The sequence below is a fragment of the Periplaneta americana genome, chromosome 5 (assembly GCF_040183065.1).
Source record: "Periplaneta americana isolate PAMFEO1 chromosome 5, P.americana_PAMFEO1_priV1, whole genome shotgun sequence".
Lineage (NCBI taxonomy): Eukaryota > Metazoa > Arthropoda > Insecta > Blattodea > Blattidae > Periplaneta > Periplaneta americana.
Window position 1 is genome coordinate 167279795 of NC_091121.1, and position 72089 is coordinate 167351883.

A 72089-nucleotide genomic window follows, 5' to 3' on the forward strand; every position below is an offset into this window, starting at 1 on the left:
CTTTACTTGCTTCAAGTAAAATTTCCGTGTTTTCCCTAATCGTGTGTGGATTTTCTCCTAACATATTCACGTCATCCGCATAGACAAGAAGCTGATGTAACCCGTTCAATTCCAAACCCTGCCTGTTATCCTGGACTTTCCTAATGGCATACTCTAGAGCGAAGTTAAAAAGTAAAGGTGATAGTGCATCTCCCTGTTTTAGCCCGCAGTGAATTGGAAAATCATCATATAGAAACTGACCTATACGGACTCTACTGTATGTTTCAATGAGACACAATTATTATTATTATTATTATTATTATTATTATTATTATTATTATTATTATTATTGATACTAACTCTAATTTTGTTACGGCGCGCGCTAAGATAGCGGCAAAGTCGTTATTGTTACGTTATGTACAGATACGCAATTAAAATTTCAAGCGTGTCTTGATGGGAGTCCGTCTGAATGTAGGCACCAATTTCACACGACTATCCACAAGTAACATAAATAAGGGGGCTCTTGTTTACTGCTCATGCGCAGTGTATAGTAAGCGAGACATAGTAAGGGAGCTCCAAATTTTATTTCTGCATCTGTACAGACGAAAAATAATATCGAAAATTTTACGTTTTAGGATGTTGCTATTTGATAATTGAGGGGCTCAGTGTAAAAGGGGCCCATGCCACAAAAACTAAATTTTGTAGGAGGAGTATTTATTTCGCTGAGATTCTCTCTCTTCAAATCGGAAATCGAAAAAATCGAAAAATCGAAGGAGAATTGGGAGGACAAATTTAAAAGGTACGCAAAACGCGTCCTTGCAAGGGGTTGGGGGCTGTACAAAACTAAATATGTGAGCTCCAAGCCTGTTGGCCACTAGTCTCACTCCGGGTTACGCTGCTCCTCTGAAGGAGCTCTAGAAAATTTTGAAGGGGAAGCCGAAATTGGACGTAACCTCTTAGGTACCACAAACGCGAGGGGGACTGAGATTGATCAAGTGATCAAGGAACGGAGCGAGGAGGAGTTGGCTGGTGTTTGCCGTTAGGATGGCAAGACGCCGTCATCTGTTGTTCGATGACAAAGCATGTGAAGGCCGTCGGAAGAAGCGCCGTGAAATCTAATCTGCAATTTGAGAGGTCCCTGTCCTTTCAATTTGCGACTTATTGAGTGACCTCGTATATTTAATAGACTACTTATATTATCTGAACTAGGGCATACATCGTTTATAATAAGGGTGGAATATATATGGGGAAGGGCATATAGGTCCGTGGCTCATTTCTTATAGGGTTCATCCCGACACTTGTCTTACGCCTGAGGAAAACCACGGAATACCTTAGGCAGGATGAGTTGTCTCATATAAGAGACTAGCCAATTTGGCTATTCTCTCTTCAAATGAAGAAAAGACATTTATAAATGCTTACATTGACGGGTAGAACACATTCCACAAAATTGTAAGTTCATAAAAGAGGTCCTAGATGGCAAGTTCTGTCGGATTATCGAAGAAATTAAAAATCAACGGTAGTGTGGCATGGGCCCCTTTTCCACTGGACCCCTCAATTTTATAATTTTGTTCTGCTCTTGCAGCACAATTAATACAGCAAACAATAGCTGCCCATTCCATACGTGCCACCACAAATTCATAACGTTGCTCAAAGAGGCGTGTATCCTAACAGACAACATTTTTGTCCTAATTTCCACCTGCACTTAAGTATTGCATTCATTTTTTACATAATTTCAGAAATACTAGTTTAAATGTTTTGCCTTTGTAAAAAAACCCCAACATTTTGAGTCAAGTGACCTATATCAATGAGGCATGGAGTGTCCACATCGTTTATTCCTCCCCTGACACGTAGGCATCCCTACTAGCGGCACTCTCTTCCACCCAAGCTCCTGATGAAAGTGACCACTCCATAAAGGGGGCTCAATCACGTGATATGAGGTCTCTGGATATCACCGGATATTAGCAATCTATCCTAATATAAAATGGACATTCCGATGCTTCGCACGAAATCCTAAATTGATTTAGACATTTAATTTTTACATCGTCACAGAGATTTTATTGCTTAGGTTGTACGCGTTCATAATAATGAACAAAAACTGAACTAGATAGATAACAGATGACTAGATAAGATAGTTTTCACCACGAGTAGTTTATTTTTACTTCAGATCAATTTATATAACATTATTTTATCATAAGGTAAGCCTTTCTAAGTTCGCCACCTTAAGCAAATTTATTTTTATATTCATGATGAACTCATCTAGAATTTGTTGATTTACATTAAGCCTTTTATATCATAAATAGCATTAAATTAATAGAAATTCTGACAAAAGATAATGTCCCCAGTCAATTAATAACAGCAATATTTAAGGAGAGAGGATGGTATTTTTTTAAACTTTTTTTCTTATTTGATGTAAAATATTAAATTTTGTATGTAAAGAGCTCATAGCTGTGGCAACTCAACCAAATAAAAATATTTAAAAAAATTATTTGGGGGTCCAAATTAAAAAAAATATATATATACCCAATGCAGGACTGTACTAAAACCGATATATCAAAACCGTTTTTGAAGATAGATTCAAATAATTTTTTGCAATTTATTTGCAAAAGCATGTTCTACAAACTGTCTGTAACAGAATTTTGATATTAGTCCTTACGTTTGTAAAATAAACAATTAAATTTAATAACAATTTTCTGATTTTCTTTCTTGCAAACAAACGGACGTATTTTTTAAATAAAATCAATTAACAACATTCTGTTACAGAGAAAAGTTTCCTAATAGTCTAAAGAATGTGTGTTCTAAATTTCATGCATGTATCTTTAATAGTTGATACATTGAGGCATTGACATAGGAAAGGTCGTAACTGCCAAAAATTGGAATTTTTAGGTTTTTCATCGAGAAGGTAGTAAATGGCCATGCCAAGGGCACAGAGAAGGTAGCATGTCAGTATGTAATGAAACGAAGTTGGAAACGTAGTCACTAGACGTTATAAGTTGTATGTGCACAGCTGTTGGCGCGGAGAAGGTAGTAACTCCTTTTACAACATCAGAGTGTGTCTAGACAAATATGCGCTGATAACTGTGCAGTGCAGAATAAGAATCGGATGATTGTAATGGTCCTGATTTACATTATTGCCAAGAAACATTTTGATTCAGTGGACTTGAAATTCCTGGTTTCAGAACATTTCTACATGCCATGTGATAGGGAATTTGGCATCATAGAGAAAAGAAAAAAAAAGATGAAGACCATGGTTCCAGAAGAGGTAAGGCCTAATAATGTAATAATGATGAAGGATGAGGATTTCTTCGAATTTTCTGCGGAATGTGACAAGTTTTTGAATACAACTCCTATCAAAATCAGCACCCTCAACTGGATTAGACTCTCAAGAGCTGATTTTCCTCTAATAAAAACAAGACAGTCATTTAATGACCTTGAAATGTGGACAGAGCACAGGATTTTTAAGAAAACACAGTCATTAACGTCAATCACTAACTTGCAGTGTTGCAATGCCTTGAAAGAAGACCAGTCGTCCTTGATGCAAAAAAGAGAGACTTGTTATTTATGTTAGACTTCCTCGATGAAAAGTATCATGCATTTTACCGAAAAAATTTGTGCATAATGTATAAATAACGTTAATTCTCAGTTTGGCTAAGGAGTGATTTCAATGTTGTATTTTCATGAAATAGGATTTCACAGATAAATCTGTGACAGACTTTTCAAATTTCATATGTAACACGAACATGAGTGTACGGTCTTTCATTTAAAGCAGTTTCTGTAATAATGTAAGTGAGAAAGTGTTCATAAATTTGTTTTTTGCTTCCCCTGAAATAATTTTGTTTTTGGCAGTTACTACCTTTCCCATGTCAGCGCCTCAATTATATCCACTTTTGTCTGACAATGTAGCAAAAAAAATGAAGTTACTGGAAACCGATAAAAGCGGGCATGTGATTTGAAAATCCATAGTGCAGGAAGTTTAAAAATGACGTCTCAACATCCGATAAGGGCACAAATACCCACAAAATATTATGCAATGCATTCCACACATATCAAAGGGTATTTTAAAGAAAAAAACATTTCTTTAAATTTAATTTACCGGAAACAACAATAAAAGTGGGCGAGTGATTTAAAAATCCATAACGCAGGAAGTTTAAAAATGGCGACTCAACATCCGATTAGGGCACAAATACCCACAAAATGTTATGCTATGTATTCCACACATCACAGAGTATTTTAAAGATTTTTTTTTAATTTACTCATTTTTCACCAAAAAATACCATCCCCTCTCCTTAACATTTATGAATAAAATTACATTACAATACAAGTAAGAGATAAATTTTCCAACTGGAATTGTGTAAATCGAAGAGTATGTCAAGGATGTTGCTTATCTCCCTTATTATTTGTAATATATATTAATGCTTTAGTGAGAGAATGAAAACATGACGGCATTTGTATCAATAGACATTTAAATTTAGATATATTACTATTTGCAAATGACATTATACTTCTATAAAAGTCAGAAAATGGACTACAACACCAGAAACCGTGACCTTTTTGATATACCTAAGTGTAGGCTAACCAAAACAATGAATAATTATTTTATTATGTCTTCAAAAATTGCAAATAAATTTCTCATACATGTTATCTTGAATGGAAATCTTTTAACAGGCTTTACTCCGATTGGTTGATCAACAAACCCTTTTATAATATTAATGAGTTTTTAATGTTAATGTTGTTGAGTGTTTCTGATATAATTTTACTGTTTCTTATGTCTCTGTTGTTTATTTTATATGCATTATTTGACTTCGTCAATTGCACAAAAATATGTTCACTGACTGTACGATACTCAATATATTCAATATATTTAATTCAGTCTAACATCAATTACTGAAATTCTTTTTAAAGCGATAGGAAAAAATTTTATGAAATAAAATATGATGTAAAGAGTTAGTAATGAAAAAGTAAACAAATAAAATAAATAGCAAGAAAAATAAAAATAGGCACAGGAAAGTGATACGAAAAGAAAGGAAAGGAATAGAGAAATAAAAAGTAGAAAAACACGAAAAAAACGAAGAGAAACGAAGTAGAAGTTAAGAAATGTAAGATGAGAAGAAAGAAATGAAGGAAAACAAAGCGAAAGAAGGTGTGAGTAAAGAAAAGCAATATTGTAAGAAAGATATGAAGGACAATAGACAGAAAGAAGGTATAAGTAAAGAATAGTAATATGAGACGAAAGAAATGGAGGAAAACAAAGAGAAAGGAAGTATATGTAAAGATATGCAACATGAGAAAAGAAAAATTGAGGAAAAACGAAGTAAGTAAAGAAACAGCATTATGAGAACAACGAAATTAAAGGGGAAAAAAAGAGAAAGTATAAGTCAACAAAGGCAATACTTACTTACTTACTGGCTTTTAAGGAACCCGGAGGTTCATTGCAGCCATCACATAAGCCCGCCATTGGTCCCTAACCTGAGCAAGATTAATACAGTCTCTATCATCATATCCCACCTCCCTCAAATCCATTTTAATATTATCTTCCCATCTACGTCTCGGCCTTCCCAAAGGTCTTGTTCCCTCCGGCCTCCCAACTAACACTCTATATGCATTTCTGGATTCGTCCATACGTGCTACATGCCCTACCCATCTCAAACGTCTGGATTTAATGTTCCTAATTATGTCAGGTGAAGAATACAATGCGTACAGTTCTATATGGTATAGCTTTTTCCATTCTCCTGTAACTTCGTCCCTCTTAGCCCCTCTTCAAAAGATAAGTTTCCAATTTTTATATTTCCATTTCGTACAATATTCTCGTCACGAGACATAATCATATTAAAATTTGAAGGAAAAACAATGAAAAATTTGGAATAAATAAAGAAATGTAAGTTAAGAATAAAGAAATAATGAAGAAAATAAGAGAAATTCCAAGCACTACCAAGGTTGGACAAAAATTATTCATCCTTTTTATTATATAAATTTCTTTTCATAAATAAAATTTGACAGTTTCCACCCACCCTGTATTTGTCTCTAACATGATAAAGTGTAACCGTACACGTTTGTACTGTTTGAGATTTGACATACAACAAACTAATAATTGATATATTTTTGGTGGGCTGATTTTACCCACCTTTGGTATTTCATATTTTTTTTAACACTTTGAAGTTTGAATTCTGTGAATTTTTCCATTCTTGCAACTGTTTTCAATGTCATTAAAGCCGTTGATTGTTTCAATTCTTCACTTTACCAGTTTCTTGCAATGTAGAAGATTGAGTTAGTAACTGGGTACTTTATTGGTATTTATTCAAATCTAGTTGCATTCAGGAATAAAGAACATAAACATGAATTGTTTTGTGGGTAATAGTAGGCCTAATGTTCTGGGTGAGAGTGAGATTATATTGTTATTGGAACCTGATTTAGCACCGGAGTTGGAGAAAGAAAGTGGCAGTGAGAAAGATAATACAGAAGAGTTTGGTGAAGGCGAATAAGTTCTAATTCAAGCTCTAGCTGCCAACAAGAAAGCTGTTCACAATGTCCCAAAACCAATGTCAGGTGTGGAAATTGTGCACTTAACTTATGTAAAAACATTCAGATATAAAATTTGTGTGCTGGAGCATTTTGCTAAAAAAAGATGTAGAATCACGGGAATGAAAAGCCAATGTGCATTTTTAAAGCAATGTAAAAAAATTTTGGTGATAAAACTTAATTTAACGTATTGTAATTCTTGAAAAGAAGGTAATTGTTGAATGATAATACAATAATTAGTTTTGCCAACCGTCCCGTTTTTCCAGAACAGACCCTATTTCCACCATAGCATCTCGCGTCCCGAAATAATTTGCTCATTTAACAAAATGTCCAGATTTTATGGCATATTAGGCACTTACAGCTGATTTTCGTTCCTATCAGATTGTTGGATTTAGTCTGGATTGGAAGATAATTCCGCACAGTCTCATACCGACGTGCACCATAATCTGAACACACGCTCTCGTCATGAAACAATACTAACAATACCATCCCATCGCACCTCCTCATACTCATCTTCTTTCACAATAGCCCTGCCAAGACTCTGGAATTCGCTACTGCTAGCATCAGGGACTGTCGAAATAAAATTGAATTCAAACGAACACTTACTAGGCACTTGGTCAGTAGTTGATTACTTGTAAATAGTTTCTTTAATCTATCACAAAATACTTCAATATTCAGTAATTTCATCACTATACAATTTTGTTATTCTAGATTTAATTTGTAATTCAGTAAATATAAAATATTCTTTGTTTCTCTATGATAAATTATCTAGCTTTAATTATTCAGGTAATCTTTTCGTACTTTGATTTTATTGTAATTGTAAATTTAATACTAACTGTAATATTATTTGTAATTGTAATTGTAAATTTAATACTAATTGTAATTTTATTGTTGATATTGTAGTTGGAATCTCCTGGTAGAGGAGCAGAGAAGGCCTGACGGCCTTATCTCTACCAGGTTAAATAAATACTACTACTACTACTACTACTACTATGTTCAAGGCAGAAATTTAATTCTCGTTGATGTGTCAACAGAGTGACAGGTGCAATGATCATAATACACAAGTTAGGACAGGTTTGATCACAGAATACTTCCTGAATCATATATTCTCTGTGCTCATTTTATGCACTTCGACTTTAGTTTGGCGCCATTCAGTATTAAGTCCACTGTGTTCCACTTGATGCGTCATTCATTGGCTTCGGCGGAAAAGTGGAAAGAAAGAAAGATTTATACTTCTACTTCCACGATAGATTTATATGAGATTAGATATAAGCGAGGACTACAACAAAGACTTGTAAAATACCGCATCTCCTCACGTGTGATAAGATCTGATGGCTGTTATAAAAACAAATATTATTATCGATTACACAAAGGTTTAAAGTATAAAAAGTGTATCTAGGCCTATGACCTTTAAATACACCATAATAAACGTATTTTGTTGCTATACGCGGAGTTTTAATACACTTGCTACTGTTCTTTTAGGTTATTTTAGTTGATCCAGACTTTCGTTAAACCGGTCAACTTATCCCTCCAATTAGTCCGTATTAACGAGGTTTTACTGTAATATACGATTACAACGAATAATTTTATTGCACATAATAAACGATTACGATTCATTTATTTACCCATACTGTGATAATTCTTCATTAAACTTTATTTTACACACACGGAGATTATTGAGAAATTATAAAATGCTGGAAAAATTAAGAATTTAGCAACAGTGGTATGAGAATGGCAAGAAAAACTGAATTACTCGAAGAGTAAACTGTTCCACAGACGCTACGTGGACTTCAAATCTCATAGAATCTACTCGAGATATGTTGAAAAGTCGACACATCTGATTAAACTCTGGCTGGACCTTAATTGGGTCGCTAGGTAAAATTGTGTGTATGTGGCAAAGATGTGGAAACAACCAACCTCTTGAGACTCGCTGAAATCACAAACATTTTCCATTAAAATAGAGGGTTCTTGTAATAAAATTTCGGTCGTTCTAGAAAACACAGACAAATTCTATCTAATATATTAGATAGTTTAATAGCTCTAAAGTCGTTAAATTTCTAATATAAGACTTCAAGATCTGCTTAACCGCGGAAGAGAGTAAATTATGCTATTGTGCCTATCACTGTATGTTTAATGGCTTAATAAACTGAATTGAATTAAATTGAATTACGTGAACGTTGAAAACTTGAGATTGCTATCGGTATGATACTGGCAGTTCTGTGTTTACAACCTCGTGAAACATTTTTCTAGAGTTAGGAAACTTCTCTGGCATTTATTAACTTTCCATAATGGCAGTAATTTTTCCTGGAGCCCTCTATAAGAGATTATTAATATTATTATTATTATTATTATTATTATTATTATTACTATTATTATTATTTTATTGCTATTATTATTACTTTTGTTTATTATTGTCATTATTGAGTGTAATTAGTTACCACTGCCACCGGGTATTTACCCATTTGCAATGTGAATAAATACATATAGGCCTACATGTGTAGGAGCTATTCCATCTCAAATCGACCGAAATATAGAGAAAATTTACCTTACAATTTCTAAATACAATGAAAATTTTTTTGTACGTAGAGAACTATGATATAATGCTTTGTGCAAAGTTTGAGGCATCAGAACTTCATAGTGTTTAAATTAAAAATATTTAAATATATCGTATTTTCATAAAATTAGCAAATTTAAACTGTTGTAGCTCCGAAACCCTTTCGCCCAATGATCAAAATCATGGTTTATTTTGATGCTGAGAAATCAAAGTTTATATTGACATGTAAACAGATTTTCTTACTTTTTATGGAAATGGAGAAATTTAGATTTTTCCTCATTAAGACGCCTTTTGGCTAGGAAAAAGTATTTTAAAAATATATAGTTAGATTCCGCATTGAAAATACAAACAAACACATATATTTTACTGATGGTATGTTGATAAGAAAGTATTGAAAATACCAAATAATGAAAATAAATAGTACGCGCGTGAACTAACCAGCTGACTGTGAGACGGGAGCTAGCCGAGACAAGCAAGGCCAGGAGACAAACACGTGATGTTTCGTCTAGCGCATAGCTGGACTAGCTTTATCAAAAGTTTTCATAAACACAGGAGTAAAATGACGCCCTACGCTCGCTTATCTTCAGCTCTCAGCCAGTGCGTGCGGTACTGCACCGTTCAAGTCCAGGCGTGTGAAAATAACCTATTTAATACCCTCGAAACTTTTTGCCATACCACTAAGCAAACAATGCCGAATCCCTCTTAATAATGCAAGGTTTTTTCTCAATATATTTTTACATTTTTACAAATTGGCAAAAAGCCTAAAAGCAAGTAAAATCAGATTATCTGTCTCTCTGTGTACAATAAAAATAAGGATTACTTCTTAACATAACCTACCAAATATCAGCTTCAAAATGAGCTCCCGTTCAATTTTCTGCAGTAAATGGTTCCAGAGTTCTGAGCGCTGAAAGAGGCTTGTTTTTTCTAAAATACGCTAAATTTGTCGCTCAACAATACGAAAACCGTTTGACTATCGATAGTATATTTTTTTTAAATGCACTCTCCTCAGCATCTTGTATAAATAGGGAAAAAATTAGAGTATAAAAAATGCGAGGTTTTTTACTGATCGATTTCATATGGAATAGCCCATACATAAAAAAACACACACACATTGCCGGAGAATCCAGCATTCTCTTCCATATAGAAGAGCTGGTTTAGAAATAATGTTGTGGTATCTAATTTGAATTTGTTTCTTCTTTTATTTTTCTTCTTCAAAATTTCTCTTCAGTACATACGCCATTTAATCTATTATATTTTGTCTGGACATCCTTTTGATTTTCAAATTGAGATATAGGCTATATGACTTCCCAAGTATACCTACAAAATCCGTTACTTGTACAATAATATTGTTACTTATCAGTATTTAGGTTTAACTGTTTAATTCAATATTTTCAGTATTCATAAATAAAACTGAGTGATAATTGTATGATATACATATAATATATCCAGGATGTTTAATAACAAATTTGATAATATTAAATAAAATAAAAATGCGTTTTTAGCCATTTCACTAAATATAAATTTATGATAATATTAAAAATATCAAACTTATGTGAGAGACATATTAGGTTTAAAACAGGTTTAGGATTAAATGTCTGGTAGTAACTAAAATAAAATTTAACACAGCGGCATTGTAAGCTGATCTTCGCATAAATACAATTCTAAAATTAATTTACTATAATTTTCACATCCTCATTAACTTAAAATATACTTGCAGCTTGCACAGCGTCGTGTATTAAACGACAACGAACTTATTTTGAGTTTCTAATGTTCTAAACTCCAGCGCCTGTACTCCTGCAATTACATTAATGAAGTCTGACATTCTCTAGTCCGAGAAGAAGGGAATTCACTTGAACACGAGTTGAGGCAGCTAACTTGCTTCTCTATTGTGCGCCTTGATACAAGCTCATTTTTATCAAGTCGCTCGGAACTTTGCTGAATAGCTGAGTAACATCAATAACCATTCATTCGAATGAGAATTGTCTGCAAGTGAAATTACATGCAAGTAATTGAATCAGAGACAACGTACTGAAACATGCATACAAAGTCTCGCCAGTTCCATCTGGAAACCTTACACGGAACGCCCTCATGTTAAGGGGAATTGGACGTTATCGCATGCAAAGTAATGGTAAAAATAGCCTATCTTCAAGCAGTCATAAATGTAATACTATTTATCACAGCTATTTCATTTTTTTAGTGATATGTGTATACATATTAAACTTTAAAATGAAAAAAGAATGGTTAATCTAGTGTAAATCTTACCCTTAAATTAATTTTTGAATTTAAACGTATGTTTTATATAAATTCACTACATACCTGTGATTAGGTACACTCTATTCACTTATCATAGCACACATTGAATTAAAATTTTGGCCACTTACTGCTAACTGATACTAAAATATACCCTACTAAAATTATTAAAATATCTGTAATATTATGGGCATAGGGCTTATACTAATCTTCAATTTTTTTTTTAATTTATTGACGGTGATGATTACTATAAGCCCTATGCCCATAATATTATAGATATATGAATAATTTTAGTACGGTATGTTTTAGTATCTATTAGCAGTAAGTGATCAAATTTTCAATTCAATATGTGTTATAATAAGTGAATAGAGTGTACCTAATCACAGACATGTAGCGAATTTATAAAAAAATTGTGCTTAATTAAAAAAATTAATTTAAGGATACAGATTTACTCTAGAGTCACCATTCTTTTTCATTTTAAAGCTTAATATGTATACACACATAGCTAACAAAAATGAAAGACCACTGATAAATAATAGACTATTATATTTATGACTGCTAGAAGATAGGCTATTTTTACCATTATTTTGCATGCGATAATGACCAACTCCCCTTAATTCTGATATAAAGGAAGAATAATCATCAAAGCTCGGAACTTGGGGACTTGTGTCTTTACACGTGGTTAAGCGACCGGACTCCAATATCAACAAACTCCCGCTTCCAGCACGGAGGTACTGTCAGATGGAAGAACATATTGATAGTATTACGGTAGGTTGAAACACGTAATTTTTAGCATATAATATATAATAAAAATAAACATGAGAAATATATCAACTTTATTGTTCTCCTCTGTACATTTTATTACAGTGTATTCGAATATTTCCGAACCCATAATTTCTTCATATGATATGAAACGAGAAAAATTTATTTCCACATCATATGAAGTGACGAGAGCAAACTTAAAACACTGAATGTTTTCACTGTCACTGTTTTCTGGTCGATTTTCAGCACTTGCTAGCTGATCTCGTATCTGAGAAAAATAAGTAGGTCTATATCCTAAATTTTTCTCGAAAATAATATTCAATTTGTGTGTCACTATTAGGGCAGGCTCCTCTACGACTTGATCCATGGCTATGAACACATTTTCCACTAATTTAAGGAACTGCAATGTCTTTCAATGAATGCCTCTAATTTATGTGTGGAGAGTTTATATTTTGTAAGTTCAAAATATAAACTCTCCATTCGAAAACAAATAAGGTATCTCCTCCGAATTCCTCGACGAATTCTGTATCTAAAGTTTAAAAAATGTATTTTTAAACTTCCATAATATCCATTCGAATAACACGTATTTTCTAATTCTTCAAACAGACCGTTTTCCTGCAATTCTCTGAATGTCTTTGGCTTCGAAATGACACAGTTTCCCCATCCGTCTTCCTGTTATTCGATGTGACCACTTTCTTAGTACACACGACTGTCCCTGAGCACTTGCAGTGTATACATCGTACCTTAACCTTACTCATGCACACGACACACAAGTCCCCAAGTTCCGAGCTTTGATAATCATACATGTTGTACTACTGTAATTAAACTCACTTCTTGTAGGCCTATATGTCAAAAAAAGGAGAGCATGAAACATAAAATGTATGAAAGAAAATAACATGACATTCTGTAAGACAAAGTTATGATTTTTAATAAAACTCTTAACTACAACTTTATTGTTTCCAGACCTCTCCTAGCTTTGATATGAGAAATAACTTCTCACTTGGATTATTTATAAGGGAGAATTCGTTACGATGCACAGTGGGCAATTTTCCCAATCTAAGTGGACAATAGTAATATGCGTTACAAGAGCGGTATGTTGAAGTTTTAATGTTCTAGGAAAAATTTGAAAAAGCGAAACGTAGTTGAGCTTTTTTAATTTCCAGAATTGAAAGAAAACATACCGCTCGTGTATTGTACATTATTTTGTGCGAAGATCGTTTATTACATACCTGAAAGAGGAATTTCTAATTAGTTGCAATGAAATCTCCATCTTGGTTTCTGTTCAATGACGGCAAATTTGCTAAACAAAAATATCTATCTTCAAATTGTTGCTATAAAATGTTTACTATATTCCAGCAGGCCGTGATATACGTCTGTCTTTTTTTCCCCCAGTCTATAAATGCGAACTTAAAACAAACGGTAAGATTATGTAATGATTTATTTTTCATTTTAATATTTTAACAATATTATTTATATAACATATTGCAGTAATAACATCGGCATCTGGAATCTCGTTGATTTTTTCACGGCTTCCTTAATGTTACTCGTATCAGGAATGCAATAAGTTTCGTGGAGTAGTAGATTTTACTTAATTTTTGCAAATATTTAAAAACAATAATTAACATTACAATTTAGGTGAAATTGCAGTGGTAAGTTTCCAATTTATAATTATTACTATGTTAAACGTCTCTAAAAATAATATGTTAAAACCCTAAAGCAGTAAAATGAATGTCGCGCTTAAGCGATAAGAAGAGGGAAATTGTTATGTGTGTTCGGTTGGGAATACTGAATGTGGTATTTCACACTTACTGCGTATTGGTTTTGTGCGGAAAGCAAGCAAATACGCACGATCTCGCACAAAATTATTTACATGACATCGACAATCTGGTTAAAATTGCATTGGACACATTCTTATCCACTTTAACAAACGCACCGTGGATCAGAAAGCAAATCTAGTAGCTGGACAAAATTAAAAACTTCTCTGCATTCTAAGAGACTGTTATGAAACTTCGTACAGGCCTTACAGATGGCACATTTTTTTGTGTACACACTCTGATTACGTTTGCACAAGAAAAGCTACTCCTTTAAAGCGTGTGCATTTAGACAGAATTAATAACTTCTCTCATATCTAATATAATTTTCTGATACATTGTACGAAAGTTACAGGTAGCATATATTTTTTGTGTACAAACTATATTTACGATTCCATATGAGGAACCACCCATTTATAGGGGTGAATTTAAACAAAATGAATAACTCCTCTCCTATCTAACGGATTTTTATGAAACTTTATATAGAAGTTACAGAGAGAATATATATTTTTTGTCACTGAAGACTAATTATGTTTTTATAAGAGGAACTGCCACTTTATAGTGGTGCATTTAGAAAAAAATTAATAACTTCTCTCCTATATAAAATATTTTTATTGAACTTTGTACAACAATTAGGCCTACAGGTAGCATACAGATTAATGAGAGCATGACTTTGGCTTTCTATTTCATTTTAAGGATAATGATGAATGTACATATCGTGTAGTTATGGGAAACAAGGAACCACGAGGAAACCTGTCCCAATATAGATCTAGTCTTTGTCCACCACAAATTTCAATGAACTCGGATCTCTACTATGAAAAGCCAACGCTTTCGACAATCGGGTAACGATGTCAAGATTAAGCATGATGATGACAATAATAATAGTAATAATAACTATAACTGTAAATATATTTTGTGCGAGATCGTGCGTATTTGCTTGTTTTCCGCACAGAACCAATACGCGGTAAGTGTGAAATACCACATTCAGTATTCCCAACCGAACACACATAACAATTTCCCTCTTCTTACCGCTTAAGCGCGACATTCATTTTACTGCTTTAGGCTTTTAACATATTTTTAGAGACGTTTGACATAGTAATAATTATAAATTGGAAACTTACCATTGCAATTTCACCTAAATTGCAATGTTAATTATTGTTTTTAAATATTTGCAAAAATTAAGTAAAGTCTACTACTCCACGAAACTTATTGCATTCCTGATACAAGTAACATTAAGGAAGCTGTGAAAAAATCAACAAGATTCCAGATGCCGATGTTATCACTGCAATATATTATATAAATAATATTGTTAAAATATTAAAGTGAAAAATAAATCATTACATAACCTTACCATTTGTTTGCAGTTCGCATTTATAGACTGGAGGAAAAAAGACAGACGTATATCACGGCCTGCTGGTGTACAGTAAAGACAAAACATTTTATAGCAACAATGTTGAATAAAGATATTTTGTTTTTCCGAAGTTGCCGTCATTAAACAGAAACCAACATGGAGATTTCATTGCAGCTAATTAGAAATTCGTCTTTCAGGTATGTAATAAACGATCTTCGCACAAAATAATGTACGATACACGAGCGGTATGTTTGTTTTCATGTTCTCGGAAATTAAAAAGCTCAACTACGTTTCGCTTTTTCAATCTTTTCCTCGAACATGAAAACGTCAACATACCGCTCTTGTAACGTATAATACTATTGTGCGAGATCGTGCGTATTTGCTTGGTTTCCGCACAAAACCAACCCGCGGTAAGTCTAAAATTCCACAGTCAATATTCCCAACCGAACACACATAACAATTTCCCTCTTCTTACCGCTTAAGTGACATATTGATTTTACTGCTTTAGGCTTTTAACATATTATTTTTGGAGACGTTCAATATACGTAGTAATAATTATAAATTGGAAACTTACCACTGCAATTTCACCTAAATTGCACTGTTAATTATTGTTGTTGCAAAAATTAAGTAAACTCTACAATTCCACTAAAGTTACTGCATTTCGTGATGCATGTAACATTAAGGAAGCCGTTTGTTTAAAGTTCGCATTTGTAGACTGGGGAAAAAAAAAGACAGACGTATATCACGGCCTCCTGGAGTATAGTAAACACAGAAAACATTTTAAAGCAACAATGTTGAAGATAGATGTTTTTGTTTTCCAAAATTTCCGTCATTGAACAGAAACCAAGATGGAGATTTCATTGCAACTAATTAGAAATTCCTCTTTCAGGTATGTAATAAACGATCATCGCACAAAATAATGGACGATACACGAGCGGTATGTTTTCTTTCAATTCTCGGAAATTAAAAAAGCTCAACTACGATTCGCTTTTTCAAACTTTTCCTCGAACATGAAAACTTCAACATACCGCTCTTGTAGCGCATATTACTATTATTAGTTACTTAGTCCAAAATCATACGTCAATTTGAGTGGAAAAATAATCGTAATTTCTTTAAGCAGTATACTAGATATATGAGTACAATGATTATTACTGTATCAGACTAGTTTTTGTTACGAGCAGGATAACAAATTACATTTCCTGTTTACGTATCATCGAAATATGTTAATTATTTTTTATGATCAATTGACTGGTTCAGCTTTTAAAACCCTTATAGTCTTACAATTTGATTAAAGGTGTCATTTCCGCTTGTATTGGTGGAACAAATACATTATAAATGGTGTTTGGAAATGTATCATCGATAGATGAAATACGACCCTATTTTTTCTCTACAGTTGAGAGTAAATTTTTATTACACTATATCAAAAATTGTATTAAATCGTAATAAATATGTACTGTAATTTATCTTTTTAAAATACTGTTATTTTCTAAGCATTAAATAAAACTTAATGTATGGGGCTTTAACGAAACATTGGCTCACTGCAATAAAAGAAATTTACAAACCTTCACGCGCAATTGTATTTAGTCTTAGCTATTTGTCAATTTGCGAAATCGTGATCGTAAAACTTGATACCAGATAGGGTAACTGTGCTACGGAAGCTCAAATACATGTAACGACCCTTTTAGGCACTGTACACAGTCAGGTTCGATTAAAAGGCAGATGAATCTGATGCCTAGTGTAAATCCTTTCCCAGCTACACCGCTGCATAAACCAACTAATCGCGGGCTGAAAAATGTTTAGTTGTGACAAAATTTGTGAATTTTGTATTCAGTACATAGGATTCATTCATTTATTCTATTAACGCCTATTTTAATTTCTTGAATAATGAAACAAAATTGAGTTTTGGAGAATACGGTTTCTATTAATTGAGAAAATAGCGACACTGTATGCTATGAACGCATTACAAGTAAGTTTATTGTTTATTGTTGTTTCCTGTTAGTAAAATAACATGTGGGGGAGACTCGTCTAATTTGACAATATTTGTATTTTGACACAGTTTGCAATTACATATTCTGAAATTAAATATTCCTCTATTATGGAATGTGTTTAAACATTAAATCTCAATAAACCTCTGAAAGAAAATTCTACAAATTCTAAATTACTTTACACATAACACACTAATAAATACCAAATGACATGTTTCCAGATTTGGTACTTCATCAGGATAAATTGGCAATAGTACTGGGGTAATTAGGCAGTAGGATTGAAAAGTAATTTTTTTTCAAAATAAAACAGTGGTAGAAGATTTATAAGACTTAATTTACTGGGACAAGAAGTCACTAAATATCATAAACACAAAACAAAAGCAAAAAAAAAATAATTGAATGGATTTTTCCGACCACTCTTATTAATTATATTGAAGGGCTGTCTTCTAATTTCTTTTGCCGATAGCCCAAACCCAAGTTCTTGCATTTTGATTACATATGTCACCAGTTTTTGCTCTTCCTGAACGGTTAGAGCTCGGGTTCGTCCTTTCTTGGGAATGACAACGTCATCGGGTCCTCAGGATGCATACAGAAACTTCTTTAAGTTGTTAAAGGGCACATTGTACTTCTTAGAAGCCCTATAAGTCGACCATCTAACTTTCAAAACACTCCCAACCGCAGCCCGCAAATCATCTTTGGAATATTTTTCAGAATAATGTCCTCGTTGCCTTGGCATATCTGCAACACATCACACACAGTGCTGCATTGAAGACTGTAAAAATCACTCATACGTCCCTACTCTTAAATTTTACCATCGAGTACACATGCGTGTTGAAAGAGAGCAGCAATATATCACTATAAAGGAAAATGGCTAATTCACACTACCCTGGAGAAGACATTTTTTGCTAAGAAGAACATAAAACGAGCTAAGGCCTGATGAGTTATTAACAGAAAATATTAATTATATAAAGGGCTTATCTTATAATATGGAATCTCAGCTTTTGATATGTAATGAACAAATAAACGTAGGGAATGAACAACACTTTTCTTCCGTCTTTGTATACACACGTCCACACAACCACCACGTCAACAGGAAGTATTCAACACTTCTTTCTATTAGTAACAATATCTGCCACTATAATGCGTGGATTCGGATGAAACGAAAACTAAAACTACACTCAGATGTTGCACTATACGAAGGTGTCATTGATCTTCTTAAAACTCTGGAGGAAATTTGGCAATAAAAGAAATACAAGAATATTGCCAAATTTCCCACATTGCCAAATTTGCCGAGTTTCCCCTACAAAAATACAGTCTTAGTTCTTCCCTGAAGGAGTAAAAGCTCGTGCTCAGGGAGATATCTAAACACAAAGATAAACACAAACAAAGATAATTATTTGACACAAACTGGGTCAAGAAAAAAAATTACAGGAATAAATTAACTTTAAAAATACATTTCAATTTTAACAATTAAATCATACGAATACATATACATATTAAATAAATATATATTCTTTAAAAATTAAATTTCTAACGCTAGTTTTTAAATTTCTGATACTAAAATTTTCCAAATTTGGATATTTTTCAATTATTTTATTTCATAACCTTGGACCAAAGTATGTACCATGGCTCAGAGCTATGCTTGTAAAACACTTTGGTTCCTCTAGTCGTATAAAATCGGATCTTTTAGTTCCATATATATGATGATACAATTTGAATTTATTGGGATTTTTATGAAGTTTAATAAGGCAATATAATAAATCTGTTTAATTATCAAAACATTAAAATCAGTGAACAAAAGCTCGGATGAGTAATCAATTGGTTTATTAAGGCATATTTTAATTATTCTTTTCTGAATAAGTATTAGTGGAGTGAGATTAGAAATACATGCATGTCTCCACCCTAAAATTCCATACTGGAGAATAGATTGAAATAAAGCTAAATAAATGAGACGTAAAATATTAATTGGTAAATAAGACCGAAGTATAACAAAGATATAAATTATTTTACGTAATCTATTGCATAAACATGTAATATATACAATAGAAATATCATCGTAGATTAAAATAATAGTGTAAATAGTATGCGGTTATTCAAATTCAAGAAACTTTTACAAGTTTTCTGACTCTGTTAAGAACTAAGTTCAAACAAACATAATAATAAAGTTTTGTTATTGAAGGAATTGGGTTTTTTTTCAGATATCAATCAATCACACAACATTCGGATATTGTCGCCATTTTTCTCCCCTATGGTTAGTAGTCTTCCTCCTAAGTAATGAGAAGCAGAAGAAAATCTTGAGGAATTGGGTTGCTACAGAGCATAACTAAATCCGGTTACGTAAGTCACCTATAATGACTGAGGTAATGATCGTGCTTACCTCACGTTACCGTCGTCGTACAGGATGATGGTTAACCTCTGCCGAATAATGTGGGCGTGAAAAAAAAACAATGTGTTATCGCTCCACGCACTATTATTATTATTATTATTATTATTATTATTATTATTATTACTATTATTATTATTTCTTTCTTCTTTCCTGTCTTTCTTTGGCTTTTTGCTTCCTTCTTTCTTCCTTCCTTCCTTTTTTCTCTTTCTTCCTTCTTTCCTCTTTTTAAACCTTTCTTCTCTGCCTTTCTTTCTTCTTTCCTGTCTTTCTTTCGTTTTCTGCTTCCTTCTTACTTTCTTCCCTTCTTTCTTCTCTTTCTTTCTTCCTTTCTTCTTTCCTGCCTTTCTTTCGCTTTCTGTCCTTTCTTTCTTCCTTTTTTTTTCTCTTTCTTTACTTCTTTCCTCTTTATAAACCCTTCTTTCCTGTCTTTCTTTCTTCCTTTCTTCTTTCCTATCTTTCTTTCTTTTTTGTCCCTTCTTTCTTTCTTCCTTTCTTTTTTCTCTTTCTTTCTTACTTCTTTCCTCTTTATAAACCCTTCTTTCCTGTCTTTCTTTCTTCCTTTCTTCTTTCCTGTCTTTCTTTCGTTTTTTGTCCCTTCTTTCTTTCTTCCTTTCTTTTTTCTCTTTCTTTCTTACTTCCTTTATCTTTATAAACCCTTCTTTCCTGTCTTTCTTCTTCCTTTCTTCTTTCCTGTCTTTCCTTCCTTTTCTGTCCCTTCTTTCTTTCTTCCTTTCTTCTTTTTCTTTCTTTCTTACTTCTTTCCTCTTTACAAACCCTTCTTTCCTGTCTTTCTTTCTTCCTTTCTTCTTTCCTGTCTTTCTTTCGTTTTTTGTCCCTTCTTTCCTTCTTCCTTTCTTTTTTCTCTTTCTTCCTTACTTTATAAACCCTTCTTCCCTGTCTTTCTTTCTTCCTTTCTTCTTTCCTGTCTTTCTTTCGTTTTTTGTCCCTTCTTTCTTTCTTTCTTTTTTCTTTTTCTTTCTTCCTTCTTTCCTTTTTTGTACCCTTCTTCCCTGTCTTTCTTTCTTCCTTTCTTCTTTCCTGTCTTTCTTTCGTTTTTTGTCCCTTCTTTCCTTCTTCCTTACCTTTTTCTCTTTCTTTCTTACTTCTTTCCTCTTTATAAACCCTTCTTCCCTGTCTTTCTTTCTTCCTTTCTTCTTTCCTGTCTTTCTTTCGTTTTTTGTTCCTTCTTTCTTTCTTCCTTCCTTTCTTTTTTCTCTTTCTTTCTTACTTCTTTCCTCTTTATAAACCCTTCTTTACTTTCTTTCTTCCTTTCTTTGTTATGAAACTGTATCCTGCCCTCTTCTAAGCACTGAACTCTTTGTGTGCTCTATATGAAATGTTTTTCAGATCCTATGGTGGTCGGTGGTTGGGTTTCGTGAAACGGACGCTGGTAGACGGGCTACCCTCTCATAGCTTCACAGGGCAAGGTCCCATAGCCAGAAACGAATTTAGAACTCCAGAGTCCGGAGACACGAGCCCTTATAACCTTTATGACCATCGGGTCTCCCAGCGTTTCTTTCCTTCCGTAGGAAGACATGCTATATACAGAGTATTCCAAATTGATGTATACACATTTTGAAACACTATTTCTCAGCAACGAGATGAGACAGAAATGCGATTTTTGCGGTTTAGTATTCCTTAAGCCCATACATGTTCAAAATGGCCCCCTTCCACCACAGTACATTCCCAGCAACGACGTGCAACAGAGCGACATACCAACTGCATAGTTACTAATGGAATATCATTACAGGCATGTTCAATCTGAACTCTCAGTTCCTCCAGTGTTTGTGGTTTTTGTGACGTACACTGTGTCCTTTAGGTCTCCCCATAGGTAGAAGTCTGGAGGGGTTAAATCCGGAGATCGAGGCGGGAACTCCGCAGCACTTCCTCTTCGTCCTATCCATCTCTGGGTCGTCCTCATTTAGTGCGTGGACAAGTCTCGGACTGTAAGGCTTCCATTTTTGAGCCCCCAAAATTCGATGAACTCTGCATTTGCTGATACCAGTCGCACAAGAACATTGCTCACTAACTTCTTTGGGAATTGTGCAAAAGCCTCCATGACTGCATCAACACTCTCGTTATCGGTGGAACGTCTCTTCCTTATGCACCGCCCTTTCAACAACTCTTGCACCGTTCCGTCGACTTCAAACTTGTCTCGGATTCTTGTGATAGTTAACCTTGTTGGTGGTTGTGTTCCAAATTCAACCCTCCAACGTCGTTGAATCTCAACAACATTCTCCAGTTTCCAATAACATTTCAGTATCCACTTACGTTCATCGAACAATAATTGCACCGCGATGTTTGTTTATAAACAGATGAATACATTTCCATGCTTTCCACTGCTTTCTGAATCATAAGCCGCAAAAATCGTATTTATATCCCATTTCTTTGATGTGAAATAGTATTCATACATCAATTTTGGACACTATATTTTATTGTAAAGGGTGCGGCAAAACATCCTCCCTAATTTAAAGTTTAAATAAAAAACAGATGGATCAAAATAAGGAAACTTTATTAACATGAATGGTATCTTAACAGTAGGAATTTTTAATTTTTTTTGATAACGTGTCTCTCAAGAGGTGTCCTTCACTATCAATGCACTGTTGAATGCGACTTCGGAAATTCTGAATCACTCTAACGTGCATTTCTTGAAGAATAAGACCAATTTCATCTTGTATTGCATTTCTTAGGTCTGGCAAAGTCCTCGGCCGATGTTTGCACACCCCAGTCTTAAGATGCCCCCATAGGAAAAAATCGCAGAGTGCAAGGTCTGGTGATCGTGCTGGCCAGGGGACGTCGTCACGTGGAGAAATTAAGCGTCCGGTAAGCATCTGAGAGCGACAACAGAATTACCACTTACCAGAAACGATATCACAGCGTAAGCAGATTCTTCACCCGTCCACTGCATAGCTGGAATTCGTTACAGATTACAATTTGCACTAATTGAATGTCAATTCCGTGTATACAATGTCCTATTCAATTCTTGTTGTTTTACGCATGTCATTTGATATCGCAATGGCAACGCATGTAAACCTAAATTTCCCACTGTTTAGATACCATTCATATTAATACAGTTTCCTTATTTTGATTCATCTGTTTTTTATTTAAACTTTAAATTAGGGAGGATATTTTGCCGCATCCTTTACTTTAAAGTTCACCGCCCTCGGGTGGGATTTACCCCTTCAATTTCGGATCCAAGGCGTAGCATAGTATTCCCTAGACCACCGAAGACGAATTCGGCCACAGAGGGTAATACGCAATAATACAAAACGTAGTAGCTTAACACGATCTACTACTACATACAGCGGTGAAGTATATAAACAAATCGATCGACTAGAAACTTCGGTAATATTTACTATTATCTGATTCATCTTAGAAAAGGAATTCTCTAAACGTGAGATGATACGGGAAACCAAAGTCTTTGGAAGTTTCTGTGTGTTCAAGGGAAAAGGAAAAAACTGCACCCAAGAGGGAAGACATGTAGCTGGCAGTATTATCATCTCGTTGCTGTAAACTTCTAAATGTCTTTTGTAAAACTTAAAACTGCCGTCCACCGTTTAAAGTGACTAAGGTAGCGAGAAAGCTTTTACCTTACTTTGTCTCATTGCAGCACAGAATTCCTAATGAACGCCCTGGAAAGAAATGTGTAGGCTATGCTGAAAACATTTTAAAGACAAATCTCTCTTCTCTTTAAATTAACTCAGTATTCAATACACACAGGAAGATAAATAATAACTCTGTTGTTAACGCGACTATTATGGAATACTTCTGCTTTCCATGCTGGAGATCTGCTTGAAATTAAAGTTAATCCACAGTTCGGAATTTGCTGTGGAAAGAGATGGTATTGCCTTAAATTTTTTTTGCGTTGAAATTATCAGTAGCATATATTTTCGTTTAATCCCTTTGTGCACATAAATTCACTTCAAGCGAACTTTGATATTTAGAGAATTTTATTTATATCCATAATATGGTAACAATTTCTATGTGCTATCATGAGCTGAAATTATCTTAAAGGATCAACATGTATTATTTCGATTTTATAATGATTGTAAAAATTACGAAAATATTTGATAAGAAAAAGTACCAGAACAAGCAGGCTTTCGTTCAAAGTGCAGTTCAGTAGACCATCTCCAAACATTTAATCAGACATTTGAAAAGCTGAAGAATTCAATCACATACTTCACATTGCATTTGTAGATTATAAAAAGGACTTCGATTTCTTAGAATATGATAGCTTCATTTGAGCACTGAAAGGAACAGCAGTTCATCATAAATATACTCGAAAGCTTTTCGAAAGTAAAAACAAATATTAAACGATGAAAGCGTAGTGGAACGGAGAAAAATTCTCTCCTGCATCGGGATTTAAACCCGTGTTTTCAGCTCTACGTGCTGTTGCTTTATCCACTAAGCCACACCGGATTCCCATCCCGGTGTCGGATCGAATCCTCTCAATTTAAGTTCCACTTCTTGGGTTCCCTCTGGTGGCCACCCTCTGCACTACGTTATAGATGTCTATGAATGTATGACTAATGTCCACATATGTGCAGAGTTGCACTCGTTATGAGCAAAGCTCGGAACTTGGAGACTTGTGTCTTTAAACGTGTCTTTGCGACCGGACTTCAATGTCAACAAACTCCCGCTTCCAACACGGAGGTACTGGCAGGTCTGCTATAAATGTAGTTTCTGGTTGGAACAACATATTGATAGTATTATAACAGACTGAAACACGTAATTTTATAGCATATGGGGCCTATAATAAAATTAAACACGAGAAATATATCAAATTTACTGTTCTGCTCTGTAAATTTTATTACCGTGTATGACTACATACATTAGAAGATTTTTGAACCCATAACTTCTTTGCCTGTCAGTTAAACATGATTTGAAACGAGAAAAACTTATTTCCACGTCACATAAGTGACAGGAGTGAACATAAAATACTGAATGTTTTCACTGTCACTGTTTTCTGTTCGATTTTCAGCAGTTCCTAGCTGATCTCGTATCTGAGAAAGATAAGTATATCCTAAATTTTTCTCTAAAATAGTTTTCAATTTGTTTGTCACTACTAGGGTAGGTCCGTCTACGTCTTGATCCATGGTTATGGGTAAATTTTCCACCAATTTAAGGGACTTCAATATCTTTCTATGGATGCCCGTTTATAGGAGAATTTGTATGTGGCACAACTTACAAAATATAAACTCTCCATTCGAAGAAAGTAATGTATCTCCTCCAAACTCCTCCCCGAAATACTGTACCTAAAATTTAAAAAATGTATTTTCAAATTTCTATAATACCCATTCCTCAAACAGACCGTTCACCTGTAATTCTCTGAATGTCATTGGCTTCGAAATGACACAGTTTCTTCCTCCGTCTTCCTGCCATTCGATGTGACCACTTTCTTAGCACATACGACTGTCCCTGAGCACTTGCAGCGTGAGCTTTGTGTACGTTGCACCTGTAACTTACTCATGCACACGACACACAAGTCCCCAAGTTCCGAGCTTTGGTTATGAGTGACTGATTGGCCGGGATCCGACGGAATAAGCGCCGTCTTAAATCACAAGTGATTTACGCATATCATGTATATTATTTTAATGTACCGAAGTACATGTGATGTTTCCATGCAGATATTCTGCGTCATCGTACGATGAAAGAGTATTGGAACGGAGAAATCCGGTGTGGCTTAGTGGATAAAGCATCAGCACGTAGAGCTGAAAACCCGGGTTCAAATCCAGATGCAGGAGAGAATTTTTCTCCGTTCCACTACTCTTTCATCGTTTAATCTTTGTTTTTACTTTCGAAAAGCTTTCGAGTATATTTATGTTGAATTGCTATTTATTTTAGTGCTCAAATGACGCTATCATGTACTAAGAAATCGAAGTCCTTTTTATAATCTACAAATGCTATGTAAAGTGTGTGATTGTATTCTTCAGCTTTTCCAATGTCTGATTAATGGTATGGAGATGGTCTACACTACTGCACTTTGAACGGAAGCGTGCTTGTTCTGGTACTTTTTCTTATCAAATATTTTCGTAATTCTTACAATCATTATAAAATCGAAATAATACATGTTGATCCTTTAAGATAATTTCAGCTCGTGATAGCACATAGAAATTGTTACCATATTATGGATAGAAATAAAATTCCCTAAATATCAAAGTTCGCTCGAAGTGAATTTATATGCACAAAGGTATTAAACGAAAATACATGCTACTGATAATTTCAACGCAAAAAATATTAGTACACGTATTTAGTACTTGAAAAAAATCCATTCGTCGTTATGAAGAAAGAGAAATTCTACTTGAAAAGAGAGGCCACTTTAAAAACAGTATAATAGCAACAAACAGGAGAAAAATATTCACAATATGTTACAAATACGGACGAACAAAGACCAATATTCGAACTCAAAGAGGGACATTTAAAATACATTAAAATTATGGAGAAAATATAGCTCTACTCTGCGTTCGTTCTTTGTATCCGTTGAGTCAAACTCCAAATAAAGGACGACCTACCGCATATCCATTGGCAAGCTTCAAAAGAAAAAAGAAACTCGAATATTTCTTAACCTGATCTGTTTCATTGCAAAATAAACAAAAGCATGTTTTCCTATAATAATATACTATACTAGGTTCAAAAAGTTCCCGGAATTTTACTACCATTTTTCGTATTAATATATAACAAGGGATATTATACATTTGTTTTGTTGGTAACATTCATGATGTCATTTCCTTAAAGTTTGTTGATAATGGCAATTATTGGTTTTGAGTTGTAGGCAATTGTTTATCATAGTGTTTCGTTTGTTCGTCGCATTTTGTAATTATGTCCACAGAGCAAAGTACAAACATCAAGTTCTGTGTTTTGCTGGGGACATGATCAGTATGGCTGATGAAGATGGTGATTTCTTAAACAAAATGAAACTGGTGCTACTTGTACGACCCAGTCCCTAAACGACAGTCATCTGAGTGGAAATCGAAAACATCTCCTCGGAAGCAAAAATTTCCTAGGGACACTTCCAAAGGCAAAGTTATTTTAAATGTTATGTTTTATTTAACGACGCTCGCAACTGCAGAGGTTATATCAGCATCGCCGGATGTGCCGGAATTTTGTCCCGCAGGAGTTCTTTTTCATGCCAGTAAATCTACTGACATGAGCCTGTCGCATTTAAGCACACTTAAAGCAAAGTTATGTTGGAAGTTTTCTTCGACTCTCAGGGTCTCATCCACCATGAGTTCATTCCAGAAGGTCGTACTGTAACGAAAGAATTGTACGTAGAAACCCTCCGTCGCCTCTGGGACGCAGTGAGAAGGAAACGTCCAGAAAAGTGGGTAGAAAACAACTGGTTCCTTATGCATGACAATGCACCTGCTCATCGCGCAATTATTGTAAAGAATTTTCTTGCCAGGCACAACATAACTGCTTTGGATCACCCACCATACTCTCCTGATCTCTCACCACCTGATTACTTTCTGTTTCCCCGTCTGAAAAGTCATCTGAAATGACGGAGATTCAATGCTGAAGAGGTTATCGCAAACGCGACGAGAGCACTAAGACGGGTTTCACAAAATGGCTTCCAGGCCTGCTTCCAGGAACTCTACACGCGTTGGCAAAAGTGTGTTGTTGCGGAAGGCAACTATTTTGAAGGGAATGCTGTAGAATAGTGTTTAAGGTACGTTGTTTCTATGATGCTAGCAAATTCCGGGAACTTTTTGAACCTAGTATGTAAATCCCATTGCTACAGTGAATGAAATACAAGTTCATAAAAACATCCGTTGTACTAATATAATGTTATTAGGATTACAGCCAACTCAATAAAATTATGCAAACTATAAATAACTGAAACCATAAAGAAAAAAAATACTTTAAACATTAATCAAACCACAAAGGCTCATATTATATCATTCTCCATTAAAATCTTTTTGTTGCCACGTGCTTATACGCTAATTATTATTACAAATATGGTAATATAGACATTTGATAAAACTCCAGTGTTACAAATAACATTAATAATAGCAATAAATAAAGCTGAACAGTCATTACGTGTAAATATCTTTCATAATTATTATTACATGATAAATGTATACGTTTGGAGATCTGTCGAGCAAAATCTATTAGACTAGTGTTACTATGTGGCAGACACATAAAAACAGTCAAAAATAAAAACAGAATTGAATATAAAAGATCAGTTTCTGATTCTACACAATTGCGAAATACATTTTCAGAACACACAAACAACAAATATATGAAATTACAGAAAGATTTCAAAGAGAATGGAGTTATTAGAAGAAATTTTTGTAAACAAATGATAATTTATGCAAGATTGAGATCACATAACATTACTTCAAAATCAGCTCTCAGACATGGCATGAAATTTTTATTTTAAAACGTATTAATACAAAATAATAATAATAATAATAATAATAATAATAATAATAATAATAATAATGATAATAATAATAATAATAATAATAATAATAATAATAATAATAATAATAATAAAGAATCTGAAGCAGCGTAGATGAACTTTCTGAGAACATCTACGTAAAGATTAATTTTCAGTCCTACAGAAATAATTTTTTATGGTAACAATGGTTATCAAAGGATAAAAATTCGCTGCGGCGCCGGAGATCGAACCCGGGTCCATGGTTCTACGTACGAAGCTATGCCGAAGTTCAAATCACAGCATCGGATCGAATTTTGCCGGCCCGGATGGCTCAAGCGGTAGGGGCACGGCATGTCTCTATCGCTTGGTCCGAAGGGTTGTGGGTTCGAGTCCCGCCTCGGGCATGGGTGTTCTGTTTGTGTTTGTATTAGTGTAAATAAAACAAAGGAACACAAGTGAAAACGAAACAGAAAAACAAAGATAACTTTGGTAAACGGCCTCTGGCCGGTCAAAATTTAAAAAAAAAAATCCCTCTCTTCTAGTGTTTTTCCCTTTGTGGCCTTACTCCATGTTGACATATATTAAGTCAGCTGCCATTGTACAAGAAGCGCACTCAATTGAGTTATTTGGTGGCCGGGATTCCACAATATATTATGCACTGTTATGCGAAGAATCTACGTAAAAATTAATTTTTAGTCCTACAGAATTCATCTGTTATGGTAACAATGGTTATTAGAGGAAAAAAATATACTGTGGAATCCCGGCCACCACATCACTCAATTGAGTGCGCTTCTTGTATAATGGCAGTTTACTTAATATATTATGTCAATGTATATGTCGAACATGGAGTCAGGCAACAAAGGGAAAAACACTACAGGAGAGGGATTCGATCAAGTGCTGTGGTTTGAACTTCGGCGTAGCTCAGTGATTATAGCGTTTGTATGTAGTACCAAGGACCCAGGTTCGGAGCGTTTTTTTCTCCTCTAATAACCATTGTTTCTGAGAACACTTTTAGGCATTATCAGACTGGATCACCAGAAGAATGACGACTTAAGGGAACAACTTCAGTCATTGAACATAGTTGTAAAAGTAAAAAAATACCGTAGCTACATTAACAAAACAGGAAGTAGCATTTGCTACGTGTGGACAAACACAGACTTCTAAAAATTGGTATTTCACTATCAACCATGAGTACGTAGAGATCTTGAACGACCGGGGCTTCGATGGTAGGATAAGGAACATCTTCCTTAATATAAATTGAAAGAAACAGGTCATAAGTCTAATTCTGAATAGTTAATGATTATGATGACGACTATAGAGTTTCATCACTAATCTGATTGGTAAAGTAATATTCTTGTAAATTTGTATAATACAAGTAGAATAATGTAGTAATAGTAGGCTACTAGTAGCTGTAACAGTAGTGATGATAATATTAATAATAATAATAATAATAATATAAAAATAACAATAAAAATCGTCATCAATTTACCCTCTACAAATATTTTCAAGAATTGGACAGTTTGGTTCCTTCTCGCTATTGTGAAATTCTAAACCAACACTAAGTTGTAATCAGTGATATCCCCTGATCATAATTCTACGGTTAGAGTGGTGCACTTTTCTTAAAAATCTTCAACATGATCTCGCATATATATTGAAAGAGAAGTACCGAAAAATTAAACATTTTAAAGTTACAAAATTAATATGATTACAACACAACTAAGTCATGTTTTTCTTAATGTATGCTACTGTAATATGTAAAGAAACTTGTTTTGAAATTTTCAACAGTGAAATCACTTTGAGATTTGATGAAGAATATAGACAAAATGAACATTTCATCATACGACGCATCAGTAAGTATCATAAAGTATGAAAACGGAAAGCTAATCTGTGTAAGCCTTCATTGAAATTATTACATTTTTAACATTCCTTACCGAAAAATAAAACAGAGTTTTCTTAATAAATCTTGGATTAAAAAGAGAAAATATTTGTAAAGACATACATTTACTTATATAAATAGTAAGATATGCAAGCGTTTTAATGAAATATGTATCAAATATACGATGAAATTCATTCAAAACTGCAGAGTATTTACATGTAGACGTGGTCAAATTATATTAGATTAAAACGTTTTTCTTTGATACATAATATAATTCGTTATATCAACTATTAGTATAATTCACAATGTCTACAATGCAAATATGATTGAAGAGTTGATAGCAAAAACCGGGAAAGTCCAAAAATTCTAATTTTGCTCATAGCACAGTTATTTTCACTTCAGTTCAAGTGGCATTTATTGACATAATAAGTTTCTACAAAAACCGGATTTGTGCCATTGAAATGAGTGTTTGAAAATGTAGCGTTTTTTGCAAATAGCGGATTAGTCCAACGTCTCTCTAGCAGTTGCTCCTGCAGACATCCGTAACATGCTTCTGGTTAATTGATAAAAATAAATTGTCTTGAATTAAATATTTTTATGGGAAATGCGTGTTATTATTCGGTTGAGAAGTTTTTATCATCCAGTCTGCTGTCAAAAAATCTGAAAATTAGAATTCATAAAACAATTATATTACCGGTTGTTCTTTATGGTTGTGAAACTTGGACTCTCACTTTGAGAGAGGAACAGAGATTAAGGCTGTTTGAGAATAAGGTTCTTAGGAAAATATGTGGGCCTAAGAGGGATGAAGTCACAGGAGAATGGAGAAAGTTACACAACACAGAACTGCACGCATTGTGAAGAATACATTAGGAACATTAAATCCAGACGTTTGAGATGGGCTGAGAATGTAGCACGTATGGACGAATCCAGAAATGCATATAGAGTGTTAGTTGGGAGACCGGAGGGAAAAAGACTTTTGGGTAGGCCGAGAAGTAGATGGGAAGATGATATTAAAATGGATTTGAGGGAGGTGGGATATGATGACAGAGACTGGATTGATCTTGCACAGGATAGGGAGCGATTGGCGGGCTTATGTGAGGGCGGCAATGAACCTGCGGGTTCCTTAAAATCCATTTGTAAATTGTAAAATTAAATATTTTTAATTATATGTATTGTAAAATATATCTTTATTAATGAAAATAAATTATCTTTAACTAAAAGTGTATAAATTACGCATGGAAACAATAACGAAATATGCCCGGTCTCCTAGACCGATCTTTCTGCAAGTGTGATTTTAGTGTATCTTATGGGGTAAGGGTTAAACGTATTCCAGTTATGCTCTGGTCAGATTACATAATCATGTGGTGCTCAAATTTAGTATTTACGATACCTATGACAAAAATTACAATCATTTTTATATTAGCAAAATTACAATGCAACATCGGAACAAAACAAATACTGCACGTCATTTTAAAATTTAATCGATGGGGAACTTCAAATACGAAAAATAAACTACGCCTGTTAAATTAAAATGTGAACACATTAAACGACATAATATTACTGATTTATATCTAATATTTCCACGCTTTCAAATATGTTTGTATAAGATATATAGTATAACAATAGATGTTTGTGATGAAATGTTACACCATTTATATTTGTAAATAAAATTTATAATGTGATCAAAAAGTAATGGTTGCATTATTCTAAATTACGAGTACGTAACTCGCAATAACAGAAATTATTGCACTGTCGTAAAAGTTAAATATCAACTAAAATTAAACACTGATTGAATTCATTGTGTAACATCACAGAATGACAGGAATCGAATAAAACTACATAATTATAATTTTGAGTGCCAAATATTATCAAAAACTTACCACAGTGTTACAGATAAAAACAAGCATGTCAAACCCAGTTAATGGGGAAAGTATGACACCAACCTCACTTCAAAATTTTTAGACACGGTTGACGTCCATGCATCGCTCTCAATCAAAAACCTGCTTCAGTGGCGGATAGTACATAAACTCATGTTTTAAAAATAAATCACAATTCTTATCATAAATTAGGATAAGATTGATAAGTCCATATACAAACTATTGAACATTAATCTATTTAGTGATTAACTGATCACATACAACTCTTGTTTTGCACTAATGTATCAATATTCTACTGGATTGTGTTAGTAGAGCAAAGATAAGATGACTATCATCTAACCTCGAACGTGCAGCTGATTTAGGCTACAATGATTCATTTAAAAATGGTGTTCACAACAATATGTGGACACAGACATTGCAATTATACGAACTGCAACATTTTCATGTTACGATACATTTTTTGTCAGTAACTAGCATGTATATAAATCTAGGCCACTTTTCCCTAATGTTTGTATGATACTGTTGGCAACAAATCGCTTAACCATTTTGTCATTTATCAAATTAAAAAATCCCAAATAAAAAATAAAATTCCATAAAATAAGCAACACAAAAATTTTACAAAATTATGTACCTTTAAGTTTGTATTTCCCATAATAATCTTTACTATGAACAGCATTGAAATGAAGTCTTATGATAATGCAGTATGTAACAAAATTGGACGGAACATAATAGACAATTATTTTCAACAACAAAATAATCATGTTCCCTTTCCTCGCAGAAACTGTATCTTGGTACTTTAGACAGCGACATTTTCAAATATTTTATAAACTGCTCGCCACTGAATGTTTACGTTCTACAGGTAACAACTGACTAAACAGGATGAAAACAATTTTGCGGAGAGGTGGTGGGGGAAGTAGGGGTGGTAATGTTTGCGCTCTAGAGAGTGCATGTTTGGCATCCCTGGATATAAATATGAGAGTCCTAGGCCTGTGACACTTTGTTATTTCTACAGGGACATCATTTTATTTTTACTAACATTTTTAATATTCACTTGGATATACCGTTGGATCAACGCCGTTTGTTACCCCCTTCCACGACTGTAGTCCGATGATACTGGCGTAATATACAAACAAACCACTTTACTAGGTATAGGAGGGAAGAAAAGTAGTTCATCCATTTACGTAAACTAGGAGTTTCATCATTTTCATTAGGTTTTTGTTTGATCAGTTAAACAGTACAGTATTAACAATAAGTGTTTTTTACTCACGAACTGAGCTGTCCATGTGGACATATTCATTATGCAGTGTATATTATACTGTCTACAGCACATTAGCGTACAATATAGAGAATGAAGTGAAATTGAAAAATAATCATAATATGGATATTTAAACACATTTTTGAAAATGGTGGCCATTCATTTCGATACAGACTTCAGTTCTAATGTGCATATTAACGCACTATAGGCTACTGTACCTAATCCCAATTACCAGTTTCGTCCTTCGTACTAGTAACTCATTTTAAATAATTCTGTACCTACTCTATGAAAGAGTAGCTTACGTACTGTAAATTCAATCTTCACTTTCGTCCGATCCGAAAAAATAAAATTACTCAGACATACTGTCTACTGTCCGTCCAAGTGGTTATGTCATAGGGTCGTAGAAAGGGAGGAAATCACGTGACAGTTAATTACTTAACGAGGCCCTTTTATTTAAGTTATTCTAAACAGTTGTATAATATTACGCAGACGTCAAAATTCCTAACAGAAATTAACGTTCTCAGAAAAGAGCTAAGATAGCCCAGCCACTAGCTGGCGAATAAAAGCTGGTGGGGGAAACCGGGATACGACGTAGGTAAATGGACGGCAGTACCTGTGCGAAAATGATTCAATATTGAAAGATCTTACGACACTGGAAAACGCGAACATATTTTTGGAACGTACTGTTTACTATGACCATAAGGCTACTATGACTGTATATGCGGTCTTGGATCTGTATGGAGGCCGGTGAGCTTCATTAGTAGAAGGGGTGGGAGTAAAGTACATTCAAAAACTCAGGTACAATAAAAATTGAAGTAAAATAAAATTGTCCCTGTATAAAGAAAATTAACCTTGAAGTATGATCATTCTTTTACCTTACGGAGAGGTAAATGCTTCTTTCGGAACAGTTCCTTAAATAATGTAGTAATCCCATAAGCATGAGTAAAGCTCATCGACAATGAACAATACGTATGAGTCTACTTAGGCGATACACTTATGTTATTACAGTAGAATTATTATTATTATTATTATTATTATTATTATTATTATTATTATTATTATTATTATTATTGTGTACTGTATTAGCTTAATTCTGGTAGACAGTTTATTTCAGTGTTTAATTAATAGTTCATAGTATTTTCTTGTTTAATTCGTAAATAACTCCTGTATACATGTAACTCTCACCTAAATCAAATTGTTGAATTCTTTGTAAGTTCATGCATACTCGTATGTTTATATACTTTTTGCTGGTTGAGTGACAGAGAAGGCCTTACGGCCTTAAATCTGCCAGCTAAATAAATTATGATTATTTATTATTATTATTATTATTATTATTATTATTATTATTATTATTATTATTATTATTATTATTATTAGATTTATTACAGTACAATATGAGTACATTTTTATAAAACTATATTTCACTACACCTTATAACACACTAATCCCTTATTCATCTGTCGTAAAAAATCTTGTTTTCTTTCTCGATAACAATCTAAATTGGAATTTTCAATTTAAAGAAACGATAAAAAAAATCTGTTCCTCCATTCACTGTTTGAGTCGCTTAAGAAACTTCTTGCCCCAGCAACTAAAACTTATCCTAGTACAAACCCTAGTAATGCCGCACTTCGATTATTATGACGTTCTGTTAAGTGACCTAAGTTCTGAACTGTCAGTCAAGTTACAGCGAGCTCAGAATATGTGCGTCAGATACGTGTGCAACATCCGACGATATGATCACATATCACCGTCCTTCGCAAGTCTTTCGTGGCTCCGACTTAAAGAACGTAGAACTTCACACTCTTTGACTTTACACTATCGAATTCTGCACACTTCAACACCAAATTACCTTTCGTCTCGTTTCTCTCATCTATACACTAACCACGACGTAAATACCAGATCGCTTATCTGTGGCACGCTAAGTATATCTCTTCATGGAATAAATTACGATGATATTCAAAGTGTGTGCCCTGTACCTGATTACACTCATTACATCGTCGTACCATTACCTGTCGGACTCTGGCAAACATGTCAGGCCTGTGTGTGATTTGATCAAACAATGAATATTCGCTCAATCATTTCTTGTCTTGTGTTAACTGGGGAAATGTAGACGATACCCTTCATATGGCCCCAAAGAAAAAAAAAATTAGGGGTGTTAGGTTGGGTGATCGCGCTGGTCACGCAACAGGTCCCTCTTTCCCTATCCATTTCTCCCTGTAGGATCTGTTCAGATGTGCTCGTACAACCAGGCTGAAGTGCGGTGGAGTGGCACGCAAGGGATATCTCCTCCATGAGCAACGGAAGCGTGTTCTGAAGGAATTCCAGGTAAGCCGCTCCATTGAAACGGGTGGAATGATGACAGGTCCCGCAGATAATCGCCAACAATTTCATGTAAACAAACAACAACAACCACCCTTCTCGTGTCTTACAAACATCTCAAGAAACAAACAGGGGTACACACTTTTGCATACATTGACGTACGCCCGAGCAAAAACATTTTTTACTGTAACTTCGAAAGGACGCGTAAAATACAAAGGTTGTTTAACAAACAGAGTTCCTTATTATTAGATCTATTACCGCTCAGAGTTTTTCGCAGAGGTTTTGAATCACCCTGTATAGTTTCAAAATGGTAAAAATGTAACATCCGTGACAACTTGCATGGTTAATATGCGAATGTGTAGAAAGTTAAATAACGTAGTGTGTTGAAATAAGTCATTTTATGAACATTAACAACGATTCAATCTGCCATTTACGCAATTTCTAATAACAAGGGTAAAATTATGGTTAATATTTAATCCAATGTGTTAAATATAAAGAGTTATTTTATATAAGTTATATTGTTAATTGAAAATTAAAAGAAAATGTATGCTTCAAATCTGGGGTTAAAAATAAACCTTACTGTACCGAACTAGATGTTATTGAGGTCGAATCCGTGAGAGTAAAACCCAGGTGAAGTCACAAATCAAAGAGTTTTCGAGCACTTAAACTAAAAGTATGGAACGTACTTTATCTAACACAGAACTGACACATTATTTCATTTTTCGCTGCATGACTTGCAGTGTGAATCCGAATATTACGTAAAATATTCGCAAAAACGTTGGTGTTTCTTTTGTGCATAATGTTGCCATAACACACGCCCGTCTAACATATTCTGTGACGACGCTATCCATTCCGATCCGATGTGGCTTCGTGTTTCATAGGAGCGTTAAAAGAACGTCGTACTTAGCAGAAAAGAGGTCACGCTCATAAAGTACCAATCCTCGTTTGCAGCTAAAATGTAAATGCGATGTTCTCTCTATGAAAAAATAAAAAAACTGTTCACTTTGTACAGTCATTTGCCAAACAATATTCCTATGTTTTATTTCTGATTTGTTTATGATGTACTTTACCGTTCAATGGTGCATTCAAACTATATTCATATCTATAAAAGTTTTATATCTTTGGAGTTCAGAATATGACGGAATCATTTACAGTAAAGCCTGAATGTGTTTCCTCTAGATAAATTCTATTCTATGTTACTCCTTCTCTTACCGAAAGTAACTAAATTGTTTTATATCGATGTACAAATAAAAGGAATTACAGTACGTTGCATTATCAGACTGCGATAAATAGTAAGATAGCAGCGATTTAAACCTTTCAGAACTATACTTACTTACTTACTTACTGGCTTTTAAGGAACCCGGAGGTTCATTGCCGCCCTCACATAAGCCCGTCATTGGTCCCTATCCTGAGCAAGATTAATCCAGTCTCTACCATCATATCCCACCTCCCTCAAATCCATTTTAATATTATCTTCCCATCTACGTCTCGGCCTCCCCAAAGGTCTTTTCCCCTCTGGCCTCCCAACTAACACTCTATATGCATTTTTGCCTGTTTCCTTCTATCTACTGCAATGGAACAATCTTCATCAAACCATGGTTTCTTTTTCTTAGTTTCATGATAACCTATGCTCTGCTCAGCTGCAATTTTGATATTATCTCGGATATTGTCCCACACGCTATTAACATCTAACTCTTCCTCAGCTTCGTCGGAAGTTGCTAAAGCAGCAAACCTATTTAAAATTTCAACCTGATAACGTTGCTTAATTTCCTCGTCCTTTAATTTCAGAATATTGAATCTACTAATATTAGCTTGTTGCTCTACTCGCTTGGCTACTGATAGTCTTTCTTTTAATTCTCCAGTTACCAAATATTGGTCACAATTACAGTCTGCTCCCCTGAAAGTTCGAATGTCTACTATACTAGTATGTCTTCTTTTATCTATCAAGATGTGATCTATTTGATTTTGTGTCATTCCGTCTGGAGAAGTCCACGTATATTTATGTATATCCTTATGGAGGAATGTTGTACTCTTGACAATTAAATTTTTTGATGCGGCAAAGTTGACTAACCTAACTCCATTGTCATTACTACTTACGTGTAGGCTCTCTTTTCCAATTGTTGGTTTAAAAATATCCTCCTGTCCTACTTTACCGTTGAAATCCCCTAATAAAACTTTCATGTGATATCTAGGTAACTGATCAAAAGTGTGTTCCAATTCCTCATAAAAGCTATCCTTTATATGGTCGTCTTTCTCTTCTGTAGGAGCGCGAGCATTTATAACTACGATATCGCACCATCTACCCTTAAGTACTAAATACGATAACCTGTCACTGATAAATTCGACCTTTTTTACTGCTGATTTTATTATTTTATGTACAAAGAATCCCGTTCCTAATTGGTGATTAATGTTTCCTTCCCCATAATACAACAAGTAATCGACTATTTGGGATATACCATTTCCATCTAACCTAACCTCTTGTACTCTCACGAAGTCTATTCTATATCTAGGTAGTTCTTTTGCTACTAATGTTACCCCTCCTGTTCTATAAAGACTAGTTACGTCTTACAACCTTATTCCTTTGCTGTGGTCGTGCCGGAGAATCAGTCCCATTCCGAGGCTTATTGTTACGTTTCGTAACAAGCTGTTTTTTACGGTGATGGGTTGTTAGCCCTTCGCACAACCCCCAAGCTGGAGGACCACCCATTATCGGCTGTCCACGACTGCTTATTCAATATATTCGCAGCTACCCTCCATATCTGGACGCCGTCTCCTCTATCCGCAACCTGAGGACGCGCCATGCCGTGGTTCAGAACTATAACTTAGAAAATTTCATTCACCGTCAGTATCAAAGAACAATCAAAATAAATTTTTAAAATCTAAGGAAAGAGGAAGATTCAATTCAATGAAGACAGGAACGACTTAAGGGAGCAATTAAAAATTGCTGTATACTACTGTGGTATATCTCGCAAGACAGCGATCGTTAGATCGGAAGTGGATGGTACATACTGCGCATGACTTACTTGTATGTACATTGTATTATACAGGGACAGCATTTTATTTTTACTAACATTTCTAATATTAACCTGGCTATAGCTTTATCAACGGTTGAGAACCGGAAACACCGTTTGCTACCCTTTCCACGACTGGAGTTCGATGATACTGGCGTAATATACAAACAAATCACTTTACTCGGTATAGGAGGTAAGAAACGTAGTTCATCCATTTACGTAAACTAGGAAATATCGCGATTTTGAGTTTGATAATTTTCATTAGGTTTTTGTTAATCAAAATACAGTACAGTATTAACAATGAGGGTTTTTACTCACGAACTGAGCTGTCCATGTGGACTCATTCATTATGCAGTGTATATTATACTATCTACAGTACAATAGCGTACAATATAGAGAATGAAGTTAAATTAAAAAATAATCATAATATGGATATTAAAACACAATTTTGAAAATGGTGGCCGTTAATTTCGATACAGGCTTCAGTTCTAATGTGTGTAATTCCAATTACCAGTTTCGTCCTTCATACTAGTAACTCATGTTTAAATAATTCTGTACCTACTCTGTAAAAGAGTATCTTACGTACTGTAAATTCAATCTTCACTTCTGCCCGATCCGAAAAGATAAAATTACTCAGACATGCTATCTACTGTCCGTCCAAGTGGTTATGTCGCAGGGTCGTAGAAAGGGAGGAAATCACGTGACAGTTAATTAGTTAACGATGCCCTTTTATTTAAATTATTTTAAACAATTGTATGGGTATAATATTACGTGGACGTCCAATTCCTAACAGAAATTAATGTTCTCAGAAAAGAGCTAAGACAGCCCAGCCACTAGCCTTTACAGAGAGGCGAATAGGAAAAGGTGGGGAAAACTGAAATGCGACGTAGGCAAATGGACGACAGTACCTGTGCGAAAATGGTGCAATATTGAAAGCTCTTTCGTCACTGGAAAACGCGAACATAATTTTGGAAAGTACTGTTTACTATGACCTTAAGGCTACTTTGGACATCCATCTTGTATAATTAATTGTAACAATCATATTACTGCGTTGTTCGATTGTTACCGTCTTGTGTTTTTTTTTCGGTGTTTCAAACTTGCAAACGATAAACTTTTTAAGTTTCATTTTCATCTGACACCAATATTACATTTCTATCTGCATGCCCTGGTAGACCGAGAAAAACTCCTTATCTCTGGATAGAACAGGCTTTGAGCATAATATGAAGAGAAGAAGTTTTTAAACAAAGTTTGGTAGGCAACCCGACAATCAATAAGTTAATCTAGTGTCTTAAGTGATATAGCAGATGAAATTCGTGAGGCAGCGAACGCTTAAATTTCAGGCCTATTACTTCAGAGTAAATGGTTGCACAGGATGGAAGGGAATCTATTACATTAATTCACAGAGATAATAGATCAAGTTAATGTGAACAACTTTTGTCAAATAAGTTTTTTGAGAAAGTCCAATAGTTTTCAGAATACGAAATGCAACGTGTTGCAACCCTGTAAACTGTAGCAGTGCTCCTGGAGGTCATTTCTCCGCATTGGAGGTGAGTGGAATTCGACTCCGCAAGACTTGCGAGAGGAGAATGTAAACAAAAACGTCTCGTCGGATACGTTTCGATCTAATTACATACGGTAACACACAACACATTATTTAACATTACTGCAAACTTAGAGGGGAAAGGAACAGGACACCCTACACCATTATCTCCTGGCCTAGTTGCCTCATATGTAGTGAGGTTCAGACCTGTCTTCGGACAGTTGACTAAACAACAAAAACAAGAACTGCAAACTTAATATATTTTCCAAATTACTTTTTAATTTATTCAAAGATAACTTAAATAGAGATTGAGTTAGAATGTGTAATCCTAGCAATGTCTTTCTTTTCCAGTTTACATAAAATTCAAATGAAAATTTAATTGAAATAGTTTTGTTTTATAAGAGTGTACATTCTTTACTATTCTGTAATAATGTAAAAAGGAATGAAATCAACAGACAATGTGAATGTTAAATAAGTTTCATGCTGTTTAATTTATAGTTAAAGAGGTTATAGTGTAATAAAGAATATTAAAAACGACACAATTTACGTAATTCATTCACTGAATACATTCATTAAACCACGGACTTTGTCAGTTCAATTTACAAATTTAATGTGCATCAACCGGGATTTAAACCCGGGCGCTCTGGTTTCTAAGCCCAGGGCGCTAGCACTGAACCTCCGTCAGGGTTAGAATTCAAATATATTGAAGTCGTTAGGCTTCAGTCACGATATCCTATGTTAAAATCTACTTTAACTATTAAACATAATATGGATATAAGCAAGTTTACTAAACTAAAAGCTTTTCTCATAAGAAAGTTCCATGAATATAGACCTAAAAGGTCAAAGACTTTTACGAGGTAAGCAAATTTTTACTGGAAGTACCTGATAGCACGTTTCTTGTGATGAAAGTTGCTATTTTTAATGAGGAAAACAGAAGCTCGTCGCCGAAATGAACAACTCCTAATAGGGGAAGAAAATGGAGTGAATGCCGCAGTAATGTGTTGGAAGTATTTACTAATACGAGTATATTCGACTAATAAAATTTAAACATCATAGATTCTTTCTCCAGTACAGAAATGGAAAATGCAGCAATGGCAGGAAACACTTTCACGAATTCCTTGGAATTTCTTGCATGTTAATATGGTACTTCTTTTTCACTACTTTTATTTTCGTGTATGTGTGTGGTATGTATAACTTTATTAATATTTATGATAAATATTTACTGTTAGTACATTAATTCAGAGTTTAAGCCACAGTCGCATGTGTCTCGACTTCTAAAAATGCAACAAACTTTCGATGTAAATGTGCAAAAATGTAGCAACTACATTGGACTTCAGAAACGAAGATGGTAATGAGGAAAATAAAATCAGAGATGTGTTTGAACTAATCTGAATTTAAATTAAATGCTAATGGCAGGAGCAATGTTCAAATAGGGTTTGAGCAATAGATGTTCAGGAATTGATTTCAAAGAGTTGGTGCAATTCGTGTAAGTTAAGAGAACAATTTCTTCTATTCGATTTATATAATTCCATCGCATACTGTAAACTGTGAGCGAGGTTTTAGTTGCATGAATCTTGTAAAAACTGGAAATAGAAACCGCCTTTCAGTAAAAAGAGTTCGCACTATGCTAACAATAAATGTTGAAGGGCCTACTAATAGAGAATTTCAATGTTTAGAGTGCCCATAAAATAACGTATTTTAATGTGGCGTAAATTCAGTAGTAATTGATTCTATACATGCCTACATTTAATGATTTACTTACATAAGAAGCTATATGTAGAGTGTGATAAGATGGATTGAAAGTAATAAAACTCCAAGAACAAAATTGCATAAATTTTTGTTTCTGCATATACTTTATTAATGTTATCTTTCTGCACTATTATTTTTAATATTGCACAAGCATTTCGCAATTTACACAAATATAATTTTTCATTTATGCATTTTTGCGACAATTATTTATTTTCTATTTTAAACCCAGCTACGTACAGTAACTCTCATAAACATTCGGCTTTCTCATAGTTTTATCTCTGGAGCTTAATTTAGGAGACAAACTTTAAAATATAGTTGCGTTAATTCGTTCCAAAACATGTATTTCTATACCTAGTACAATATAAAAATAATCATACATGCCTTGAATGTATTAAAAGCGAAGTAACGTTAGTTAAGTGAAAGAGTGAGAGTAAGGCATCCGCCATAAACATTCGGTTTCACCCCTTCCACCAGCACTACTAACTTGTAAGACTCGACACGCAATCAGTATCAGTGTTGCCAGGTCTCCGGAAATTTCCGGAGATCTTCGGAATTTTTTAACTTCCCGGAAAAATAGGAAATAAAGTTGTAATCTCCGGATTTTTTTATGTAGGAAATTATTTATTTTTTTTTAGAAAAACCAATCTCTGGCATACATTAAAACTAGTAAATGAACATTATATAGTTAAAGTTTTGTTAATATTTTATAACTTGACTACTAATGCTTCCCTAAATATAAAATATGTAACGCATAAAAACGAACGTAATCTGGTCTGGAGAAACATCTATGAGAGGAAGGTGGTGACTACTAATCAAATTGGTGAGTAGAAAAATTTAAGTAGAAATCTTTTTATTATAGGTTCATGTATTGTAATAGTTAGAAGGTTATAACAACATTTTATGTGATTTTCGAAAGTGCCTCCGGAAATTGTGGACAAATCTCAGGATTTTTTTCATTACCATCTCCGGAAATATTTTTCCAAGATCTGACAACACTGATCAGTATTACGAAGGCCGCTCATCTGATCAGTTGTGTTTTGCTTGTGTTTAATGCTAGTTAAAGAGAATGGGTAGGAAAAGTAAAAATACCTCATTTGAACAACGACAGCCTTGCATATTTCATAATGCAAAAGGGCTTAAATATACAGTTATTGCTGAAATTGTGAATATCCCCAAGAGTACTGTCAGATGGGTGGACGAGTTCAAGTTGCAGCTAGGAGGACTGTGGACCAGAATAGGACGCCAAAGAACACAGTGGAGGGACGCAGTCAACCAACTTTGAGCGGCAGCAACAACCAGTGCTAGTGAAATTGTGGACAAAGAACTAGGAATGTAAATAGACCATCTGGTCGGCTCTTCTGATGGTCAAGACTTGAGCCACCCCTGACCAAGCAGGAGGCCTTGCCCCACTGGGGATTTACGGCTTTATTATTATTATTATCATTATTATTATTACTATCGGTGATATAATACGGAGGTATAAAAATAACGACAGGGATGAATTGATATCACCACCATGGCGCCCACAAAAATTAAGTGAAAAAGAAGAACGTGTCATAATCAGAAAGGTAAAAAAGAAGCGACATTAAATGCAACAGACATTGCAGCAGAAGTTCACAAGAATTGGAATAAAAATATCAGTCCATCGACAGTAAGGAGGACGCCAAAAAATGCAGGTTACAACGGAAGAGTGGCCAGCAAAAAACCGTTGGTGAATAAAGTAAACAGAAAGAGAAGGCTGCATTTTGCAAGGAACCATATTGGGAAGGAAGACAATTGGTGGAATGATGCCATCTTTGCAGACGATCTGATGGACGAAGAATTGTGTGGCGCAAACTAAATACAGAACTGCAGAAAAACTATCTCCGACCAACTGTGAAACATGGAGGTGGCAGTGTGCTCGTGTGGGGTTGCATTTCTGCAGCTGGTGTGGGAAATTAGTGTTTATAGACGGCATCATGGATAGCAAACAGTATCTACGTATATCGAAAGGATATTTGCGACGAAGTGCAGAGAAACTAGGGATACAGGACACATTTAAATATTATCAAGACAATGATCCCAAACACAAAGCTTATGGTGTGCGGTTTTGGTTATTATTTAATTGTCCTAAAGTGATTCAAACATCGGTGCAATCCCCGGATTTGAATCCAATTGAAAACACTAGACAGCAGGGTGCATGCAACACCACTTTCCTAAGTTCAGGAAGTGAAAAGATAATTAAAGGAAGAACGGGGGAAAATTAGTTCCAACTGTACAAAGAAGATAGTTTCGAGTATGCCAAGGCGTTTGAACGCTGTTTTGCGCCAGAAGGGCTATCCAACTAAATACTGATGACAGGTAAATAAGAGCAGCATCAAAGAAAGGCAGAAAACCGAATGTTTATGACTGCCTATAAAGTTCCCCATTTTAAAATATGATTTTTTTAATATTTAGTTAACAATATAGGCTGTTCAAAAATACGGGGCATAATTTCAGGTATGTATTTCCCACATGTAGACAATCAAAATAGTTCATTACAACATGTGTCCGGCAATGCTTCATTTCCGAGTTATGGCCTTCACAACATTGAAATTCACCGGAACGTTTTTCTTTCCGCAGGTCGTTGTCATTACAGAAGATGTTCAAAATGTCCACCTCCTGCTTGAATACAGACCTCACATCGATGTCTCATTGACCTGCGAACACTATCCCAAACTCCAGGAGTATTGCGTATGTCCTCAGAACATGCCACAATTCGATTCCGAAGGGATTCCAAATCAGGCACCGGAGACGAATAAACCAATGATTTTAAATGGCCCCACAAGTAGAAATCGAGAGGGTTCAGATCAGGTGAGCGTGGAGGCCAAGCAATTGGGCCACCTCTACCTATCCATCGATCAGGAAACCTTCGATCCAAGTACCGGCGAGCCGTACGACTGAAGTGTGCAGGAGCGCCATCTTGCAAGAAGTGAATGTGTTGACGATTGATCAGTGGAGTGTCTTCTAAAACATGAGGTATGGTGTTTCCAGGAAGTTTGTGCACGCCTGCCCCGTAAGTCTGTTTGATTTGAATATATGTCGCACAGTCTAACGCCTACACAACACTGAATGTAACCTTCGCCTCGGAATGAACTGTCAGAGTGCCCTCTTAATGTCTCCTTTGATGACAACGACCTGCGGAAAGAAAAACGTTCCGGTGAATTTCAATGTTGTGAAGGCCATAACTCGGAAATAAAGCATTTCCGGACACATGTTGTAATGAACTATTTTGATTGTCTACATGTGTGAAATACATAGGCTATCTGAAATCATGCCCCGTAATTTTGAAATACCCTGTATAAATATAAATTTATCTTTGTTTTTTGTAAATTATATTCAGTTTAAATATCCCTACATAAAACATTTGTGATAAAGTATTAAGTTATATTATGTCTAGCATTTGAAAGAGAAATAAAAGTACATGAAAACCGAATGTTTATGAGAGTCGCTGTGTATACAATTCTGAGCTATACAAACTCCCAACCCAAACACTGCATTCCTCTACAATAACAACGCAAAACTGTGTTTCCATTGTTATTTATCTATATAGGCCTATTATACTCCCTATCAAAACGCCCCATGTTAGACGCATTTCCTCTAAATACAACATAAAGTTGAAAAATGCAAATACTTCTCACTGGAAGGTTTCTTAGATTGAATTCTCTCACTGCGGTGATGGAATGAGTTGAGACACAGTATTGAACACACATACATCCAGGTTTGGAGTATAAGTGAGAGATCAGAGTTAATATACACAATCGCATTTCAGAACTTCACGGGTGACAGCACACACAGAAGCTCATCATAAAGGAAAAATATTGTTCCGTAAAATTTGCGACATCCCAACTGGAAAAGAATATGATCACAAACACAGAGCGACAAAAAAGCATCTGGGGATGTAATTTAATAAATGACGGGCTACATTTTTACCGTATTTTCCTCTTGAGTGGTTTGATGTATGAGAGGACAACGCCCAAAAATCCATTTTCGACATCGCCCAGCGAGGGAGTCGGCGAGATGATGATGACGGAATTAGAGTGTGGCGTGTTCGATCCACTGACCTATGACACATGGAAGGGAACAATATGCTTCTCTTTTGATTCCCATCGGCACAATACAGATCTCGGAATGGACGATAAAACACGATTAGGTCAAGTTTTACAGTCCGTTTCCCAACTTACATGCAATTTTAACTCTGTCCCGTATTTTCTTGGACACACGTCACGTCAGTAAAATAAACTGAACGTGAAGAGGCCTGTAGAGTCACTTATCGATGCAACCACGAATCAAATTAAGGTCGATCGTAATATAAATTATAGCACAGAGACTCATTATTACCTATAAATTACCAACAAGTTAATTCTCATGATTCTTCTCAAAAAAGGCAGCTAGGTAGGCAGGAAAGTAGTGTTATGTTAAAAGTACTGTATGTGTCACCATTTTCGCGTCCGTAACCCTCGAGTTCACAGACTAAACTAGTAGGTTCGCGCAGAAACTAAGTTCTTGATTTGGTGTGACTAGTACAACCTTTATTACCTTGAATCTTATACCAAGTAAGTCACGTTACAATGAGCTTGAGGTTTATATAGATTTCAGCAGGCTCATAATGATAATGAGAGGTTAGACCAGAGTCTTTCTTACGTAACCTTTTGACCGTCATCTCCCTTGACCTTGAGGTCAGATTCTTATTAAAATCTTAGACTTGTTCGTTAAATGTTGAGTTTTTCAAATAGTGTGATTCCTCTAAATGAAGTAAAGCATTTTAATTCAAGCGAGACAATTTAAATGAGGTAAGACTTGACTCTAAGAAAACAGACATAAATTTGAGAGTTCATATTCCAGTCTGATGAAATCTTTACATACTCTGTCAAAACGTTTGCATACTGTTAACAGACTATGACTACATTTTCAGTAGTTTTCCTCTGTTTCTGCAAGAATAGATTGTACAAAGGTAGTACTTCCAAATATGTAATGGTCGTTTATGAACTTTGATTATGTAACGTGGATTTCACATCACTAATAAAAATGTTGTAAGTTCATCCATTACGCAACTAGTTAGGTAACGTACTACTAGCTAACTGGTTGCGTAATGTGAACCACACATTAAATAAAATAACAATTTACAATTTTAGACCACCTCTGTGGTGTAGGGGATCAGCATGCTGATCTCTTACGCAGAGGGCCCGGGTTCGATTCTCGATCGGGTTGAATTTCCTGGTTGAGGTTTTTCAGGGTTTTTCCTCAACCGTAAGGCAAATGCCAGAAAATTCGGGCCACAACATCCCTGAATATCACCGGCCTCATTCATCACCGAATCATATTCATAACAAATCAGTAATATATAATTACACAGTCGCCATCTAGTTCACAACGATAGAACCAGTCTCAACGATAGTACACAGGCCTTCGGATTTCAACCAAAGATTTACTCGCGATATGACCAAAGATGTTAAAGCGAGTATAAATAAGAGCGAGAAAAAGAAAAAAAAAATCACAATTTGTTAAGTAGGCCTGCATTAATTCCTGCAGTTGATGATGCTACAGAAGACTGAATTGTCTTAATATCTTACGCGGGATTTGCAGAATTTGTAGCATATTCAATATCTGAATTCTGGTTTTAACTCATTTTAACAATGTTTGTTTATTTCTCCCAGTGCTGCTATTCTTCTCATATAAACGAAAACCTATCATGTTCAAAACTAATAAAACAAAGAAACGAATCGCCTCTCGCAGAAAGAAAAAGAGTGCAAAAGAAATAAAGTAACGGAGAAACTGGAGATAAGTAGAGAAAAAATATATCAAAAGAGAAAATTAGAATGAAATGGAGAGGAAAGAGAAAATGGGAGAAATACTGTACGAGAAAGCAAATGTACGAGAGTAAATTGAAAATAAAGGGGAAAATACGAACAAAAATCTGAGACGATAGAAAGAAAGAATACGAAATGAAAGAGTGGAAAAAACGGAAAAGAAAGTATAAGAGCACTTCCTCTTGGATACTGAAAATTGTATGACGAAAGAGCAGAGGGAAAGGAAGGCCATGACCTGTGTCGTAAATGTGCTTGTATAATTTTGGCTTCAGTAAATTATTTCTTGGCTCTACTCTTGCGAGTTTCTTTCTCACGGCAATCCCTTTTCATTTTAAATTAGATCTAGGCCTACTGGCTATAACATTTTACTTTTCCTTGATCTGTATGGAGTCAAGTTTCGGAGTGAACACTTCATTCACGTTTTATTCGTCAATCATTATATGAGCAGGTCGTATTTTGCATTTCTGACGCCGGAAATTTTACTTTATTCTTTAACTGCAGATACTTACTGTGATTCTTGATTATTTTAAATAAAGCGTCCACCTCCGGGGAGAAGCTTCAAAATCCTGTATCACTTTTTCTTAGCGAAGTTGCTCATAGTTTCCAAGCAGAAATTTAGTGATGATAATTTTAATTCAGAAATTGTTGAACTATAGAGTGGAGAAGATTAGTATGCTGCCAAAACCTGCTTCTTGCCCACTACTCTAGTTAGCCCCGCCAAGGTTTGAAGCTGGAACTCCGACTTAGATAGCAGATTCTTCGGCAGAGAATCCGCCCCTGAGCACGAATTTTACTCTTTCAGGGATGAGCTAAAGTTTTATTTGTTTATATTATATTTATAATTTGCTATTACAGAATATAATAGAAATCTACACAGACAGCAAAATAAGTGTCAAAATAAATAACTGTATATCCGAAAGAAAATTAGTTAATAATGGAGTTCGACAAGATTGTCCACTATCACCAACTCTATTTAATATCTATATAAATGAAATTATTTTAAAAGGAACCAAATCTACACATCAGGAATCAAAATAACCAGTGCTCTAACATTAAATACCGTACTCTATGCCGATGATCAAGACATAATTTCCAATTTACAAAGAGGATTGTATACATTAAATAAAATATTAAAAGATTTTGGGATGGAAATTTCAGCACAAAAATCAAAAGTAATGACATTTTTAGGACAAGACCCAGTCAGAAGTAAGATAACACACAATAACCAATGCCTCGAACAAGTGCAAAATTTCAATTATCTCGGTTGTGAAATATCTTATCAAAATGAAAAAGATGTGAACAAGAAAATTACCAATTTTACACAAATTCTAGGAATACTAACAATACATTAAAAGCTAAATTAGTACAAAAATCTACAAGAATAAAAATATATAATACACTAGCATTACCCTCCCTTTTATACGGAAGCGAGATTTGGACATTAAAGAAAAAAGACATGAACAGAATCAAAGCAACGGAAATTAAATTTTTCAGGAGGACAGCAGGATATACTCTTTTAGACCGAAAAAGGAAGGAAGAAATTTTAGAACAATTAGAAGTAGAGTCAATAGAAGAAAAAATCAGCAGATACAAATTCAATTGGCTAGATCATGTAAGAAGAATGGAAAATTCAAGAATCCCAAAAATTATGATGCAGTATAAACCTAAAGGACATCGTCGACCAGGAAGACCTTTAAGAAGACTGCTAGATGGGGCCGAAACAGGTCTACAGAGGCCTAATTCGTGAAGGATGATGGTGATGATTATATTTTGTGTTACAATTATTAGCAAAATAAATAAATACATACAAATAAATACATAAATACATATTAAGAGAAAAAATGGGAGTACAGTATACAACTTTAATCTTTTGCAGCACAATTTAATTTTTTATGTTTTTACCAACTGGCAGACACACAGGACATCACACATGCAGCCATTGCATCCAAATGGAAATGGGGTGGACACGTGGCCAGCTACCGGGCGACAGATGGACATACCGAGCTACCATGTGGGACCCCCGTATAGGAAGGAGACTTCAGGGCAGACCTCGGCGCAGATGGGCAGACTTCTTCAAAGAACAGGCAGGTCAACATGGTCCAGAGAGGCAAGAGACAGAAGAAAGTGGAAACTACTCGAGAGACATTTGTGCATAGACAGGAGGTTGTGAAAGGCAGTGAGAGAACCATTGTTAAAGAAATTCAAGTTCCTAGACTTAAATATCATGTCTAATGTGAACTATCTCATCACGTTAGACAAGTAGAGCTTTATTAAATAAGTATATAATAAATTTTCAATCTTAAGACATATCAACTTGCAAATGTTTATTTGCTATTTAATAAGATATATGAACGTTTTCGCCGTTTGGGGCATCTTCAGATATAACAAAAACATATAATCTGAACCTATAATAATAATAAATTATGCAAATAACAAGAATAAAGAACAATGTATGTATGCAATGCATGATATTCATGAGTTTTATGTAAAATGTGAAATAATACAGGATAATTGTTGATATAATCTTTAGATTTGAAATTGAATTGGACGGATATTTTATACATATAGCTCATGTTACAAATAAAATATACAATTATGATTATGAGCTATATGTATAAAATATCAGTCCAATTCAATTTCAAATCTAAAGATTATATCAACAATTATCCTGTATTATTTCACATTTTACATAAAGCTCATGAATCTCATGCATTGCATACATATATTGTTCTTTATTCTTGTTATTTGCATAATTTATTATTATTATTATTATTATTATTATTATTATTATTATTATTATTATTATTATTATTATAGGTTCAGATTATATGTTTTTGTTATATCTGAAGATGCCCCAAACGGCGAAAACGTTCATATATCTTATTAAATAGCAAATAAACATTTGCAAGTTGATATGTCTTAAGAATGAAAATTTATTATATACTTATTTAATAATTCACTAGGCATATTGAAATATAAAAATGAATTGTAAAGTAGAGCTTTCCCTTATTTAAGGAGGCCTTTGCCCTTCATGGGACACAATAGGCTATCTTTATCTTTATCTTTATCATATCATAGTTCATAACAAAGTTTCGATCAATTTTTTCTTTCAACATTTTAACTCTGCACACAATTTCAAAACAGAACTGGCACCTCTATGTATACTCAAGAGGTGGATCCTTGGTGGAATATCTGTGCCATAAAATTGTGAAAGAAAGAAACCGGTGGTTCTTCTGAATAACCACTATACTGCAAAGGGTTAAAATTATCTTCACCTACAAGATGATTTTATTGTTTTAATTTACGACGCTTTATTAACTTCGACTGTTGACTACCGTTTGGTGATGTCAGCGAAATTATTTCAGAGGCCGGCGCCGAAAGTTAGCTAGCATTCCTCTTAATGAGTTGAGGGAAAACCTCAGATAACTTGTTCGCGTAGCCTTCCGCGGGTGGTGTACATGGTTTCTAGATAAACTTCGGGACTTATACCGCGTTGTCTTGGTGTTGGTGGTTGACGTTTCGACCGCTGTGTTGTGGTCATCTTCAGAGCTGAGCAAATTGGATAAAGAAATAGTGTGCGAGCTTGTATATATATAGGAGTCTCAATGGGGGAGGACATTCGGTGATAGGTCGTAGGTTCTTCTTCTGGCATCTGATTGACTCTTCGCTGTCCAATCCGGTTGAGGTCTCAGCAAGCTCCTATGATTTTCACGTAACTGTACTTTGCATCGGAAAGGGTTGTTATAACCCCTCCCAAAAAGGCTCGATTTTCTTGCGCATTGCTACTGTGATACACCGTGCACTCTGATTATGAAATCACTCACTACTGGTCTGTCACCTCTCGCCGCAATTCAGTTGTCGGTGTGATTCCTGATGCACATGATGTCATTCAAATTCGTTATCAGAGATCGAAAACAGCACTGTATTATGATACACGTTTGGGAAATGCTTCTTACAAAATCAAGGAAAAGTTTGAAAAACGAACAGAGCGGATTTCTTCAATTTCCGAGATTTTGTAATGCACTTCACAAACGTATATTGTACAACATCTTTTGCAAGATCTTATTTTTCAAATTTCAAATACAATATATTTTGCATTGAAAATTTAGAGCAAAATTATTCCAAAGCCTTCGCAAAACTGCACTCTAATGGTAACTAAGTAATAGTAAATGCACTGTAATGGGTCTATTTCGGTATAGTTTTATGTTATATAAAAAGGTTTCCCTAGCAACAAGCTCTGTATGGGAATTCTAACTTTCAAAGCCTAACAACAATAGTTGTAAATACAGCAAAAAACACGATCGTGCAAAATAGTAATATGCGTTACAAGAGAGGTATGTTGAAGTTTTAATGTTCGAGGAAATGTTTGAAAAAAGCGAAACGTAGTTGAGCTTTTTAATTTCCGAGAATTGAAAGAAAACATACCGCTCGTGTATCGTACATTATTTTGTGCGAAGATCGTTTATTACATACCTGAAAGACGAATTTCTAATTAGTTGCAATGAAATCTCCATCTTGGTTTCTGTTCAATGACGGCAAATTTGCAAAACAAAAATATCTATCTTCAACATTGTTGCTTTAAAATATTTTCTGTGTTTACTGTACTACAGCAGGCCGTGATATACGTCTGTCTTTTTTTCCCCCCCAGTCTATAAATGCGAACTTAAAACAAACGGTAAGGTTATATAATGATTTATTTTTCATTTTAATATTTTAACAATATTATTTATATAACATATTGCAGTAATAACATCGGCATCTGGAATCTTGTTGATTTTTTCACGGATTCCTTAACGTTACTTGCATCACGAATGCAGTAACTTTAGTGGAGTTGTAGAGTTTACTTAATTTATGCAAATATTTAAAAACAATAATTAACAGTGCAATTTAGGTGAAATTGCAGTGGTAAGTTTCCAATTTATAATTATTACTATATTGAACGTCTCTAAAAATAATATGTTAAAAGCCTAAAGCAGTAAAGTCAATATGTCACTTAAGCGGTAAGAAGAGGGAAATTGTTATGTGTGTTAGGTTGGGAATACTGAATGTGGAATTTTAGACTTACCGCGGATTGGTTTTGTGCGGAAACCAAGCAAATACGCACGATCTCGCAAAAAAAGATTATTACTCGCAGACCTCAGAAGATAAGACGCATGGATAAAACACATTTCAGTAAATTTCAAATACAGTTGTAAATTTTCATTGCAAGGATTTTGCTGTTCTATTGTTCTCAATAGATCTACTTACGTCTTTACTGTGTGACTGAGAGTTTGAAACAGTGAATAGTATTTCTCTGGATGTCTTCCAGAATATTTAATAAGCTCATATATTAAAACTAGCGGAAATCAATAAGCTGATACTGAAATATGCAAATATTAACTTATACACCGTCTGCATACTGTTAAAACCACTGAAACCATCTTGAAACGCGATCTTAGACCAGTTAACCTGACTTCGGTTAGTACTTGAGTCGTCGAGATGGATAAAAATTCAAGTCTCAGCTGTATCAGAATTCAATCTTCTTTATATATATATATATAACAGAACTGGCTCAGTTCCTCAAGCCGCTCGTTGCCCTCGTTACCGTCAGTCTATACCGTAAGACTTTTTAAAAAGAATATTCTTCTGTAGGCATTTTCACACGTGAAATAAACTCTCTTTTATTTAAAACGTAACGAAAGTAAGCCCCTTCGATGAGATTATCATAATTCTAAAGATATTGATCTTGCCCTTATATTTGAGTCTGAGGTTAGAATCTTTTATCTTTTTCTAGTTAGGTCTTTCCCATTCAAGTATCATATCGTATCCAACATACCGATTTTGGAAAACAGAAATTAGAAAATACGGAGGGATATGCAAACCAAATTTATCTTATGCCTCTGTGGACACATTCTTTCTAATTACCGGTTTTATCTGTTTCACAATGCGAACCATTCAATATTTCGTGAATAATTATACAGTTTTATATTATTATTAAAAGGATCTGTATAATTTATTATGAATTTAAATAAAATAAGCTTTTGATTGGTTATATTACAGGATAGGAAATTCTTTAAAAATATCATGGTTTATTTAATGATGTTCGCAACTGCAAAGGTTATATCAGCGTCACCGGTGACCCAGAATTTTGTCCCGCAGGAGTTCTTTTACATGTCAGTAAATCTACTGACATGAACCTGTCGCATTTAAACACACTTAAATGCCATCTACCTCGGCCGGGATCGAACCCGCAACCTCGAGCATAGAATGCCAGCGCTATAACAACTATGCTACCGAGGGCGACGAAATTCTTTATAATCCAATATAAAATACTTCATTTCAGTTATAAATTGTAGGTTATGATTTAATTAATTAATTTATTGATTCAGCTAAAAAAAGTTGTTCCAATAATGTAATAATTTCTTTTATGGTCGGCCATGCCGAAATGAAGTAATTATACACCTGGTAGCAGTCATTTAATGCATGTCAGACATTAAAGTCCAGATTTTCGATTATTCTCGGATATGCAATCGAAAGACAACTATCGAAAGGTCCCGGAGGCTGGAAATCCAATACTGTCGCAGAAGGTTATGTTCTGTTAGTATAATAATTAGCGTTAATTGTAAATAATATTCAAATAAATTCAATTTGTCATCTCGTTTTTCAATTTCGAATTCAATTTCAAGGTTATATCAAGACTGTTTATCTTATTCTCTAGATTTATATCAAGGTCGTCGACATTCGTTTTCCGGAAAAAATCAATACTTTCGCGTCTGCGCACATCTCACAATTCATGAGGTAGGCTATTGCACTCACTCATATAACAATAACATGAATACTTACGAATAATTTCAAGTTAGAAATATGGTCGAGCATAAAAAGTCGTATGAAACTTGCCTATAATGGTAATTAAGACGCTCGTACTACCATTATAGGCTCGTTGCATAATATACTATTATGCAATCTTAGCATTAAAACACGCTAGTTATGACGCTATAAATCGTGCAAAATTGGCCTAATTCTGGCACTGGTGCCAAAAAAACGTTACCTAGCAACTAGTACCCCAAGACGTCACCACCACCTTCACAATACAATTTCATACAACGTATCTGTAAGAAAAAGCTTCAAAATACAACAAAATAGCATAGTCTTAGAAACGGTCATTTGACAACCATGCAATATATTGCGTCATATCCAGTATTCATGTCTCTACTACATTATAACATTACAATTTGTAGATTTGTAATAGTTTTTTTACATACTTTAATGCTAGAATAGCAAAAAAACCTTGTATGTAACACGTGTGTAATCTTCATTTCAAACACTCGTGAATTAGCGCGCTCATTTTTGCTCACGCGCTAAACATTCATTCGTGCCATAATATTACAAAGAATACACTGAACAACAAATTTTTACTTTTTGTCTTGCTCTGAAATAAAAATAGGTGAATATTACAATCTGAATTTAAAATCCAAATCACGTACCATTTTCCGGGGAAAATGAATTGAATTTTTATGACAAAACTTATTTGTTTTTAATTTTTCGCTGCTACTGATAAAATTACAACACACTAGGGATTCAAAATTCCTCATAATACTTGAAAAATGTGGACTGGATACAAAAATGATGTAACATAGTTTAAAACACAACAACAATAAAATATTTCATGCATACTCGTATAATGAGAAAAATATCGGAATTTGAACTTACATTTAAAATAATTTTCTGGATGACTTCTGTTTATAACTAGACCCGGGACTGTATTTTACAAGGAACCAACAATAGTCTAAAGGCATGCAAGATGATGATCTCCCTTTATATCGCCTTTCTATTTAAGATATTTCTTGATGAAATCTTTCCCCATGCTCGTCGTTTACCGCTCCAAAGTTAGGAGGAAAGAAATTTAAATGATAATGTAAAAAGTGTATTTTGAGAGACATATTACACTCCATTTTGTCATATGTACTTGACATGATTTTCACAACAAGTTCTATGTAGTTCTCTCCCTAGAGTTTCCAAGGCAATTTGAGCAAACGTCGTTGAAAGCGTGCCATGCCATTCTTTCTGTAACGGAAAGTTTTTCCTCAAGCAAAGAGTCAGCCATATCTTTGTGAATTTGTGGACCGATGAAAATGCCCTCTTTTAATTTTCCTTCACTCAAACTGGTAAACTTTTCCTTTAAATTCATTCATTGCATAGACCTCACTTTGAACTGTGTATGAAATTTACTTAATAGAAGGGACCATTATCTGTTTATTCATTAGAAGTAAAAAATAACGTGCCAACAACCATAATAAACCATAAATAAGTCAAAAACTCATAAAATACATTAGCGTTTGTTTTGATTTATACCCCCAAACCGCGCCAGATATTTCCTGGGTGAGCGCTTATCGAAAAGTGAAATCATAGTCTCTCTTAAAAACCTTACGTGATACGAAGAAAAAAGATGCATTTTCAGATTCAGCGCACATCAAGCTATAAGGGACACATTGTTTTAAGTTGGAGCAAAATTCTTGTTGTTCAGTGTTATAGGCTATACTAGTTACATAAATTAATAATAATGATTTTGTTTACAAAAGTTAGAATTTCCGAATGTCATAAATGTTAATGTGTTTTATGTTATATTTATAACATATTTTACAATAATTAATAGAGACCGGAATTTTCATAGTACTCAAAATTTATTCCAACTAGTCATAATCTAAAATTTGTGTGACTGCAACTTGTGCATATTTTTGTGTGGCTTTACTTTGTTTTTAATGTGATTTTTATTTTTATTTCTATTATTATATTTGTATTTCTGGTGGTGTGGAAGAGAAGACTTGATGGCCTTAACTACAATAGAATAAATAAAAATAAATAAATAAATAAACAAATAAATAAATCGTAAAAGAGCGAGCAATACCCGAAGTTTGGTATAAATAATACCACTGTGTTTGGAAGTAGTAATGCTCAATACTAGTGAGTAGCACGAAGTTTATATTTGTTGTATAGTTTCGCGCCATTCACTATAATTGGCTACAATTTCTATGACGTAGATTTCTGAAGTGGCTTTAGTGCGGAGTGCTCGTATTTCAAATGCAAGTTCAATAGAACAATCTAAACAGGTACTATTATATTCTCCAGTATTCCCGACTCTGTTCTCTTGTTAGATTTCAGAGTGTTATGAAAATAGCGTCAAAACGGTTTTAACTCTACATCAAATCCGCTCAGTTATATACTATAGTTTTATTTTTAACTTCTAGTACCGCTACAAAAAGATCCAGTCTCTAATACTGGGACTTTGAAGTAGCCTATATCTTTTCTCTTTGTTTTCAACTTCCGTGAGATCTTGTTACACTTGGTTAACTTTCCACAGAATAAAAGGAAAATGTATAATTAGCGGAAGCTAAGAGAATTTCCAACCAGTGACAGACATTCCTTAAAAATCTTTTCATTCAGTACATACGCAGTTATCTGCCCGGGGGACTACAAATTTGAACTAAATTCGCACCAAAAAAAAAATAGAAATAATCCTACATGTTCCCTTAGCAAAACGTTCTGTGTTCGGTATTAACTTCATCCTAGCATTTGCCCATTTATTTTGCGCAATATAGAAAGCCCGAAAAAATTGTTTCACTTTGATTTGGACTTTATCGCCAATATGTTCTCTTGATTTTAAAATTAAGATAACTTATTTTTAAGAAAACCATGGCATTTCGTGTGCAACGTTCCCGAAGAAACTGACTCGATACAGATTTCGAATGAAGTCCGTTAAATATTTCGGGTGAAATTTTTCTTCAGAGACACACAACCACATGACCAGAATCACTCTTTTGGTATCAGGAATGCTAGTAATATGAATTTCCCTGAAAATCTCCCGAGTTTTATGACTATTTCAAAAAACCTGTGAATAATTAAATTAATAAAATTATTAATTTTTGTTTCGACGGTTGAAAATCGTTTGCTATGTGCGGCGGTCGCAGAGTTCGCGAGACTTCGTAACGATAGTAATCTCAAACGTCCGTCTCCCTGACCTTGATCGCGCAACGTTCTGTACGACGGGAGAGCCTATCTGCTCAGTTCCTTTGTTCCAGTGAGTTATTTTTATTAAAAACTGACATGATATTTAAGTCAACATTCTGAAATTTTCACAGTGGAATCAATATACCCTAAAGAATTAAACACATGTTTTTTCGTCTGTAAAAATGATTTGCATTTCGTGTTCTATATTTTTTTAAATTATTTTACAGCGGGTAACTATTTAAAAAATTATATATATACATATTATTTTAATTTAATTTTTTCCTGTAACCACTACAGGTTGCCGTCGACAAAGAGTACCATGATACAATAGAGTAAAAACCTTGAGGCTTAGTGATAAATTGTTGCTAGAGTGAAAAAGAATGAATTTGAATTATATTGAAACACATGATGTTAAACGAAGTAACGTCAAGGAGATGCGAATTAGTCATGGTCATATATATATATATATATATATATATATATATATATATATATATCATTTTAAGGGCATTTATAAACAAGTCTCTCCTTTTTCGAATTGCATTGAAATAATTTTTCCATCTTCCTTTACATAGTAAGAAAACTTCAATGAATGAAACGGTGTTCTTTGTTAAACCAATATTTTAAATTCTGATTGCTGCCAAACTATGAAAGATATAAATATAGTATTCCTTGAAATTCATATTTAGAACATACAAAATAACCTACTACAATATTTTTAATTTCTGAGACATCATAGTTCAAAAACATACTTTTTTGCATGAAATGACTCACCCGTTATTGTTATTCTTGTTTAGTCAACAATTCAAAGACACAGAACATCATGTTAACGAATTAACAATTATGTCATAGGCGGGATTCGAACCCAAGATCATCACGTTTCGAAGACAGGTTGAAACTTTATAAGTTTCTGGATTTTCAGTCGCTGAGATCATTTAGCCATTGCTTTCATACTCGCTGTTCTACAGTTTTTTGTATGGTGGCCGTTCCGTGGCAGAAATGTGAAATATGTGTGAGAATACCTGTAAGTAATCACTTGCCATCATTATCTACTTAATACTTCCATTCTGTCAATAATATACCAATGGTCGCTCCATATTCCTTCCTGCGAGTTTTATTAATAGGCTATACATAGCCTATACTTATACATGTCGCAGGGCACACTGGACATAAGTCAGCATATCGAAAAATATTACGAATTTAAAGGGTCACGCCACTGAAAATCACGAAAATTTTCCAAAGAACGTTATTTGGCTTTTTCACGTGTTTAGAATGTATATTAAGGCCATCCTAGCATTATAAAGAGGTTGTTACTACATCGAATATCGTTCGTAATCGCCTTCTATAGCAAGCGTGCCGATAATAGCAATGACGTATTCGCTATATGACGTAATACCGGAACGCTTGGATCGGGGTGCATGCAACTCGTCCGACTGTCTTCTACGCGCCACGTAACAAGAAATGAAATGCAGGACACAAGGAAACTTATAATTTATTTCCAATCTTTAACAATTTTGTATCACATTTGTAATATCACATAAAACATATCTGTGGTTCAGAGAAACTATATTAACAAAATAAAGGAACATTTGTAACATAACCTGCAAGGTCATCCATTCCTCTTTACTCAAAGCCAATGCCAGGCGCAACCAATATATGCGAACATATGAAGGCAATTTGTCAGCTATGGATCCCGAATTTCTTTCATAATTTATTTCCTACAATTTATAATGCTAAGATGCCATAAAGTGTTGTATCTAACTCGTGGATAATCTTATTATGACACTCGTGAAAATTGTCGCAAACGTTCTTGCGACAAATATTCACTCATGCCATAATCATCAAGATTATTCACTTGTTGCATAAATAACTACTTCACACTCCAAATGGATTTATTTCCATTCTGATCACAAATATGTTTAGAAATGATTGAGAATTAAGGCTGTAAGGAGGCGTGGCACTTAAAGAGCTGTCATTTTTTTTTCTTCACAAAAGAATTCCTTTTTAAAAATTTCCGATTACAATCTAGTAAATTTTTATTCACAAAAGTTGACTCCCTGAAGTTACTAGATGAATGCAGCGGAGGAGAATTTTAAAAGGTATGTTTACATAAAACATTCATTTTACTTTCAAATTCATTTTTCCCTAAGTTTATTTTTCTTGATTCAATGAACCTGCGGGTTCCTTAAAAGCCAGTAAGTAAGATATTTATGTTTCTGTGCATTAATTTATTGTGTAAGAAATATTGCTAATTTATTTTATTATTTTCTCATAAATGATAGAAAAATTAACATATTCACAAATTGAAAAAAAAAATAAATAAATAAATGACATGTGATAAAATGAATGCCTAGAAATGTTTCTTTATGACTTGTCAATGTAACAAAAAAAAGGCCACCGGCGTAGCTCAATCGGTTAAGGCGTTTGCCTGCCTTTCTGAAGTTGCGCTCGGGCGCAGGTTCGATCTCCGCTTGGGCTGATTACCTGGTTGGGTTCTTTCGGAGGTTTTCCCCAACCGTAAGGTTAATGCCAGGTAATCTATGACGAATCCTCGACCTCATCTCGCCAAATATCATCATGCTATCACCAATCTCATCGACGCTAAATAACCTCGTAGTTTATAAAGCGTCGTTAAATAACAAACTGGAAAAAAATACAACAAAAAAGGAAGCTTAAAAATTGAGATATTCTACTAAAAACGTGGGTTTGAAAATTTTTCTAAAAAAATCAAAAGCCAGTAACATTTGGGAGTTATAAATTTGGATTTTCTTAGTCTTTACATAGTAAACATGCTCTCAAAATTTGGTTGAAAAAATGTATTATGAAAGAAGTTGCCTTTTTAGTGAACTGTCCCCTTAAAAAGTGGTAATGTAGCCTGTATATTATTTTATACAATTTTTTAGATTATTTTCGAAATCTTACATCATTATAAGGAAGTTAGCATATTTTTTCGTAAATACAAGTAAGAGCGCTCTCTTTAGCCGAGCCTGAATTTTTCGCGCAGTCTTCACTACGAATGGACACTTCTGCTTTAAGAAAGAGCGCCTTCGAAGGAAAATAATTGCACCTTATGGTCGAGGATGCGAGCCCGCAGGGTTTGTTCGAGGCTGTTTTATGAAGCCTATGAATGAAGATACCGCGTTAAGAGTAGGAGGATATTTATTGATGGCTGGGCGTGAACGTGTTGGGGTTCAGACACTGAGCTCTACATCATGGATCGCTATCGCTTCCTACGGGAAGACGAACTTGGTATTCCCGAGCCGAAGACACTGTTATAAATCATTGACTTTGTTTTATTGATTTTATTGAAACCCAGCGGGGCCGTCTCTTTTATAAGCCTCCCTTTCCCGTGCGTCTAGCAAATGGCTATGTTATGTGTATCAGATTTGCTTATTTAACAACGTTTTATCAATTTTTTTAATAATATATAGGCCTATGCTAACAAATATGATTTACATTTTATGAACGAAGTTTGAATTTATATTAAATACACCCCATCCACGACAATCGTGACAGCAGCTGTCACCAAGGCACGCAGCTTTGACGCTGCGGTAGGGCAACGATCTTGGGTTCGAATTCCACCTATGGCAGGGCTGGGCACATTACGTCATCATCATCATCATCCTTCATGCATTAGGAAATTGATTCCTGTAGCAGCTACTGAAATTGGTCCATCCATCTTTTGGCTGGTCTTCCAATATTTCTTCTTCCCCGAGGTTTATATTTCCAAAACTTATATGGTATTCTGTCCTCCTGCATCCTTGAAATGTGAGACATCCATGTATTTCTATATTCTTCTATTTTGTTGTTTAATTCATATATCTCAAGTTCTTCTCTTATTTCTTCGTTTCTTTTATGTTCTATTTTCCTGTAACCTGCTACGCTTCTCAAAAATTTCATCTCATTTGTTTGTAATCTAGAGGCATCTCTCTTTTTCATAACCCATGTTTCGCTTCCATATAGTAAACTGGGCACTGGCATCACCTTATAAAATTTTAACAATGTATCTTTTCTAGCTTTTGATTTCAGGGTTCTTCTTATTGTTCCGTTTATGTAATTAAATTTTTCTATTTTTTCTTTTTGATCATAGTCTCCTTTATAAGATAAGGTAACACCCAAAAATTTAAATTTATTTACCTGTTCTATGATACTGTTTCCTATTACTATTTGAGATCTTACAGGAGATTTGCCACAAAATGCCATAGTTTTAGTCTTATGTACAGATATCTCCATATTATAGTTCTTATTTATTTTCCATAACTCATGTACTGCTCTCTGTAGGTTATTTTCATTATTTGCTATTACTACCTGATCGTCAGCGAATAGCATCGTCATTATGAAATTATCTTCATTAAAATTCTGTCTATAGTTCTTTATTTTTATTTTCCATTTTCTTAATATTTCGTCCATATTTATATTGAATAGAATCGGCGACATATTGCAGTCTTATCTCAAACCTAAGTTAACTTCCCCTACTCTTATCTGTGTATCACCAGCTATTTGTATTTTAGAATTAATATATATGTTTCTATTCACTTCAACTAGATGCAATGGAATACCTCTATTATATAATATTCTCCATAATTCATTTCTATTTATTCTATCAAACACCTTAATATAATCAATATAATCACATTACGTGATTCTGAGAAATGAGCGCTGTGTGCTTTAAAGAGCGGTTCTTGCGAGCATGGTGACGTATGCATACTGTACGTCATTCAATGTCGGTGCAGTAGTGACTCTGCAATATGATGGCGAACTTTGAAGACACATTAAAGCGGCTGATGAACATGATAATGATGATGATAAATACTGTATCACAGAATATTCCGAAATTACATTAGTAATGCAGTATTTTTTTTAATATAACCGATTAAGAAGTTCAATATCCATCGGCATTATTCCTTACAACATGCTACTGAATATGACAAATATGTTGGTAATGAACGCCATAAATTAATACAACTTAAAGAAAGTGTTTCTCAGGTACTTTATATCAGAGTATCTATTTGATATTTATATTGAGCATCAGGAGTTACTGTAACATGGGCACATCATGGTCTACTAGAAAATAAAATTATAATCAAGCACTCATTATAAGTTATTATACATTTAGTAATATATAATTTTAAATTATACAAGTATTAGGTTATATCACAGTATAGTATGTTACAGTTTATGATATATCATATCATATATTATATCATGTCATATCATATCATATCATATCATATCATATCATATCATATCATATTTTATTATTTTATTTTATTGGGTTATTTTCCGACGCTGTATCAACATCTAGGTTATTTAGCGTCTCAATGAAATGAAGGTGATAATGCCGGTGAAATGAGTCAGGGGTCCAGCACCGAAAGTTACCCAGCATTTGCTCATACTGGGTTGAGGGAAAACCCCGGAAAAAACCCCAACCAGGTAACTTGCCCCGACCGGGATTCGAACCCGGACCACCTGGTTTCGCGGCCAGACGCGTTGACCGTTACTCCACAGGTGTGGACTATTATATTGTATTAATTATATCATATCATATATCATATCATATCATATTATATTATATTATATATTATATTATATATTATATTATGTATTAACAGGATGACAATAATGCACTTATTGAATCGGCTATGAGAATTAGCTACAAAATTTGCCACGAAATTGCAAGGGAATTGAAAATATTCAACGAAGGTAAATTCAGCAAGTGATATTTAATTATATTGGCAGATGAACTCTGTCCACAGCAAGTAGGGGAAGTGGAAGCCATATGCCTGTCTCGTAGAACCGTGGTGAGGAGATTGCAGTATGTGCGTATGGGTTATGTAAATAAGTCTAATGATTTGTATGTGTGCATAGAGCGAAGTTTATTTCATTAAATTAATAAGAGTGTTATAAATTTTGTACTGTACAATAGATTGATGTAATATCCTTATAAACTATTATATACTAACAGACTGAATGACTAGAACAACCGTGGCTCTTGTTACATTAATTCAGGGACGGTAGCTGTAATGCGAGTCCGCCACTGCGTGAGCGTTCTGCTCTGGCTTGGAATTGAAGTGCCTTGCGGAGCGACAGCAGCTCTGGCCGGATATATGGAGCCGCTCTCATACCCGGCCCTGGCCTATGGCATAGTTCAGTGGTGGGCAAAATGAACGCAACCCACAAGACAGGATTTAAATGGCAACTACATATTGTGGGAGGGGTTGCACTCTACAGTGCAGTGACGGATTTACAGACAGTTGCGCCACTACACTCCTACCTACCATATGTAATTAGAATAGTCCATTCACGTGATATTTATTTAATCATTTTCCAAAGCATTTTTTTCGAAATTGGGATTTATATCTGTGCATGCTATTTTCAGTTGCGCAAGGAGATGAGCATCGCTTAAGCGGGATCTGTGGCTGGACTTTATAAATTTCATTTTAGAAAACAGCTGTTCGCACTGGTAGGTTGATGAATACATACCGTCATTTCCCATAACTATGGTCCACGATACAACCATTCAAAGATCATTGTAGAAGTAACAAGACCGTTCGTAGATAGCTGCAGTGACTTGAATTCAAACTAAAGTACAGCAAGAATATAGGTAAATGAGGTACTACGTTATGGAGTACAAAATTTGAATAGTTGTATCGTGGACAATAGTTATATTCCAGGACCATAGTTATGGGAAATGACGGTACTCATTATTTTTTAAGCAAACTGTCTAAGTAGTGGATATGTAGTACTGGACATCTTTTAAAAATTTTATCCCCCAGTAGACCTTCACATTCACATTTCAAAAAGCCATCATTCTGCAAATCCAGACCTCTAACAGCAATTCTGGGATAACAATTATAATTTAGACATGAAAAGGAGTGGCAAAAATATTGAAATCTTCCTCCATCCTTTGAAAATCACTGAATCTGTGTTCTTTGAACTCGTATAACAGGTGATCTATTTTAAGAATGTACATATTTAAGTTCACGTCCTGAATATTTGTAACTTATCCTAAACATGAGAAATGAAAGAACCGCCTTTCTTGTAAGTGTGATATCCTCTCGATTCATATGCTTCTGCGAAAGACATTGTATCACTAATGATGCTTCGAAGTACAGCAATCCATTTTAATCCGCCACGTACACGCGCAGTATTTTCATGGAGTGGGGGAATGGGAGAGTAGAGGGTAAGTTTGATGCTTCGCTGAGGTCTGACGTCACTGCGGCAATGTCGCAGGAATGCCCACCATTGGCATAATTGAACTTTTTCGTTGAATTGAATTTATGACTTATATGAATAGCTATTCATGGGACGCATGTTTTTACGTTTAGAAAAGTTCCAAATCCAAGCGAATATTGCTTCAAAATAGTTCGTAAATTTGTGTATATTTCAGGAATGTCTCAATGTACCCTACTATCACACATAGATTCATTAATACGGATTACAAGGTATCAAGAAGAGGTCACAGTGACCTCCCATGTGACTGGAAAATTTCCATTATTGAAAAAGTGATACGAAGTTAGAGAGGCTGGAGCTGTATGAGTGTTGGATGCAATTTGTTGAAATAAAATTTGATGTCGTCTGGAGAAATGATTCTAAATTTTAAAAGATCAATTACAGAGATTTCAGATTACAGATAAGTAAGTCAGTTTAATTATCTGGGATGCAAAATACGGCTACTTTATGGACAGTTACAAGATGTAGAAAATAAACTCTCAAAATTTCAGCAGTTAATAAGAACAATAATAAGAACATCCATCCATCCATCCATCCATCCACCCATCCACCCACCCACCCAATAAAACTAGTCCTCTGTTTATATTTGAAGAGTCCACTGCAAGAATGATGGTTGTCACTTTTTTATCGAAAATAAGTTAAAGATAACATCATATACATTAGATGACATAGAATTATTTAGTCATTATGTGAAGATAAGAATGTTGCTAGTCTGTGAGTTACAGACAATGGAAGAAATGCTATACGCGACAAGAACGCTGGATGTCGTCCGACTACACGAAAAGAATGATGATAGTCAGTGGAGAAAATATAAAGATCTTCAACACCTCGTGCAATTTTGTGGGCCAAATGTACAAATTTTCACAGCAAACTTGAATATAAATGAGAAGACAGAATGCCAGGTGGAATTCAATTTGACAAGTAATGAACTAGCTTTTTTGTTTTGTTAACGAACACTAGGACTGAATTTTTTACCAAAATGGTAAAAACTTTCATTTTTTGTTTGTTACATAAATGGTGACTTTACATATTTGACTACGTGTTTCTTCTATATTTTCCCTCCATCAGTCATTTTTAAAATTTGTCAGCCATTTTTGAAATGCTGCGTTAATGGTTTAAAACATGCAGCACCCACTTTCCCTCAATTTTAAGTAATGTCTTTATTTTTCGACCCTAATATTCTAATTTCCCACAGTTTTCGCTGTAGATGCTTCAAAGCATATCTCTTTTGTCATATTTTGATGTTTGTAGGAACTAATAACACCGTAATCAACCCAAAATGAAAATGAAAGTTTGCTCACTTCAATATGGCGAAAATGTCCTTAGAAAAATTTTGTTTTCAAAAAGAGGCAGGACTTAGCAACATGCAATGTTATTGAAGAGTGCAACATCGAATGCAGTGCCATGAAACACCGCAAGATCACTGTCTGACAGGAGGATCTTCCAAGAGGAACACAAGAAATTGCAGCGAGGAGGAACAAGAGGATGCTATATGAGACTAAGATGTCAAATACTGATTCCAAGAGGATGGCGAGGATATCGAAAACGACGAAGAAGAAAGCCAAGAAGAAGAAGATGATGAAGAAGAAGAAGAAGGAAGGAAGGGAAAAGTTATGGTACTGGGAAGTTCTGAAACAATCAATATGAAAAAAATCAACATTTTTTAATAAATTCCATTTTCTCAAAACGACATTTTTCATTACAGTAAAACTCCGATTATCCGTCACCGTATTAACCGATTGGTGGATTATCCGACGGTCTTTCTCTCTGGCTCTTTTTGTTTTGCAGAAAAAATATGAGTATTGTGCATTATACTGTATTAGTACGAATTTTTTTCTACAAAGTGTTTTTTTTTACAAACCTTTACCCTTACGTAGTATGATCTACTCTTCGAGTGGTCGTACTGTCTGACTTCTATGCAAAATGTCTTCCGCAGGTGTCAAAAGAAAACGTGTTTGCTACAAAAAAAATGCAAGTATTTGAGTGGTTTGGAAAATGAGACACTGTGTCATCACAATACGAGATAGGAATTACAACTGTGCGCGATTTAATGAAAAACAAAATATAAAGTGCATCAAATTTGTAAATCTACAACATGAGACCTCTACTATTCCTATCTTTCCACAGACAGCTGTCATAAGGAGTTTCCTTGGGCATTAAAAACCTGTCGTTGAAAATTAAACTTATATTAGTGAACTTATGATCCACTACCCAGCGTGTTAAAAGAAAATACCACGGGGGGAATTGACGAAACTGTATTATGCACTTAGTTTATGAACACCTTTTATAGTACGGATTATCCTATTTTTTCGGTCAACCGTTCACTTCACCCCTTCATTACCATGGATAATAGAGGTTCTACTGTATATAAATGGTCACTCGCGGTTTCTATTTGCTCCAATTTACATACAATTTTTTGGATGAATACTCTCAATACAAAAAACTGTGCATAGAATTGGCTCTTGATTAAATACTTTTCGTATAATTAATTTTAGCTTAGGAAGAACTGATGACGAAAACAAATTGACCCAAATGAAAATTTTTACACACCTTGATTACATAACTTTTAACACTATATCACTTAGGAATGCAATAATGATTACTTTCACATGCTAATTGAACTAAGTTTAAGAAGACCTTAGTTTTACTAACACGTGACAGTAATCATTAATCATTATTCCATTCCCAAGAAAATTGTTATGTTCTTCACCAGTGCGCAAATTTTAAAATCAATGCGTAGTTTTATTAATTATGGAATGTAAATCCTCGATAAAAAATTTTGGAACATAATTTCAGTTATAGTCCCACAAGGGACATTTTGAATATATATATATATATATATATATATATATATATATATATATATATATATATATATATCAAAGACGGACATCTGACCTCAATCGAAATTTAGATAGCTATGGTTTTTATACAATTTTTCATGCTCTTTCCAGTTATAGTGAAACCATATGCAAACTCTAACATTATATTTATAAAATAAATTGCCTTAAATATTACAAAGAACACTGTGAATTAAAAAATTTCTTCTAGATCAAAACTATGGAGACGACAGATGTCCGTCTTTGATATTAAGCTACTCATATATATAGAACCAACCCACAAAATTCGAAAGCAAATGAACGAAAACTGTAGAAAATGTCAAATCCAGTCCCATTATATCTTAAGACAATGTATTAAATATTTCAGGCTAAAATTAATGATGATATTAATGATTCATGAAACATTTGGAGTTCATTATTCATTAACCTTACCCCGTGCATTAGTGTAGCATGAATTAATGTGACAGATCATGCAAATTATATGTGACATTCAGCATTCTTTTGCTTTAGACTTTGCATTTAAGTTAGTAATATTTCTGTAGTAATTAGAAATCTTGCTGGATTTATTTGATGTTTTGTTTGTATAATCCGTAATAATGCACAAAAATAATCGGTTAACTACCTATTAATTAAAATGTTTCTTATAGCAGTAATGAGTCTTTGCTTTTATAACTTCATTTCCTGGAAAACTTCATCTCACTGACAACCATCATTCTTGCAGTGGACTCTTCATTTCCAAGAGATGATTTTCAGTGTCTCCTGATGTAATAATGAGTAAGGTATTCTCAGACACCGCTAGCATGGCAGAGTACAGATTTCTTATCTGAACTGAGATATCTAAAAGGCGTTAAGGTGACTGAGCAAATGTGATTTCTAGCAGAGCTTAATAAATATTTTGGCGAGAAAGACCAAATATATCTTTCCTCAATTACTTTCGTTTGAGAAAAAATTACGTCACATATTATCATAAATCTATGTCTTAAGAACTCAGATTTTCTTCATAAGAAGGAAGTCAAGCAGTCGATTTTATCGTTAAAAATCCATAATCCTCTGCAGAGGTTCAACTTAGAAACTTCGAAACTAACGGGAAAGATCCAACGATCTAAACTTTTAGAACGAATGAATCCGCAAAAATGCACTTTTCATTTGTCTTTTTCTTATACCATGTAAATGACATGATTTACAAATTTTCATCATCATCCTTCACGAATTAGGCCTCTGTAGACCTGTTTCGGCCCCATCTAGCAGTGTTTTAAAAGGTCTTCCTGGTCGACGATGTCCTCTAGGTTTATACTGCATCGTAATTTTTGGGATTCTTGAATTTTCCATTCTTCTTACATGATCTAGCCAATTTAATTTGTATCTGCTGATTTTTTCTTCTACTGACTCTACTTCTAATTGTTCTAAAATTTCTTCATTCCTTTTTCGGTCTAAAAGAGTATATCCTGCTGTCCTTCTGAAAAATGTCATTTCCGTTGTTTTGATTCTGTTCATGTCTTTTTTCTTTAATGTCCAAATCTCGCTTCCGTATAAAAGGGAGGGTAGGCCTAATTCTAGTGTATTATATATTTTTATTCTTGTAGGTTTTTGTACTAATTTAGCTTTTAATGTATTGTTTATTATTCTTAGAATTTGTGTAAATTTGTTCACATCTTTTTCATTTTGATAAGATATTTCACAACCCAGATAATTGAAATTCTTCATTTGTTCGAGGAATTGGTTATTGTGTATTATCTTACTCCTGACTGGGTCTTGTCCTAAAAATGCCATTACTTTTGATTTTTGTGCTGAAATTTCCATCCCAAAATCTTTTAATATTTTATTTATTCTTTGTAAATTATATTCTGAATTGAAAATTATGACTTGATCATCGGCATAAAGTAAGGCATTTAATGCCAGAGCACTGGTTATGTTGATTCCATATGTGTATATTTGGTTCCATTTTAAAATAATTTCATTTATATAAATATTAAATAAAGTTGGTGATAGTGGACAACCTTGTCGAACTCCATTATTAACTAATTTTCTTTCGGATATATTGTTATTTATTTTCACACTTACTTTGCTATCTGTGTAGATTTCTATTATATTTTGTAATAGCAAATTTGGAATATTTTTATCTTGTAATATGTCGAATAAAACGTCTCTTCGGACTTTATCAAAAGCTTTCACAAAATCAATAAAAGCTATATGGGTTTCAAAATTAAATTCTCTTCTTTTTTCTAACAATAGTTTAATACTAAATAATATGTGTTGAGGATACTAATCCCTCTATAGTTTTCAACATTTTGTTTATCTCCAAATTTTAATTATCTTATATATAACTTCATATTCACATTTAATATTAATTTTATAATCTTGAATCTCGAAGCAAGAAACTTGTCTCTTTAGAGAAAGGAATCTATTATTTCAATCAATCGCTAAATCGATAACCTCATAAAGGTAAATGGCCGTCTTAACAGTCTCTCATAAAACGGGAATGAAAAACTTAGGGATTCTTATCCAGCTGGAGCGAGGGTCGTAAGGTTCTAACATTTTCCCGGAGACTGGCTTTCTGTTTAAAGATGAAGTCTACGAACCAGTGTTTGTGTCTTGCCGATAAGAGTTTAAACGAAATATCAGGAAAGAGGTACTTCAAGGGGAGCATTTCACTCAGTCTTCACGAGGTACAGAATTTAGTGTCTGACTTACATGTTCACCCGCTGCCACCCTTCTCTTATCCGGTATATAAACCGAGGCAGTATTGCCTTCACTCTTCTTCAAGGGAGAAGGGATTTGCGTGAAATGACTAGCTGGTGTGTCCTATGCTCACAGACCATATAATTTCCGACAGATATCATTTTGAAGATGACTGTCTCCAAACACTTACGTCACTCGCGAGATTTTACAGAAATATTTTACAACTTTATTTATTGAATATTTTATTCCTGACTTTAGTTAACTAGGTTCCTTCAAATGCAAGCTTGCAGAAATTTGTTCTTATTTCCTCTAACTAGGAAAAGCTGAAAATGAAGCAACGAAATTAATTATATTACACGAGTTGCTAAAACATATACCAATAACAGCAATGAACGATCCCAAATAGCCAGATATTAAAAGGTTGGAACTGATTCAGTATGAGAAACTTTTAAAACTGTCTGACAACTGAACTACATAAAATTATATTTTGCCTCAATCACTCTCGTTTGAGAAAAAAACATTAAATTACATATTGTGTAGTATATGATTATGTCTCGTGACCAGATTATTGTACGAAACGGAAATACAAAATGGGACATTTATCCTTCGAAGAGGTGGAAAAATTCAAATACCTTGGAGCAACAGTAACAAATATAAATGACACTCGGGTGGAAATGAAACGCAGAATAAATATGGGAGATGTCTGTTATTATTCGGTTGACAATCTTTTGTCATCTAGTCTGCTGTCAAAAAATCTGAAAGTTAGAATTTATAAAAGTTATATTACCGGTTGTTCTGATTGGTTGTCAAACTTCGACTCTCACATTGAGAGAGGAACATAGGTTAAGGGTGTTTGAGAATAAGCTTCTTAGGAAAATATTTGGGGCTAAGAGGAATGAAGTTACAGGAGAATGGAGAAAGTTACACGATACAGAACTGCATTGTATTCTTCACCTGGCATAATTAGGAACATTAAATCCAGACGTTTGAGATGGGCAGGGTATGTAGCACGTATCGACGAATCCAGAAATGCAGATAGAGTGTTAGTTGGGAAGCGGAGGGAAAAAGACCTTTGGGGAGGCCGAGACGTAGATAGGAAGATAATATTAAAATGGATTTGAGGGAGGTGGGACATGATGATAGAGACTGGATTAATCTTGCACAGGATAGGGACCGCTGGTGGGCTTAAGTGAGGGCGGCAATGAACCTGCGGGTTCCTTAAAAGTCATTTATAAGTAAGTAATTATATTATGTACTACATAAAGTACATAAAATAAAATATATGATTGTTCCTAACATTTTTCAGGAAAACCGCCTTTACCAATTTCACCAAAAGACTTTATAAATTTTGATTATAAAATTAACCTCCTATGTATAGTGTCTATGAGCTCATATCTCAGCCAAAATTGAAAGCTGAATCCTTACAAACTATACATACATGTACTCTGTATACTGAGACGGATTGGTCATGTATCCCATTCTTAGCACATTCTATAGATCTTCATTTCTAAATTTCTTTGGAAGTTATATATAATTTCTAGGGACCCTTTTTTTTTCTTGAGTGACAAAGGTAAAAATTATTGCGTAAAACAATTAAATTGTTGGGTGAGAAAGGAAACTTCTTGGGTTCTATGATAATCTATACCAGAATTAGAAGAGTTTAACATGGCAACAGGTACTGTTTACTGTTTCATTAGTATGCAAGGGAAAAAATAATAGCTTCTTAATGAGCAGAATGACAAACTCTATTTAATTTTATTTCAGATATAGAATAACAATAAAAAAACCAAATGTATGTTTAACCTACTCACTAATTACTACAAACAAAAATTATAAGCCTACATTAATAAACTCTGTTTACTTACATAGTTATAAGATGACAAGAGTTCCAAGTTTGTAATGCTATTTGTTCTCCGGCCAGTTGAAG